This window comes from Lathyrus oleraceus, chromosome 2 (genome assembly GCF_024323335.1).
Source record: "Lathyrus oleraceus cultivar Zhongwan6 chromosome 2, CAAS_Psat_ZW6_1.0, whole genome shotgun sequence".
Classification (NCBI taxonomy): domain Eukaryota; kingdom Viridiplantae; phylum Streptophyta; class Magnoliopsida; order Fabales; family Fabaceae; genus Lathyrus; species Lathyrus oleraceus.
The window spans coordinates 393,961,001-394,033,089 of NC_066580.1; positions in this window are offsets into that span (position 1 = coordinate 393,961,001).

The following is a 72,089-nucleotide window of genomic DNA, read 5'->3' on the forward strand; positions in this document are numbered from 1 at the left end:
ATGTTAATCTCACCCTCTGTCTTTAGTGATTGAATTGTAAGCCTTCCTTGCCTATTATAGGGTTAACCCCTCTCTGGCAAGTTGAAGCTGTTCTCACATGGTGGACGTTGTTGTTTGTATAAGGTTGAGTTTTCTCCCGTGGATAACGTAAGACCTAGGGTTTGTGTTTAAAATTGAACCTAACCCACTTTTGGAAATCTTTTAGCCGAACTACGGCGTTCTGATCCTTACCTTTGATGGAAGGTACGTAGGCAACGGGTTCATCCGTTCGAACCCAATAATAATAAAAATGTATATTCTTTTCTCATCATCCCAATCATGTTTGCACAATACATATGTCATAACAAATAATAATTTAGCATAACAAGTGTGAAAAGGGCTCCCTAGGAGTACCTAGGACGTAGTGGGTGCCTAACACCTTCCCGTTGCGTAATTTACCCCTTACCCAGACTCTCTGATCTTTTTATTAGTTTTCTACGTGTAAAACTTCTTAGGCTTTTGTTCGCTTTTTAGCCAGTCCTTTGGATAAATAAAAGTGCGGTGGCGACTCGAAAATTTCATGTATCTCCTAGCTTATGATTTAATCGATAGATCATATAGCGACGAATACACCGCTACAAACAGAAAAGACCAGAGACTGGAGAAAGAGACCTAGGAATTACTCTGCAGCAACCTTCAAGCAGCTCTGAGAAGTTCACTCCGCCTCACACAAACCCTAATATTACTTTGCAGATCCAGCCGTACCATTCAATCTTAATCAGCCTCTCTCATCAGGTATGCCTTTGTTCCTATTACTCTACGCCTTGAATTTGAATATTATGAATGTATGAGGTAATACCAGGTTTTGCCCACGGGTTCGAATAGGCATGAATGTGTAACAATACCTTGAATGTTTTAATCGTTTTCGTTTATGAGATGGATACCACAGGGTTTCGGATCATAGAGATCGAACTGTTATCAAGGAGGAATCCAAAACCCGCAGGCCTTCGCTAGCCGCTTCGCTAGGCGAGCCTGTAGCGAAGCTTCGCTAAGCCTTCGCTAGGCGAAGCAGTCGCGAACGTGACAGTATTTGCTTTTTGTTCTGTTTTGTTCTAACCTGTCTTGTGTTTCCATGGCATTGTTTTCCTTAGATTTCATCTTGTTTATCTAACCTTTTGTCGAGTTTTTGTGAGGACTCACATACTCTTGCAGGGATACCATGCGGAGGTTTATTCTGATTGCTCGTATTGACTGATTTTCTTTGATGATCTAGCTGGAGAGATCTAAGGGTTGCTAATCCTTTAACTGCTGTAACTTCGGATCTTTATCCGTGTGGTAATTTTTTCCCTTTCTCGTACTTTATCGCTTTCTTAGCTGGAAGACCTCGATAGGAGGCAATGTTTGAGCCCCTTGGTGGCATTTTACTTTAAGATACATGTTTTGTGTAGTGATCGTTTCCCCATAGGATGCGAGGCTTCGTATAGTCTCCCATTTTGCATGCCAAATAAGGTAGCGCGGTTCCTTCGCCAAGGACTGCCTTTTTGCCCTTGAGCATCCCAAACCCTAAAACCCAAAGCAACACGTCAACTCCTTCTACTACAGGCGAGTAAGTCTCCAAAGGTCGAGCATCCGGTAGATTGCGTAGTGACGTCGTTCGTCCAAAACCCAATCCACAACCCCGTAGTTAGCCGAACTACGGCTTGCTCTGATTCTCATTCCAGATGAGATACGTAGGCATAAGATGCGATGTCTTAGCGAGCACACATCCCCCAACCCATAGGTCAGCTGAGCTACGAAGACTCTGATTCTCATATTCAGATGAGATACGTATGCAGTGGATGCGACATCCGCGCGAGTCATTTTCATTTAACCCTTTTTTTTTGGTAAACAACACAAGATAAACTCACACCCTTTAGACGAAAACTACAAAAGTGGATCCCGTAGAGTACTACGGATGCGTAGGGGTGCTAATACCTTCCCTTCGCATAACCGACTCCCGAATCCAAGATTTGGTTGCGAGACCCCGTCTTGTCCTTTCCTTTTTCAGGTTTACTTCGAGCGTTTCCTTTCCCTCCTTTGGGATGAATAACGCACGGTGGCGACTCTTCTGTCTTTTTCTTTCGCCGATTGTTTTTTTTGCGCACTGTATTTTTCAGGTTGCGACAATGACAAACAAAGATATATAGCAAAGAATGCAACATGAATATTTGAATGTTATAACAATGCATGTATATGCGTGGTTTATGTATGATTAATGCTGAAAAACAGACATATCTAACACAAACAGGTCCCAGAATCCATGGACAGACATCCGTTACTACATCTCAAAAGAGAAAGCCAAGCCCACAGGAGAAATTCGATCTGGTGGGGGCATACCAGGAAACCAATCTCTGTCGGGGAGAAAGACCAATGTTGAGGATCGAGCGATGTCGCTGCCAAGACAAAGACCACTGTTAGGGGAACAAGAAGGATCACCGAGGATCAGAGACTGCTGTTGGGAATAAGCAAAGGATCACCAATACCAAAGTTAGGGATCTTCCAAGAGTACGCAGAGACAAGGATAAGATTAGCCAGGGAAGAAATCTACTAGAGACTTATTAGGGGTGATGTGGAATTCTGTAGGGGGGAACAACCACCAAACAGAAGGACATCAAACAACAATCACTTCTAACCACGGAAGGAATATCTCTGTTGTGGAGAAGGGGAACCAGTCACTCCACTAGGGAAGAAGACAACACATCCTCCTTAGAAGTTCCAACGCCAAACTAGGATCAGGCCAAAGTCTCAGATGGGGAAGCTACACGGATAAGATTCCATTGTAGAAGAAACTCTATTGGGGACTTATCGGGACAAGATACGAAACTCTGTGGGGAATAACCACCAAACAAAAGTTCCAATAACCATCACATTTCCTTATGCTGCGGGAGAAATAAACTCTGCTGAGGAAAAGAGAAACATCGCTTCGCTTGAGATAGAAAATAAACATTTTCATCACCCACTCTGCTAGGAGAAGACTGTCCAAGAAGGAGGAAGTAACAACATATATCAGGCTCTGATCCGGTAACTCTCCTGGGGGAAAACTGCTGGTGATCAAACCAGGGACAACCTAAAGGCAATCAGCTGGAAATAACCTGCCGGATACCAAACTGGGGAAGTCTAAAATGAACAACCCGCTGAGGATGAACGGGAGGAAAACCTGCTTGAGATTAATGTAGGCGAACCCGCACGGGATAAGCTACAAAACAAACTTGTTAAAAATTCCACTCATGCTGGGATTTCCAATCTGAATAAGGGAAAACCAACTTCCTCGAAAAGAGATAGCATATCAATTTATCAATCTATAAGGGATTTTAGGTCAATCCACACAAGGGATGACAACGATATAATTGATAACACAAATGCTAGATCCAGACTCATTGGGGAGCTAGAAGATTGAGACCAAACTCCAGATTCTCAGGGGATCTGGTGGTGCATTACCTCTTGTGCTCACTGAGGAGACAAACCTGAAAGATGATGAAGAGGATACAAGAATATGCTAGGAATATGAATAAATGTCTTACCCTTTTGGAAATATACTATCCTTGGGAGAGCACTGGAGATGTCCCAATTATCCTTTTTAGTCTTTGTGAATGTTCACTTTGTTTAAAAACAGTTTATAAAAACTTTATTTGTTTAAAACAATGATATTTATCAATAAAAACATGCAAACTTTTGTTAAACAGAAACAAATAAGAGTGCAAAGAATTGGATAAAGGCTCAAATTTATTTGATGGAATGGTAATCTGCAAATAGCAAGACTCCATGGATCTTTACAAAATTGAAATTGGTGACATATATTGGAAAAGGGCTACATTGAACATAATGACCATTTCTCCACCAACTTTGAATCCAATGTATTTGAAGCTTCAGTTAACGATGATTGAGCGAGAATCTTTGACGGAAGACGGTTGTAGAACAAAGTCTTGTCAGGATGCAGTTACTTGCCAAATCCCTAATTTTTGCCTAGATTGGGTGAGGTACTCAATCTAGCGGGATATATATTCATTTTTCATGTCTCTAACTTTTTCCTGGATCGCCCTTTCGGGTTTTCAATCCATTGAGATGCTCATTTTTGCCTAAGTCGCCCTTTCGGGTTTTCAACTTAGCGAGCTATTCTATTTTTATTTTAGGCGAAGTATTTCTTGACTGCATCTGAATTCAAAGGACGAGTGAAATCCTCCCCATCCATAGTTGTAAGTATCAAAGTACCGCCTGAAAAGGCTCTTTTAACAACATATGGACCTTCATAGTTTGGAGTCAGCTCGCCCCTGGAATCGGGCGCGAAAGACAAGACTTTCTTGAGCACGAGGTCACCTTCTCGGAACACACGAGGCTTGACCTTCTTATCAAAGGCTTCTTCATCCTTTGCTGATGGGATCTCAACCCCCACGGGGATCTCAACCCCCACGGGGAGCACAACCTCCATTCCATATACAAGAGAGAAAGGGGTTGCCCCCGTTGAAGTGCGGACAGATGTACGATAGCCATGCAAGGCTAATGGAAACATCTCGTGCCAATCTTTGTACGTAACAACCATCTTCTGGATAATTTTCTTGATGTTCTGATTAGCAGCTTCAACAACCCCATTCATCTTGGGTCTATAGGGGGAAGAATTATGATGTGCAATCTTGAACTCGCTACACAACTCTTTCATCATCTTGTTGTACAAGTTAGATTCGTTGTCAATAATGATCTTATCTGGCACACCATAACGACATATGAGTTGATTCTTGATAAACTTCACAACCACCTTCCTGACACATTCGCATATGACGTTGCTTCAACCCACTTGGTGAAGTAATCACCTACGAGAATAAATCGGTGACCGTTAGATGCCTTTGGCTCTATCATGCCAATCATGTCAATTACCCACATAGAGAAAGGCCATGGTGATGAAATCACATTCAGAGGTGTCGGGGGATTATGAATCTTATCCGCATAAATCTGAAACTTATGGCATTTCTTCACATATTTGCAGCAGTCAGACTCCATTGTCAGCCAATAGTAGCCTGCTCTCAACATCTGATTTGCCATGGCATGTCCATTATAATGAGTACCAAATGAACCCTCATGGACTTCTGTCATCAACAGGTCTTCTTCGTGTCTATCCACGCATCTGAGAAGGACCATGTCAAAATTTCTCTTATAAAGTACATCGCCATTGAGGTAGAAACTGCCTGATAATCTCCTCAAAGTCTTCTTATCTTTCACATATGCCCTAGGCGGGTAAACCTGACTCCGAAGAAAACATTTGATATCATAATACCATGGCTTATCATCTTTCCCTTCTTCAACTGCAAATACATGAGTTGGTATATCCAAGCGCATCACAGTGATATTGGGGACTTCATTCCAGAATTTCACCACAATCATCAAAGCAAGTGTAGCAAGAGCATCTGCCATCCAATTCTTATCTCGAGGAATATGATGGAAGTCAACCTCAGTAAAGAACGTTGAAATCCTTCTCGCATAATCTCTGCATGGGATAAGGCCAGGCTGATTCGTCTCCCATTCACCCTTAATCTAATTAACAACAAGGGCTGAATCACCATAAACATCAAGATGTTTGATCCTAAGATCAATACATTCCTCCAAACTCATAATACAGGCCTCATACTCTGCGATATTATTCGTGCATTTGAAAGTTAGCCTTTCTGTAAAAGGAAAATGTGTGCCCTGGGGAGTAATAATCACTTCCCCAATACCATTTCCATATTGATTTACATCGCCATCAATCACCATGCTCCATCGGGAACCAGGCTCTGGCCCTTCATCGAGCGTAGGCTCATCGCAATCTTTAATCTTCAAATACAAAATCTCCTCATCTGGGAAGTCATACTGAACAGACTGATGATCCTCAATTGGTTGATGTGCCAAGTGGTCAGACAAGATACTACCTTTAATAGCCTTCTGAGTTCGATACTCGATATCATACTCACACAACAGCATCTGCCAATGGGCAATCCTCCCAGTTAAAGTAGGCTTCTCAAAGATATATTTGATTGGATCCATTTTGGATATAAACCAAGTTGTATGATTCAACATATAATAGCGTAAGCGCTTAGCTGCCCAAGCCAAAGCACAACATGTTTTCTCAAGCATTGAGTATCGAGACTCACAATCAATGAACTTCTTACTCAGATAGTATATAGCATACTCTTTCTTCCCTAATTCATCTTGCTGACCCAATACACAACCCATAGAGTCTTCAAGAACGGTTAGATACATAATCAAGGGTCTCCCTTTCATAGGCGGAGACAGAATCGGAGACTCAGACAGATACTCTTTGATACTGTCAAAGGCCTTCTGGCAATCCTCGATACAATCATGACGCTAATCTTTCCGGAGGAGCTTGAATATTGGTGCACATGTAGCAGTCATGTGGGATATAATCTGGAAATAAAATTCAAGCGGCCAAGAAAACCTCAGACTTTCTTCTCAGTTTTGGGCGCAGGCATCTCTTGTATTGCTTTGACCTTGGCAGGATCAACTTCAATACCTCTCTCATTGACGATAAATCCCAATAACTTGCCGGAACGGAATCCAAATGTACACTTGTTCGGATTCAGGCGGAGTTTGTACTTCCTCAAGCGCTAAAAAAACTTCAACAAGTGCTCTACATGTTCAGCTTCCGTTCTCGACTTCGCAATCATATCATCAACATATACCTCGATCTCCTTGTGCATCATATCATGAAACAAGGTAGTCATAGCTCGTTGATACGTGGCTCCGGAGTTCTTCAAACCGAAGGGCATCACTCGATAACAGAATGTTCCCCAAGGTGTGATGAATGTTGTCTTCTCCATATCCTCGGGTCCCATTTTGATCTGATTATATCCGGAAAATCATCTTTCGGAAAAGCTTTATTCAAGTCTCTATAGTCCACACACATTCAGACTTTTCCATCTTTCTTAGGCACGGGCACAATATTGGCCATCCATTGAGGATACGTAGAAGTCACTAGAAACCCCATATCAATTTGCTTCTGAACTTCTTCTTCAATCTTCACTGCCATATCAGGATGAGTTCTTCTGAGCTTCTGCTTCACAGGAACGCACCCAGGCTTTAAAGGCAGGAAATGTTGCACGATATCAGTATCTAGACCAGGCATGTCTTCATACGACCAGGCAAAGACATCAACATATTCTTAACATATTCTTCCAGGAGTGCCTCAATCTTCACTTCACGAACACAATCCTCAGACCCCATGTTGATTGTTTCCAGATTCTAAAGATATGGCTGAATGATCTACTCTTCGTGCTCAAGCAGACGGGTAATCTTATCAGGAATCGCTTCAACATCATCTTCTTCGGCCTTAAATACAGGGAACTCAAAGTTGGGAGATGGTGTTGGATCATTATGTTCAATGGGTTTGATCAACCTGCATAATGATTTTGGATATAAAAGAGATTTTAGAATTCAAGTAAAGCAAATCATTATGCATATGAAAAGATTGATTTTATTCTCTTTTTAGGGTTTTTTGTGATCACCAATTTCATGCAAATAGCAAAAAGTGAAAATAATTTGGAAAAGCAAACCTTTAACACGTAATTATTGAATGAATATCATTGTATTTATGCGCCAACAATATCATCACTTCTTCTTTTGGCATGGGAGAAGGGTTTTTAAACAAAAATGAACATTACGTGAACTTGTGGAAAACTGTTGGAACATCAACAGCGACCCAATTATTGCAGACTCCTCTAGGGATGACAAAGTTGCCAGAATCTTCCTCTGTATCCTCTTCCACTAAAGCAGCTACTTCCTGGTCTTCTACCGTGTGGATGAAACCACCACTCTGAAACAAATCGTGCTTGTTGAAAGTGCCCAAAGAGTACCCTATGCCAACCCGGGATTTATTGTCTTCCAATTAATCATTTTTCCTAAACCAGTAGTTGCGCCATGCTTAATGGCCAACTTCGCATCATTGTAGGATGCAAATGAAGAAGTTCCTTTCTTAGAAGGCTCAGCAGTAGATAAGGCTTGGAATGGCGTCCTAACCTCATCCTCAGCATCAATGTAAGAAAAGGAAGACATATGGATTACCAAGAGAGCCTTCTTTCCCCCTACCACCACCAACTTCTTGTTCCTTGTAGGTGTTTAATTGGCTGCATTGTATGGTAAAACACTAATGTCTTGACTGATGTCATGACATGTATATGTAACTACATTGTAGTTACTGCAGGACTAGCTAACACAGGATTATTGAATGCTGTGACATTCATACCTGTCAACAGATACTAAGGAACAGAAGCTCTGTTAGAACTTAGTATTCACTTGCAGTCTGGTTATCAAGGAAGAACCAGACCTGGCATAAGGCCTACTGATTGAATGTCAAACTGGATGTTGTGACATTCATCATTGACAGCAGCTACTGAAGATTGGGCAGAGTGGTGTTCTGCTATACTTCAGCACTTTACTTAGTTTGTTATTCAAGAGAATAGCAGAACTAACTTAAGGCCAATTGTGTAAATGTTAAGTTGGACACTTTGACATTTACTAATGTAAGCTGGTACTGTAGTATGGTCATATTGATCATGTACAGGTCAGCAGATTTGTACAGTCTGTTTTCTGGGAAAACAGACTCAGCATATGGACCTTGATGTCAAGCTGAATGTCGTGACATTCATGCCTGACAGCATATGCTAAATTGTAGGTTGTTCAGTTTTCTGTTACAGCTTTCTCAGGCTATTCTTTAGGAAGTCAACAGCTTAGAGAAAATCCAGGAAATCAACAACCAAGCTACATTCAATGAACCTAACAAATAGCCTATTTGTTAGCAACCTAAATATTGAATTTGAGGGAACGTATGTGACCTAAAATTCAGGAAAATACAGGTGCAAAAGCCCAGGTGCTGCAATATAAAAAGGAAGGCATTCCTCCATTCAGTTTCAGGGATTTTGAGGCGTGAAGATTTAGTGTGTCCATCTTACTTCACTGCTGTATTTTTGTGAGTCTAGAATTAGACGTATCTTGTAAGCCAAGTCATTATCAAATAGATGATTGCTTTGGCATAGGGTGTTCATTGAGTTGTAAGTGTTGTGTCACTCAAAGCTTTTAAGCGTGAGTGTTGTGTATCTTGGTTTAAGCTGTGAAGCATAACCAAGAGTTGTTTTTGAAGTGTGACTTCAAAGTGTTTTTAATATCACTGAGGTGATTGAGGGGGAGTGAGTAGGAACTCTGATCTTAGGTTAAGATTGAAATTGCATTGGGTAGGGATTAAGTGATAAGTTGTAAACGGGTGAGTTTAGCTTTGAATTGATACTACTAATAGTGGATTTCCTCCCTGGCTTGGTAGCCCCCAGATGTAGGTCATGTTGGACTGAACTGGGTGAACAATTACTTGTGTTATTTATTGCACTTACAGTTAAGTTCTGCATAATCACTGTCTGTGCAGAATTGGATGTCATAACAACCAGTGTGACATCCAAAGTCTGATAACTAGAATTTCAATTGGCATCAGAGCAGGCACCCTGCCTGTGAAGTTCTGGGTGAGATCTAGGGAAGTTACTTTCTAGTACCATGGACAAGGATTTAGGACACTCAAACAGACCACCCATGTTGGATGGATCTAATTATGATGACTGGAAGCCTCGCATGATAGCCTTCTTAAGGTCTCTAGACAGCAAAGTCTGGAGAGCTGTCAACAAGGGATGGGAACATCCAACGAGGACTGATGAAGATGGAGTCAGTGTGCAGATTCCTGAAGAAGATTGGGACAAGGAACAAGAGGCACTAGCTCTTGGAAATTCCAAAGCCTTGAATGCACTGTTCAATGGAATCACTAAGAACATCTTCAGGCTGGTGCACCATTGTGAACTAGCTAAGGAAGTTTGGGATACCCTCAAGGTAACTCATGAAGGTACCTCCAAGGTGAAGATGTCAAAACTTCAGATGTTGACAACCAAGTTTGAAAATTTGAGGATGAAAGAGGATGAGACTATTCATGACTTTCACATGAATATTCTTGAAATTGCAAACACCTCTGGTGGACTAGGTGAGAAAATGACTGAAGAGAAACTTGTAAGAAAGATTCTCAGGTCCTTGCCTAAGAGGTTTGCTATGAAGGTCACTGCCATAGAGGAGGCTCAGGACATCAGCAATATGAAGGTAGATGAGCTCATTGGTTCTCTCCAAACCTTTGAAATGGGCTTAGGTGAGTATGCTGAGAAGAAGAAAAGCATAGCCTTTGTATCTAATGCTGAAGAGGAGGCAGAAGAAGGATATACTGGAGGTGATGAAAGTATATCAGAAGCCTTAGCCATGCTTGGAAGGCAATTCAACAAGTTCATGAAGAAGATTGATCAAAGAGGTAGACCCAATGTCAAGAACATCCCGTCTGACATTAAGAAAAGATCAACTTCTGAAGAAAAGTTCAACCATGGGAAGGGAATCCAGTGTCATGGTTGTGAAGGGTATGGACACGTCAGAGCTGAATGCCCTACTTACCTCAAATTGCAAAATAAGGGGCTAGCTATCACATGGTCTGAAGGAGATTCTGAAAGTGAATCTGAAGGAGAATCTGCCAAACATGTCACTGCACTAACTAGTGTGTGTGTCTCTGAAGATGACACAAGTGCAGATGAGCTGACCTTTGATGAACTTGCTGCAGCATATAAGAAGCTGTGTACCACCAGTGCAGAAGTGCGTGCACAAGGTGAAAAGCAGAAGAAACTCATCAAGGAACTGGAAGATGAGAGACAGAAACAACTGTCTGCCATAGAAGGGCTGAATGATGAGATAGCCCTGCTGACCTCCAAGCTGAACCAGATGACCAAATCCATCAGAATGATGAATAAGGGAACTGACACCTTGGAAGAAATCCTAAAGGTGGGACAGCAGTCTGGAACCAAATCTGGGCTAGGATTTGGAAAAAGAGCTGAACACAAACGCCCAAAGGCTAAAGTTCAGAAGCTCAAGCAGATGTCAAAACCGATGTCTCAACATCGAGGAGCTAGGATGAATGATCATCAGAAGAGAATATTCCAGAATTGGAGGTGTCACCACTGTGGCAGGCTTGGACATATAAAAGCCTTCTGCTACTGGATTCATGGCTTCCCTAACAGAGCCTCACCTGTCAGACCTAAGCATAACACACGCAAGCGATGTGTTCCCATTAAGAAACAACAATGGTATGCTAGGATAGCACACACTGCCCTAAGGGCTTCTTCCAGAGAAGACTGGTACTTTGACAGTGGATGCTCAAGACATATGACTGGTATGGAAAATCTACTGGTAGACATTCAACCTCACACCACCAGCTATGTGACTTTTGGTGATGGTGCCAAAGGAAAAATCAGAGGTGTGGGCAAACTGGACTGTTCTGGAGTGCCAAAACTGAACAATGTGCTGTTAGTAAGAGGACTAACTGCAAACCTCATCAGTATAAGTCAGCTGTGTGATCAAGGTTTTCAGGTTCAGTTTACTAAGGAGCAGTGCATTGTGACAAATGGTGACAATCAGGAAGTTATGAGAGGAACCAGGTCCAAAGACAACTGCTATCTGTGGGAACCTGACCTCTCTAACTTTTCCACAACTTGCTCCTCAGCCAAGGAAGAACAGGAGGTAAAGCTGTGGCATAGAAGACTTGGTCATCTCCACTTACGTGGAATGAAGAAGATCATATCCAAGGAAGCAGTCAGAGGAATGCCAAAGCTTCTGATTGATGAAGGAAGAGTCTGTGGAGAATGCCAAGTGGGCAAGCAAACCAAGATGTCACACCCAAAGCTGGGACATTCCACAACCTCCAGAGTTCTGGAACTGCTGCACATGGACCTAATGGGACCTATGCAGGTTGAGAGTCTTGGTGGGAAGAAGTATGCCTACGTGGTGGTTGATGACCATTCCAGATACACGTGGATAAACTTCATCAGAGAGAAGTCAGATACATTTGATGTCTTCAAGGATCTGTGCATAAGACTTCAAAGAGAAAAGGACAGTTGTGTGGTCCAGATTAGAAGTGATCATGGCACTGAATTCAAGAATTCCAAGTTTGATGAGTTCTGCTCATCTGAAGGAATAAGCCATGAGTTCTCCTCCCCTATAACTCCTCAGCAGAATGGAATAGTTGAAAGAAAAAATAGAACTATTCAAGAATCTGCCAGAGCAATGATTCATGCAAAGAAGCTCCCTATGCACTTTTGGGCTGAAGCAATGAATACGGCGTGCTATGTTCACAACAGAGTCACCTTGAGAAAAGGAACCTCCTCCACTCTGTATGAAATATGGAAGGGTAGAAAACCCACTGTGAAGTACTTTCATATTTTTGGAAGTAAATGCTACATTCTCACAGATCGTGAACAGAGAAGGAAGCTAGATCCCAAAAGTGATGAAGGCGTATTTCTGGGATACTCCACGAACAGCAGAGCCTATAGAGTGTTCAACTACAGGACCAATGTCCTGATGGAATCCATAAATGTCATTGTGGATGATAAAGAGGAAGGAACCGATGTCATGGAGGATGTTGAAACATTCCTTGATAGTCCAACTGACAGTCCAGTCAAGCCTGAAGAAGTACAGGAACCTCCTCCTGAATGTGAAGTAGAAGCACCTACCAAAGTGCCATCTATCAGAATTCAGAAAGACCACCCTAAGGATCTTATCATAGGGGATCCCACCAGTGGTGTAACTACCAGGTCAAGAGGAATAAACTCAAATTCCTGCTTTGTTTCCAAGGTTGAACCAAAGAATGTGAAAGAAGCCCTGACTGATGAATACTGGATCATTGCCATGCAAGAGGAACTCGAGCAGTTCACAAGGCATGAAGTATGGGAGCTGGTTCCAAGACCTGAAGGGTCCAACATCATTGGTACCAAGTGGATCTACAAAAACAAATCTGATGAGAAAGGAGTAATTACTAGAAATAAAGCAAGACTAGTAGCTCAAGGATACACTCAAGTTGAAGGAGTAGACTTTGATGAGACATTTGCTCCTGTGGCTAGACTTGAGTCCATCAGATTGCTGTTGGGGGTAGCATGCATCCTGAAGTTTAAGCTATTTCAAATGGATGTGAAGAGTGCATTCTTGAATGGCTACCTGAATGAAGAAGTCTATGTGGAACAACCCAAAGGGTTTTGTGATCCTAACCAACCTGAGCATGTATACAAGCTGAAGAAAGCCTTGTATGGGTTGAAGCAAGCACCCAGAGCTTGGTATGAAAGGTTAACCGAATTTCTGACCACAAATGGATACAGAAAGGGTGGCATAGATAAAACCTTGTTTGTGAAGGATGAGGAAGGCAAAATCATGATAGCTCAAATCTATGTGGATGATATAGTCTTTGGTGGAATGTCAGAACAAATGGTTAAAAAATTTGTTCACCAGATGCAATCTGAGTTTGAAATGAGTCTAGTGGGAGAACTGACCTATTTCCTTGGAATGCAAGTAAACCAAATGGAGGACTCCATGTTTCTCTCCCAAAGCAAGTATGCCAAGAACATAGTTAAGAAGTTTGGTATGGATCATGCCAGGCACAAGAGGACTCCAGCTCCTACTCATCTGAAGTTAACCAAAGATGATGGAGGACCCAGTGTTGATCAATGCCTGTACAGAAGCATGATAGGTAGTCTGCTGTATCTAACTGCAAGTAGACCTGACATTTCCTATGCAGTTGGAGTGTGAGCCAGATATCAAGCAGAGCCCAAGGTGAGTCACTTGAATCAAGTCAAAAGGATCCTCAAGTACATCAATGGGACATGTGACTATGGGATGCTGTACTCACATGGGTCTGAGCCTGTCCTATCTGGGTACTGTGATGCTGATTGGGCTGGAAGTGCTGATGACAGAAAAAGCACATCAGGTGGATGTTTCTTCTTAGGAGAAAACCTCATATCGTGGTTCAGCAAGAAGCAGAATTGTGTCTCTCTGTCCACTGCAGAGGCTGAATACATAGCGGTTGGAAGCAGTTGCTCCCAACTGGTTTGGATGAAACAAATGCTCACTGAGTACAATGTCACTCAAAATGTCATGACATTGTTCTGTGATAATCTCAGTGCCAACAACATCTCCAAGAATCCCATCCAACACAGCAGGACCAAACATATTGACATTAGGCACCACTTCATCAGAGATCTGGTGGAAGACAAGGTGATCACTTTGGAACATGTAGCCACGGATCTTCAACTGGCTGACATATTTACAAAGGCTCTGGATGCTACTCAGTTTGAAAACTTAAGGAGCAAACTGGGAATATGTCTCTCTGAGACATTATAGCAATCACTGATGTTTGGGATAAACTGTTTAATATCTCTGCCTATTAAACAATTTGTACTAGGCTATGATTGGTCAACAGATCATAGCTATGCTGCTTGCAACAAGGGTGGATACAAGAGGGTAAGGAGGCACCCTACAGAGAGAAGGCCACTGTATCTGCAGGAGTTCAAGGATGCTGTTCATGCAGGAGTGGTTCTGGATGTCAGAAACAACATCATGGCATCTGATATGGTGGTACCTACTGTAAAGCAAAAGTGGGTGATCACTTGATCGAAGCTGTGAAGCAAGATCAAGTGGATGTGAACTTGGTTGAAACTGTGAAGTAAAACCAAGTCTGGAACTCTGTCATTGTGCTCTGACTATGTTGTTGGCTTTGGCAACATTTGTGACAAAAAGGGGGAGTAATAACCACCAATACCCCTGACAAACAGAGTGGGTCTCTACAACAGACTCTCATGACAGATCTGAAGATTCCCCCCTTGCAGCTGATGTTGAAGTTTAGGTGCAACTTCGAATATATGTGTGCTGCTATGTGAAGTTTTTATTTAACTTCCATGTGTGTGAGTGTGCTGCCACTCTGAGTGTATTAGCTAGTTTTATTCCGCTGCCATGAACTCTGTTATGGGGATCAAAGTGTTTTAGCCAAAAATTTGCCAAAGGGGGAGTTTGTAGGTGTTTAATTGGCTGCATTGTATGGTAAAACACTAATGTCTTGACTGATGTCATGACATGTATATGTAACTACATTGTAGTTACTGCAGGACTAGCTAACACAGGATTATTGAATGCTGTGACATTCATACCTGTCAACAGATACTAAGGAACAGAAGCTCTGTTAGAACTTAGTATTCACTTGCAGTCTGGTTATCAAGGAAGAACCAGACCTGGCATAAGGCCTACTGATTGAATGTCAAACTGGATGTTGTGACATTCATCATTGACAGCAGCTACTGAAGATTGGGCAGAGTGGTGTTCTGCTATACTTCAGCACTTTACTTAGTTTGTTATTCAAGAGAATAGCAGAACTAACTTAAGGCCAATTGTGTAAATGTTAAGTTGGACACTTTGACATTTACTAATGTAAGCTGGTACTGTAGTATGGTCATATTGATCATGTACAGGTCAGCAGATTTGTACAGTCTGTTTTCTGGGAAAACAGACTCAGCATATGGACCTTGATGTCAAGCTGAATGTCGTGACATTCATGCCTGACAGCATATGCTAAATTGTAGGTTGTTCAGTTTTCTGTTACAGCTTTCTCAGGCTATTCTTTAGGAAGTCAACAGCTTAGAGAAAATCCAGGAAATCAACAACCAAGCTACATTCAATGAACCTAACAAATAGCCTATTTGTTAGCAACCTAAATATTGAATTTGAGGGAACGTATGTGACCTAAAATTCAGGAAAATACAGGTGCAAAAGCCCAGGTGCTGCAATATAAAAAGGAAGGCATTCCTCCATTCAGTTTCAGGGATTTTGAGGCGTGAAGATTTAGTGTGTCCATCTTACTTCACTGCTGTATTTTTGTGAGTCTAGAATTAGACGTATCTTGTAAGCCAAGTCATTATCAAATAGATGATTGCTTTGGCATAGGGTGTTCATTGAGTTGTAAGTGTTGTGTCACTCAAAGCTTTTAAGCGTGAGTGCTGTGTATCTTGGTTTAAGCTGTGAAGCATAACCAAGAGTTGTTTTTGAAGTGTGACTTCAAAGTGTTTTTAATATCACTGAGGTGATTGAGGGGGAGTGAGTAGGAACTCTGATCTTAGGTTAAGATTGAAATTGCATTGGGTAGGGATTAAGTGATAAGTTGTAAACGGGTGAGTTTAGCTTTGAATTGATACTACTAATAGTGGATTTCCTCCCTGGCTTGGTAGCCCCCAGATGTAGGTCATGTTGGACTGAACTGGGTGAACAATTACTTGTGTTATTTATTGCACTTACAGTTAAGTTCTGCATAATCCCTGTCTGTGCAGAATTGGATGTCATAACAACCAGTGTGACATCCAAAGTCTGATAACTAGAATTTCATTCCTTACGAACTTCAACTTTTGGTGTAGGGTGGATGTCACGGCGCCTGCCTCGTGAATCCATGGTCTGCCTAACAAACAGCTATACGATGGGTGGATATCCATGACCTAGAAAGTGATCTGGAAATCACTAGGTCTTATCTTGATTGGGAGTTCAACCTCGCCAATCACAGTCTTACGCAATCCATCAAAAGCTTTGACTACAACTCCACTCTGCCTCATCGAAGGCCCCTGGTATGAAATTTTAGCAAGAGTGGATTTTGGCAACATATTCAGTGATGATCCTGTGTCTACCAGCACATTAGACAAGGCATCATCCTTGCAGTTTATTGAGATGTGAAGTGCCAAATTGTGGTCTTTTCCCTCTTCGGGAAGATCAACATCGCAAAAGCTCAGGATGTTACAAGCAGTAATGTTTGCAACAATGCAATCAAACTGTTCATGGTGACGTCGTGATCCACATACGCAACGTCCAACACCTTCTGCAAAGCTTCATGGTGTGGCTCGGAGTTCATCAACAAAGACAACACTGATATCTTTGAAGGCGTTTGTAGCAGCTGATCTATAACATTATACTCGCTCCTCTTGATGAGCCTTAACATCTCATCACAGTCCTCTCTCAATGTGCCAATAGGGACAGGAGCTCTAACAGCAGAGGCAGGTCTATCAATAGCAAGTGTCAGATTCGTAGAAAGAGAAGAATTCCCCACAGGACGGACGTCATTATCAGCAATATCAGCTCTTCTGGTGTCATCCTGGGGTTTTGGCAGCGCCGAGAAAATACGACCACTGCGAGTCAAACCACTGACATCAGCAATATTCACAACAGAAGTGGAGGGTAGAGGCACCTCCTTCCCATCTTCTAATGCAGTCGCATTATATCGATAGGAACAGCCTTGTCGGAAGAGTATGGTACTGGGCCAGTTGGCTTAATGATAAGAGAGGGAGAAGCCTTCTGCTTGCTGCTATTATATCTAACAACAACAGGCTCAGGTAATCTGAATACAAGCGATATAACATTAACTTCATCCTCATTATGATTATGAAGTATCTCGATCACACCCTGATCTAGCATTTCTTGGATGTCTTTTTTGACTTGACGACATCCCCTATTATTGACAGTGCATACACGGAAACTGTCAAGGTCATGCTCATAATGACTGTATCCACATAACAGTCTATGCATCTCGACCAAAGATTGTCGGATATGGCTGACATATATGACCTTGTACTTGCCAGGACAACTCTGAACCATATTAACAACGGATTTCCCATGCTCGGGCAATGGGTTCTTCTTCACATTAGGATCTACGTCCTCAAAAAATAGAATACCACTTCTAACATGGTCTTGAACCTTGGTCTTTAGAGGCTAACAGTTCTCCACATCATGTCCGGGAGCACCGGAATGATAAACACAGCGAAGCTCGGGCTTATACCACCACTAAGGGTTGGTTGGTATAGTAGGTGGGTCACGTGGCGTGATCAGTTTCCTTTCAATCAATGAAGCATATAATTCAGCATAGGTCATCGGAATAGGATCAAAAGTGACCCTTTTCCTATCATAGCTAGTGTTGGTTTGATTGTTGTTTCGAGGTTGGTAGGCCTGCTGTTGCGGACGATGCTGTTGTTGCTGATACTGTTGATGTTGCTGTTATTGGTTCTGACCCTGATAATGTTGATTCTCTCTGAATGCTGGTGCTATATGAGCCACCTGGTGCTGGTTACCGGAGGGACGCACAGTCTTCCTCTTCATAGAGGGTCTTCTTGGTTTAACATGGGAGGACACAACATGCGCCTCTCAATCTTTCTTCTTGGCCAACGCCCCATATCATTTGGTAGAAGAGCCTTCTTCTATGGTCAGGCGTCCTTCCCTGACTCCTTCCTCTAGTCGCATCCCCATGTTCACCATCTCGGTGAAATCAGAAGGAGTGCTAGCAATCATCCGCTCGTAGTAGAAAGAGCTTAAAGTCTTGAGAAAGATCTTCGTCATTTCTTTCTCTTCGAGCGGGGGCACAACCTGTGCAGCCAATTCACGCAACCTCTGGGCGTACTCCTTAAATATTTCTTTCTCCTTCTGGGACATGGCCCTTAGTTGGTCCCTATCGGGAGCCATATCAACGTTATACTTGTACTGCTTGACAAAGGCTTCGCCAAGGTCGTTGAAGGAGCGGATGTTCGCACTATTCAGACCCATGCACCATCTCAAATCTGCACCGGACAGGTTGTCCTGGAAGTAGTGGATCAGGAATTGATCGTTGTCGGTCTGAGTCGACATTTTGCCTGCATACATCACAAGATGGCTGAGCGGGCAAGTGTTTCCTCTATACTTTTCAAAGTCAGGAACTTTGAACATGACAGGAATCTTGACATTAGGTACTAGGCATAGCTCAGCAGCAGATTTGCCGAAGAGGTCCTTCCCTCTAAGAGTTTTAAGTTTCTTGCGCAACTCAAGGAATTGATCATTCATAGCGTCCATTTCTCGTAGACATCTGGGCCCTCAGATGGCTCAGAATGGTAAATGGTGTCATCAACTCTCGGCAAAGTATGCACGACTGGAGGTGGCACAGCAAGGACCGGGCTAGATGCCGACAGAGAAGCAAATGTAAGGGCGAGACCCTCTGGAACAAAGTTAGCGGGCATCCCCCAGGGAAACCCGGCTGGCATAGTAGACGGCGCAAAGTGGGCACTGGAGGCAGGCACGGTAGAGGAAGCAACCTCTGAAATAACCGTCCTCTGGGGAGGAGTTGAAGGCGTTGTAGAAGACTGACTTTGGGCAGCCAAGAATGACTCCATCAGGGCAGTCAATCTTGCCACCTCCTCTTTGAGTTCTCTGTTCTCTTGCTCGAGGTGATCCGTTAGCTTTGAACAGTTGGCTCTGGTGTAGTACCGGTGCGTCAACTTGTCTTCAAAATAAGTGAAGAACACAGAGTTAGACCACTCAACAAGAAGCCCTGGAACAAAACCTGCTTATGCACATGATGCATGCAATGCTTATGCTTATGATTTAATTTTTATTCCGAGAAACTTTAGAGCTCTTTGGAAAATATCTGGAAAAAAATTTACACCAAAGAAGTACAGTCTTGGTAACCAAATACAATACAAGAGAGAAGGAAAATGAACATCCTATGGAACCCTAGAAACAATCGTCCAAAGGTCTTGAGACCGGAAGATAAGCTGCACGAAGCCTCTTCACCTCCCTCTCATAGGTTGCCTCCCTATCTGCCTTTTCCTTGGCGAGTCGATCGTACTTCCTCTTTGAAAACCTAGAAGACTGAGGAAGAAGAGAAGTCACCACATCAATAGGCTCGTTGATAACCTGATGCTCTAGAAAATTTATCAAAGCATCCTTATCTATGAGTTGCTGAAGTAGCTCCTCTCGCTCACGGACCCAAGCACGCGAACGGTCTTCATCTCTCAACTCCTCTACTCCTGGCTTAAGGAGGGTTGAAGGCCCAACCATAACCATAGGTGTAGGTCTCGGATAGTCATAGGGCATATGGTACTCAGAAGCTCTCCTCCTTACCCATGAGGTGTAGGGTTCCAAAGCAATACAATTCTTCGAACCAAGCTCTTTCCTTCCCTTCCTATGAATCTTGTGCCAAGCGCGGACCATCCTGCCCTTCAAGTTTTGGGGATCTTTACCCTCTTGAAAGAACACACCCTATAACAAAATGTTATTAGGTTTATCCTTTAAGGGGAACCCAAGCTGACGACGTGCCAAAACAGGGTTGTAGGTAATCCCACCACATGTACCAAGAAGAGGCACATTGGAGAATTCACCACAAGAGTCAATAATCTGCACACCATCACATACATGGTGATATCATCATTAGTGAGAGACATAAGTCTCGTGGACCACCATAGACAACCTTTGTTCTCCTTGAAGACGAGCGTCTGTGGCAAGTGCGAAATAAACGACTTGTACAACAGAGGCAAACAACATACAATGGTACCACCACCCGTTGCATTCCTCATATGCAAAGAGAAATAAGTGTCACCCAACAGAGTAGGAACGGGATTAAGAGTAGAGAAAATCCTAATAGCGTTCACATCCACAAAATTGTCGATGTTGGGGAATAACACTAGCCCATAGATGAGAAGTACAAATAGGGCCTCAAAGGCGTCCTCATTCATGGCCTTCCAAAACAAAGTAGCTTGAGCAATGAGGAAATCATATGGGAGACCTTGAATTCCACCTTTGGTAGTCATATGAGCACCAATAACAGATTCATCTATATGCAACAGATCAGCAATCTCTTGAGAAGAAAGAACCCTCTCCAAGCCACTGAACGACAACTGATCTAGGATAGGTATACCCACAAGATAGGCATACTCCTCAAGCGTAGGCAAAAGCTGGAAATCCGGAAAAGTGAAGCAACAGTACAAGGGATCATAGAACTGCACCAACACACTCATCAGACCTTCATCCACCTGAGTAGCAAGAATAGACAAAAGCTTCCCATGACGAGCTTTGAACTCCAAGGGGTCTAATACATAGGATGTCAAACTCCTTAACTCTTTCAATTCGGGTTGTCTGAAACTATACTTCTTCGTATTCCTTCTTTGCTTATCCATGTCTAAAAATTTGCAAATAGACCTCTTAAGTTCCTTGAAAAGTTTCTCATTGTTGATGATATGGGTGTGTATGAATGCATGAATGCATGGATGGAACAATCACACTCAAGGATCAAGCAAATCACACCACACAAAGGTCACGGGATAGATCAAGTCATCTTTAATATCAATCATCCATTTTGATGGATTATGGTTTACACCTTATCAACACCAAAGTTCCATTGATATTAAGGATATACGAGAACGGATCAACCGCAAATCAAGGGTTTGTTGCAAGTCATGAGCATGGAGTGTCGGTTAAGAACCACCCAAAGGGAGTGTACTATGGTTAAACCTGACAATCATGTTCTACAAGAGGTTCCCGTAGTCATCATCCCATCTTTCGGATATTATCGGATAAACGACTACTCGTATTCCAAAAATATTCTCAAGAGAGACTCTTATGAGTGTAGTATCGCGTAACAATCGTATCAAATCTTACACTTGAACGACCTTCGCACTACGTCCTAAAAAAAGTCCAAGATGGGCTAGGTAATCTAAGGTCCTTGGCTTCTAAGGCATATATTGGAAAGAGGAATGCCTAACCACGACTACTCGTGTGACATTATTGATCCCAACATAACCTCCACCTAGTGAATGGGCTTGCAAGTCAACTTGCTAAGGAATAACTCCACACAAGTCAACAAGAATATGTCATTCTGCTATCATGAGTGCACTCGAGTTCGGGTATAGAACTCATCTCACAAGAGACCACCAAACATACAAGCAATTGATATATCAAGCAATTCATACATTACAAACAATACAGTCATCCCAAATTTGCACAAAAATATATCACAAGTAATATAAACAAATAATACAACAAAAGCGAAAAGTAGGCAAAACCCACTAGGCAAAGCAGTCTTCCCCAGCAGAGTCGCCACTTTTCTGTAGCGGGGTATTCGTTACCTTTAGATTTATTGACTAAATCAAAAGTAAATCATACAATTCGAGTCGCCACCGCACTTCTATTTATCCAAAGGAATGGTTAGAAAGAGAACAAAAACCGAGAAGTTTTATCAAATCAAAAACTAATAAAAATGTCAGAGATCTGGGTAAGGGGGTTGGTTATGCAATGGGAAGGTTTTAAGCACCCAGAACATCCTTAGTAATCTAAGGGAGCCGTTTTTACAAATGTTGTAAGGTATGCTGGTATTTATGAAAATATTTGTGCAAACATGATTGGGGGGATGAGAAAAGAATATACAATTTATTTACAATTTTATGTTTGAATGGATAAACCCATTGCCTACGTACCATCTTAAAAAAGAGTAGGATCAAAACCTCGTAGTTCGGGGTAAAAATCTTAAAAGAAGTTGGTGAATTGATTGGTCAAAAGCCTTAAGGTCTTTTGTTATCAAAGGGAGAAAACACAACCTAAAACCACAAATCCACCATGTGTGGAGAGCTTCAACATGCTAGTGAGGGGTTAACCCTATAATAGGCATGGAAGTCTTATAATCCATCACTAAGGATACAAGTGAGTATTATATCAACCTCTAGGATAACTCAAACCTAATAGCTAATGTTTATGAAAAGCTTTGGCAAAAGTTACCATTGAAACCACAAAACAATTGAGTGAGTTGTATTTACAAATGAAAAGTATTCACAAAATAAGGTTAAAGTTGACTTAACATTCAATTCAAAATAACTGTTATGAAAAGAGTTTGAAAAATCAAAGGCATAGTGCCTAGGTTTCTAATTTTTGAAAGCCATGTTAATGTTTGCACAAAAAGTTTGGCTTTGGTTAGTGTGGAGAGAAGAAGAGAATGGCTAGATCCTAAAACATGCAAAGATGAGGGAAGAGAAATAAAACCACTTGGAGTTCCCTTCTTGAGATCATAAAGATGATCCAAGTTGCTCCATTCCTTTGGACTAAGCAAGCAATAAGCAAATAATCGAAGCAAGCAAGCAAATAATCAATCAAGCTCCTAGGAATCTTCCCATTGGCTTTTGTATCTCTTATCTTGGATGTCCATGACAATGGTTCTTCTAATTGGCTCAAGTTTGGGATCCCTAGCACACAAGAACACACAAATCAAAAAGATCCACAATGCAAATAAAAGAATGGACAAGAGTGGGTTTAGAATTAAGATCTTTTCAATGTCATCTTCAAGTTTAAGCATTCTAAAGTCATGAGGCCTAGTTGCTCTTTGACAAATTTTAGCATTCTAAAGGCATGAGGCCTAGTTGCTCTTCAAACTCCATTAGCATAGGTAAGGTCCTAAATCTAGGTCTTTTCTCCATTTGCATTGGGTTCACACAAACAAAACAAAACAAACACAAGGCAATAGTATATACACAATAATGTGCTCAAGTGAGCAAAAGGCAAATTGCATAAGCATATACATGAAAAGGGCAAAGACCAATGAATTAATGAGCAAGAAATTAAATTGCATTAAAGTAAATTGCAAGAATTAACTGCTTGGATTAAAAGTTAGTCATTAGTAGTTAGTGTTAGTGTGCCATAAAGCAATTTAGCGCTATGTTAAGCAATCGTAAGTGGACTAATATGGTAGTCACACCTATCTGAGGCCGTCAATAAAAATATAGGCAACAAACACAAGTTAGAGACCATGACTAATAAGCCAAGCTCCTACAACTTGCCATGCCAAAAGAAAAGAAAGAATGACCTTGTATTGATTTAGATTCTTTGCTTGACCAAGAAGCAACCTATCCTTAATGCAAAGCAATTCACTTGATCTTGGATCAAGATGAATTTGATTTGAAGCAAGGAAGGTTAAACCTCTCATATGTCAAGGCTAACCATCAATCTTTAACTCATTGGTCAAAAAGAAAAAAAAGAAGAAGAAGAAGAAGAAGAAGGAATGGAATGTACATAATTGAAATTTAAATTACATAACCAACACACATTGATCAAACATGGATGGAATCAACATCAATCAATGGTAAACAGAAATCAGGTGAAGCTTAGAAGTCAAGAAACAAATAAAATATTTTAGTTATTTTTTGGAATTAAAATAATACTTGAATTAAAATAAACAAATAAAGGTCAAACTTCAATTCCAATTCAAATCAACTTGGAAAAGTCCAATTGGTTCATCATAAGTTTAACATGGTCAAACAAGGTTTGACAAAAAATTTCATCATATTTTAAAAACAGAAACTAATTTTAAACAATTAAAAATGAAGAAAAATAACATAATTGAACTAAAATCTCAAATAAATCTCAAATCAATTAAGAAATTGATGAGAATATTTTTCATAGATTTATCATCATTCAAATATGTTAAGAAAATAATTTTGGCATTTTTGAATATTGGAAAGTATATTAAATGAATTAAAAATAACCAGAAAAATGAAAATTCACAAAAAATATTAAATAGAGCATAAAAAATATTAAGAATGATTTTTAGAAACTAGAATTTAAAAGAAATTTTTTGCAATTGGTCCCATATTTTTATGATTCAAAATGAAGAAGTTATGAATTTTTAAAATAAAATGGAATTAAAGAAAATAAAATGAAATTAAGAAAATAGGAAAAATCATGAAGCGTCTGATAAGTCAAAACAAAACACGGTCAAGATTAGATTCCAGGGTCCAGATCCAAGGGCTAGGAACTCGTCCACGTGGGGACGGTGGTGGAAACCACCATCTTCTCCGGAGAGACTCACAGTTCCGGCCAAATTTGCAGGTTTTTAAAACATCATTAAAACGCACGATCTATACATCATTGGAAAGCTAGGGTGATGTACATCACCCTTGTACCCTTGGTTTCCACTCAAGATCTCTATAGAGAGAGAAATCTGAGATGGAAATTTATGGTGTTCACACTGAACTTACTCAATTCGTGAAATTAAAAGCTCAAATCAATTGCCTCTCACATGAGGAATTCAGAGGTACCAAACAATGCAAGAAATGATAAATATCCAAGTAGTTTCGAATGAAAACAGTTTGAACAACAACCTTTGAAGTCAAGCTTTCGAAGACTTGATCACTCCAATTCTTTGATGCAGTATGTTCTTGAGGTAGCAAGGAAGCAAGGTTTAGGAATTGAAGATCAAAGATCAACCAATGAAGTTGAAAATTGAACTTGAAAATTGAAATAGAAAACTCAAAATTCCTTTTAATGGAGGTTGGGATTTCACTTCTACAGCAGTTCAGGCGCCTTGAGGTTGGATTTTGAAGAGAATGCAACACTCTATTTATAGCCAAGCATGATGCAAATAATGAAATACTCATGTGCATGTGAAGTTGGGTCCTCCATGCATGGGCCTGTACAGGTGCATGGGAGCCCCAAATGCAATGGAAAATGCAAGCTGAAGTCACATGGATCAGATTTAGACATGCAGATTTCATTGCAATGGAGTGTGCACAAAGATTCAACATGTTATGCATAATTGGAAACAAAACTTCTCCTCTTCGAAAATACCATTTACCAAATTGAAATATAGGAATGTGGGTAACAGTTGGAAAGGTCTTGACATGAGGAACAAATGTTATGTTGAACAAAAATCCATTTGGAGTTGGGAAAATATTGAAAACTGGTCATGAAGTTCAAGGTGCAAAACATGTATATGGAAACTTTGCCAAAATGGCCAACTTCAAGCCCTTTTATTTCAATGATACAAGCCTCCAATGACAAAACCTTTAACATCAAAGTTGTAGATCTTTTCAATACAATAAATTTGGACTAAACCTTTGCATCATTTGGATTTTTTATGAGAAAGTTATGGGCACTTGAAGTTGGACTTTTTCACATTTCAATGACTTTGGTCCAAAGTGACCTATAATGTTTTGCATTATCACATGTGTTTATTTTAGGATTATGAAATTTTGACCAACATAACAATTGAAGTAGACATCTTAAAATTTACAATTCATTTGATCCCACCTCAAAATCAGAAAAAATTAAGGAGTTAGGTCCTTGGGAAGTTGACCCAAAATTAGGGTTTCAGTTAAAATGACCTATAATGTTTTGAAATGAATGATGGTGACCTTCCAAGCTTCAAATTTTTTTTTGATGAACATGAAAGTTGTTCATATGGTTCTTAAGAACATTTTTTATCTTGGGATGATCTTTATTTGACCATCACATAAAACATTAGGTCTTAGTGGATTTCAAAATAGTCAGATGAATTGACTGATCAACTTCTCAAGTCCAAACTTCAAATCTTGATGAATAAATGATTAAGGACACTCACATAGGCACATATATTCATAAAATGATTAATTAAAGAACTTCCCTTGATTGTATTTGATCATAGGTTGAGGTTGCTTCATGAGCAAGGCACAATCAATGCACAGTTGAATTAGGGTTTCCTTGGGAAACAATCCTCAAGCCCTTTGGTTTATCTTGATCAAATTGACAAATTGAGATACTTGGGAGGCATATATGATTATTGAGAGCTTTTGTAACCATTGTCATGCTTGCTTTCACTTTCATCTGGCCACTTCATTGAGTATAGGAGCCTCCTAGGAGCCTTGGATCACATGATTGCTCAAGCTTCAAAACAAACAAAGTTAGTGACATATTTCTGTGCTTTTGGTTAGTCAACAAAATAATAAAATCAATAATATACAATTCAAGCATGCTTGGTGGTCTCAAATCGACTCACACAAGTCCCAACCCAAGGTTTAAGGAGCCAAGATGCTATGATCCGTGAGGCAAATGCAATGTGCAATGATATGATGCCATGAGGGATATTAGGGTCAAAATTAGGGTCTTAAAATAACCAAAAGCACAAAAATATGTCACTAACATGTTTTGTTTTGAAACTCAAACAGTCATGTGATCCAAGGCTTCTAGGAGGCCCCTATGCTCATTGATATGGCCAAATGAAGATGAAAGCAAGCATGACAATGGTTCCCAAAGCTCTGAATCATCATATATGTCTCCCAAGTATCTGAATTTGTCAATTTGATCAAGATAAACCAAAGGGCCTGAGGATTGTTTCCCAAGGAAACCCTAATTCAACTGTGCGTTGATTGTCCCTTGCTCATGAAGCAACCTCGACCTATGATCAAATAAAATCAAGGGTAGTGCTTTCATTCATAATTTAATGAATATATGAGCCTATGTGAGTATCCTCAATTATTCATTCATCAAGGTTTGAAGTTTAGACTTGAGAAGTTGATCAGTCAAATCATTTGACTATTTTGAAATCCACTAAGACCTAACTTTTGATGTGTTTGTCAAATGGAGATTACCCCAAGAGAAAAAATGGTTTTAAGAACCATATGAACAACTTTTATGTTCATCAAAAATCCATTTGAAACTTGGAAGGTCATGATTTATTTCAAAACATTATAGGTCAGTTTGACTGAAACCCTAATTTTAGGTGAACTTCCCAAGGACCTAACTCGTTCATTTTTTTTATGATTTTGAGATGAGACCAAATGCATTGGAAGTTTGAGATGTCTACTTAAATTTTTATGTTGGACAAATTTTCATAATCCTAAAAGAAACACATGTGATAATACAAAACATTATAGGTCACTTTGGACCAAAGCCATTGAATCTTGAAAAAGACCCACTTCAAGTGCCCATAACTTTCTTATCAAAAATCCAAATGATGAAAAATTTAAGTCCGAATTGATTTTCTTGAAAAGATATACAACTGTGATGTTGAAGGGTTTGTCATTTGAGGCTTGCATCATTGAAACAGAAGGGCTTGAAGTTGGTCCATTTTGGTAAATTTCTCTATTACATGTTTTGTACCTTGAACTTCATGGCTAGTTTTCAATATTTTCCAAACTCCAAATGAATTTTTGTTCAACATAGCTTTTGTTCCTTATGTCAATACCTTTCCAAGCATTACTCACATGCTTATGTTTGGATTTTCCAAATGGGATTTTCGAAGAGGAGAACAATTATGATCAATTATGCATTTCATGTTAAATCTTCATGCACAATCCAATGCCTTGCCATCTGCACGTCCAAACTTGATTCATTTGAGTTCAGCATGCAAAACCAATTGTTTTGGGCCTCACAGGTGCCTGTACAGGCCCATGCATGGAGGACCCAACTTCATGCACACACGAGTTTACTCACCTCTTTGCATCAGTTGTGGCTATCAATAGAAGCACCATTTCATTCAGTTGGAAACCTGAAGATGCCTGAATCTCTGCAAAAAATCATTTCCCACCCTCTCACAAAGGAATTTGCATTTTCACTTTTCATTTTCAAGTGTGATTTTCAACAACATCAGTTGATTATCATCACTAATTCCTAAGCCTAACTCTTATACGAAGCATCCAGATCAAGATGCAAGCAAATGATTGGTTGAATTGTGCTCTTGAAAGCTGCTCTACAAAGGTTTATACCATAACTGTTTTGCTTCGAATCTCACTGAATATTGTGCATTGCTTGTGTTGGTTTGCATTTCTGAAGTCCTCATGTGAGAGGCAAGCTAGTGGTGGCTTTAATTTTGTGAATTGTTGAACTTCAGATTGAACACCTAGTTTTTCAACCTCAGATTTCTTCTTCCATAAGAATCTTGAGCAAAAACTAAGGTCACAGGGGTGATGTACATCACCCCAACTTTCATTAGGTATATGGATCGTGAGTTTTGGTTGAGGTTGTAAAACCTGCAACTGGTGGCCGGATTAGTGAGCTCACCAGAGAAGACGGTGGTTTCCACCACCGTCTCTTACATGGAAGCGTTTTGCCCATTAGATCCAAGAGCTATGATCTAATCTTGGTTGTTGCTTTGCTTGACTTTTTTTAATTCAATGTGTGGTGATGTTGACCAAGGAACACAATGAGCACGTACTTCCTAGCCTTCTGATCAGCCACGTCAATTAATGAGGTCTGATCAGACGCTTATGGTTTTTTCTAATTTCTTAATTTCTGTTTTAAATTCTTTTAATCCATTTACTTTCAAAAATTCATAACTTCTTTATTTGGAATCACAAAAATATGGGACAAATTGCAAAAAAAATCTCTTAAATTCTAGTTTCATAAAATGATTTTTAATTATTTTTGTGATTCCATTTAATATTTTTTGTGAATTATTTCATTTCTGATTGTTTTTAATTCATTTAAAATACCATTAAATATTCAAAAATTCCAAAAATATTCTCTTAACATCTTTGGATGATGATGAATCTATGAAAAATATTCTCATCAATTTCTTAATTGATTTGAGATTTTAGTCCAATTATGTTATTTTTCTTCATTTTTAATTGTTTAAAATTAGTTTCTGTTTTCGAAAAATGTTGAGAAAATTTGTCAAACCTTGTTTGACCATGTTAGATTTATGATGACCCAATTGGACTTATCCGAGTTGATTTGAATTGGATTTGAAGTTTGACCTTTATTTGTTCATTTTATTTTATGTATTATTTTAATTTCAAAAAAATACCAAAAATATGTTTGATATTTCTTGACTTCTAAGCTTCATTTCACTTATGTTTACCATTGATTGATGTTGATTCCATTCATGTTTGATCAATGTGTTTTGGTTATGTCATTTGAACTTTCATTTTTTACATTCTATCTTCATCTCCTTTCTTCATCTTTTTCTTTTGACCAATGAGTTTATGATTTGTGGTTAGCCTTGACATATGAGAGGCTTAACCTTCTTTGATCCAAATCAAATTCATCTTGATCAAAGATCAAATGAATTGTTTTGTGTCCAAGATAGTTTTATTCCCCAATTATGTTTGCACAAATATTTTCACAAATACCAACCTACCATACAACATTTGCAAAAAGGGCTCCCTTAGACTACTAAGGATGTTTTAGGTGCTTAAAACCTTCCCATTGCATAACCAACCCCCTTACCCAGATCTCTGACATTTTTATTAGTTTTTGATTTGATAAAACTTTTCGGTTTTTGTTCGCTTTCTATCCTTTCCTTTGGATAAATAGAAGTGTGGTGGCGACTCGAATTGTATGATTTACTTTTGATTTAGTCAATAAATCTAAAGGTAACGAATATCCCGCTACACCCAGCTATCTTGCTCCTGTTATTATCCTCCAGTTTGTGGTTGGGCCCTCAAGATCCAAAACCTTTATTCGATTTCCATTAGCATAATTGTGTTGCATAACTTTGGCAGTTTATCAGATCCAGTTATCTTTTCCTTGCAATGGGTTTATTTTGCAATTTCCAAGGAGAGTTTGTTGATTATTGAGGAATGTGATGGTCTTGGTCATAGCATCCCCAACAATTTTCTCAGATCCCCATGCAGAGTTTTACCTCTTGTATTCCACGGCGGAGTTTATCTTCAGATATTGAAGATCCCTCGTTCCCGTTAGTTTTGGATTCTGAGCAATATTTATCTTTATCCCCTGCATGGTTATCTCTCATTTGACATGGTGTTGACCTAAAATTCCCTACGGAGTTGACAATTTGGATCCTCAATAGATCCTTTCTCTATCCTTAGCATGTTTGTTTATCCTTTAGCAATATCTTTCTCCCCGTGGAGTTTGCCGTGATTGGTTGGAATCATGTTCTCCATGATTTCCCAGCCATAGTTTATTTACTCAGAGCTAGATGATTTATTTTCATCCGTAGCATTTTCTCCAGTTGGTGTTTCCATCTTGTTGAGATTAGTTAAGTGTTGCAGCAGTGAATCAAATCTTTGATATTTGTATCCTTTGTGTTGTTTTGTCAGCATAATCACAATCATATACATACATATTCATGCATAAAACTCAACATCATATACTTCATTATGCATTTTTATTGCATTTGATTTTGTTATTCTGATCCCCTGCTTCGGTGATATTATTTACCCGTAAAGATTTGGTGTGTCTGTCCTCCTTCAATTATAGAGTCTCATCCCCTTAAGTAGAAAGAGTTTAACCTTTTTCATTGCCCCATTGATTTATTTCCTCGTGAATAATTATTGTTTCAGTTTCCTCTCTAGTTAATTATCTGGATGGAGCCACTCCCATTGAATTATATCCTCATTGGGTCGAGTCTTTGTTTGACTGTTTCTTTCTAGCTATTACCTAGATAGATATTTTGGTCCTTTGGGAATCTATTACACAATAATTGGTAATATTCTTCTCAAAATTTTGAGTACTTTACTTTTTCCCAATACCGGGTAAACCGTAATCTAATTCCTTTGTTTTCCCCTGCGGATTCGTTTTCACGTTTCCCCCCAGGCAGTCTATCCTTGATATGTTCATACTAACTGGTGATGGATTCTTCTCTTTGTGGTTTTCTACCTGGTAAAAAGATAGTGGTAATCCCTACTTTTATTACCCAGAGAGTTAATCCTTGATATGTTCATCTTACTTGGCAACGGATTTTCTCCTCTTTGCGGTGTTCTGCCCAGTAACAGGTAGATATAAATCCTTCTTTTTCCTTTGAGTTTATCCTTGATATGTTCACTTGAATTAGTGACGAGTACTCTCTCTTTGGTATTCTTCCCAGTAACCGGTAGTTGTAAATCCTACTTTCCCCTCCGAGTCTATCCTTGATATGTTCATCCTAACCGATGACGGATATTCTCTTTGGTATTCTATCCAGTAACTGATAGATATAATTCCTATTTTCTCCCCAACAGTCTATCTTTGATATGTTCATCCTAACCGATGACGGATATTTTTCCTTTGAGTTATCCTTGATTTGTTCACTTTAACCGGTGACAAATATTCTCTCCTTTTGGTCTTCTACCTAGTAGCCCGTAGTTGTAAATCCTATTTCAACTTGTTCCCCAGCAGGCTATTCTTACCCAGTAACCGGTAATGAATACACCTCATTTTCTTCAGCGAGTCATCCTTGATATGTTTACCCTAACCGGTAACGGATGTCCCTCTCTTAGAGTATATTATCTTTCTACCCAGTAACCGGTAGTAGATAACATATCTCTAGTACTCCTGTAAAGAAGTTCATTCTTCCCCAGTTGAGTTTGAGTGTGTATTTCCTCAATGGAATCACCTTTTCTTGTTTGGTTTGAGTATTTCAGTTTCGTTCTGATTTACCTGTTTCCCTTTCATATTTTCCCTTATCCCCGACCGGGCTCTTCCATGGATTTATTTTCATGGAAATTCCCCCTCGTCTCTCCAGCAATTTTTAAGATGTATCCTAGCTTACACGAAACTTCTTATCCCCCCAAAGTCTCTGTCTCCCCAGTAAGTTTTCCTCATGGAATGCATCACGCTCCTATGGACTTTCAGTCTCTCCGGTTTCTTTTCCTTTGTGGAAATATATTCCCCACAAAGATTACTTCTAACATTCATATCATATGCATCATTGGGTCTCTTAGGGACCAAAATTTGTTTCTAGATATTGTTATTTAAGTCCATTCTACTGATTAAATACATAGATTTTAACCTTCCCATCCTCAGTTAGAATGTCCTTAAATAGGGGCAGCTGTAAGACCATAATTTTGACCCTAAGATCCCTCATGCTATCTCATCATTTGCATTGGCTTTGGGATCACACCATGGCATCCTCCTTACCCCTCATTCATTAGGTTTGCATTGGGATGAGTCACCAAGCACATTTTATTGTATCATACTTTGTTTTTCATTATTTACTAACTAAAATACCAAAAATATGTTTATGTATAACTTTGTTTCTTTTGTAGGTAGTATGTGCATTCACCAAGGCCTCATCAATCTCATACCTAGGGTCTGAGACCCTCAAGGCAAGGAGATAAGTCAAGAGATGGTTCACATTGAGTATAGACATCATATATGGATCCCTATGATCTCCATTTATCATTTTGAACAAGAATTCATCAAGAGTTTGAAGCTTGTTTGCCTTGGAAGCCCTAGTTCATCTGGGTATCTTGTGTGACTTCCTCAGCAAGTTTCTTCATCATTTGATCAAATATTTCAAGGGATACTTCATATTACATCATATTATTCATATATGATCCTCTAATAGTCCAAAAGATCAAGATAATTTCAATTTTGCAAGTTGGTTCATGGTGGTTGACTAGAGAAAGTCAACTAGTCAAAACTGGGGTTCACTAGACCCTATCTCCTACCATCTTTGTCATATGAATATGATTCCATGAGAAAACTAACTCCTTATAACATTCAAAAACCTCATATCTTCGATTCTCTCTCAATTCTTCACCATTCTCTTTGATTTTTGGTTGGCTGAAGTCCTACCAATGTAGGTGTTACCACAAGAAATTGATAGGACATGTTGAAGGCGTAATCAACGAAAGTGCCTTATAGATTTAAGGATTTTACCCCACCAAGGGGAGGATTGAAAGCCCAAGATAAACAAGAGCTGAGAAAACCAAAAGTTACTAGAAGATGCAACCGACAGAAGAATCATGTTTGGTCGAAATCCATTCTGTCGACTGAACTGAAGATTGGGACTTAAGAAATTCTTGGTTGTGTCAAACACATAGGAGACGGTGTCGACCTAAATACCTGAGCGGGAGAAGTTTGAACTTCAAAATAACTAGTAGTTACAGGGAGAATAAGCGCCAGATTATGGAGCAGTTTGTAGATCGTGTGGCACGACGTCTGTTAGTTTAAGAAGTTTTGCATGTAGGCAGTTTCTTTAGTTTATTATAAATAGGAGATCCCACAGAGGACTCGGGGTGTTCACTTTGTACCAAAATCACTTGTAAAAAACTTCTCATTCCCAGTGCGAGGAAGCAAGACTTTTTAAGAGTGCTATGTACGTGAATCACCACATTTATTTCAATGCAACTTCCTTATTTTTCAATTGTTCCTGTTGAACACTTTATTTTAATTTCATTTAAATTTGAGTTATCGTTTTACGTTGTCGTCTATGTTGTCGACACTGATTCTATTACGATAATAGAATTCACCAAAAGCGTGTTCGTCGTGTACGTCTTTTGAATGTTGTAGTGCTGTCGATCACGAGTCACCCATAGGATATAGCATCATTATCATTTTGTGTGGAAAAAACCTGTGCTTGTTCAATACTTTGTTAGAAGTCGTTTCTCACAAAGTTAATTGTCTGTAGAAATGAATAAGTGACCCTATCACACTAGCACATGTCTTTGGATCAACTGGTCGATCCTGCAAGTAACCCTTAGTTTTAAAGCTTAGGAAGGACCAACGGTTGTTTACCAATTTCCACAGTAAACAAAATCGCACGCCCATTGGGACCAGTGCTAGTGTAATTATGAAATTGCATGAAACTTAGAAGTGGCAAACTATATAGTAGGCCACAAGAAACTGTGAAAATGTCAAACTCTAATACAGATGAAGTGCCACAAGGGACTTTATCCACTATAGAAACTGTAGTCTCACAGGTTGCAACTTTGTCTCCGATGACAAGTGCAACCTCAACGATGTCGACTACGGGTGCGGCTGGAGCATCAATTCCTTTACCTCAGCGCAAGGGGGCAATGCTCAGAATAGGAATAATACTCAGAATAGAACCATGTCGCTGTCGAACACTTCAATAGCGGTGTTGAGGTGACAAATGGATGATAGTAACCATGAGTTGGTTAATATGTTAACTAATCAAATAGGTACAGTCTTTAATCCTGTGATATAGGAATCTACTGAAACAAATTGGCAGGTGGCTAATCAATTGACACACTTGTGTAACTTTTTGGGGGCACCGGCTCGACAGATGGCACAAGTGGTCAGACAAACAATTCCTGTTCAAGTGGAGATAGGGGCAAAAGAAGATGAGACAGTCCATGAGGGACAAATCCTTAGACCCCAACAAAATCAGGGCGTTGAATCAGGAGTAGCAGGACGTAACCAGATGGTGTTGGTTAACCGACATCAGGATGCTGATCAAATTGTCGATCAACACCGACAAGAAGACTTAGCAGTAGAAAATAATTTGACAACTATTGTCGAAAGGATTATGGCTAGGAATGGTATGAGTGCCTCATTGCAAAGGCCACTATATGCTTCCCCGATGGCTAAATTTATTCTCCAAACCGAGGCACCTAGAGGAATGAAAGTGCCTAAATACACTAAGTTTGGGGGAGAATCTGGTGAGTCGACAATAGAGCATATTGCCAGATATTTAATAGAGTCTCTGACTAAGGCTGCCTTCACATGGTTCACTTCTTTGGCCCCAAGTTCGATTGATTTGTGGGCAAAGTTAGAAAAGAAGTTCCATGAACAGTTTTACGAAGGACACTCCAAAATTAGTTTGACAGAATTGTCTAGCATTAAGATAAGGTTTGGTGAGAGTATTGATGATTATCTGAACAGATTTAGATCATTAAAGGCCAGGTGCTTTACGCAAGTACCAGAACATGAACTTGTTCAAATGGCTGCTGGGGGGTTAGATTATTCCATTAGGAAGAAAATAGAACCAACCTTTGTAAAGAGTAAGCCACAATTGGCTGATAGAGTTTGACATCTAGAACGACTAAGGTTAGAAAAGGTTAGACACAATAAGGATAAGAAAGAAAAAGTAGCATTTGTCGACTATGACACGATAGATCCAATATACGAGGCTAATTATGCCTCATCGACCGAATTAGAAATTGACGTAGCTGAGTTAAAGCCAGGGTCTGCTTATGAGTGTCGATTATTACTTCCTGCACAAGGGAAAAATCCTATCGAAAACAATTCAATATTCCCTTCAAAAACTTATACATTTGACGTGACAAAGTGTGAGGAAATTTTCAATTTGTTAGTTAAAGATGGTCAAATGGTGGTGCCACATGGTACTAAAATACCACCATTAGAACAAAGACAGAAAAGAGGATTTTGTAAGTATCATAATCATCTTGGTCATAATACCTGTAATTGTTATATTTTCAGGGATCTAGTTCAGAAATCAATTCAAGAAGGCAGGTTGAAATTTGTTGGCCGCAAAATGAATATCGACGTTGACCCCCTCCACCAGGAGGAAGCTCTATTCGTTGAGTCAGTCGAGATCAACATGGTCAAGATCACTGAATATGATGAGGCCGACATGCTAGAGCAAACTGGTGAAAGCCCAAATGTCGACATAGCTGAAGTCTACCCAAGGGCTGATGAAGATTTGGTAGAATTCATGTGTCGCTGCAAGAATAAGGGTTCACAAGTCTACTTATGCCCTAGATGTGGTGTTGTCACCAACAAAGTAGCTGCTGAAAATTTCCAGAAGCTACAATTGGGTAAAAGCAAAAGAAGTAGGCTCAACAGAGAGTGCCAGAATGAAAGAGTCCCAAAGAAGGCTGTGGAAAATGCTCAGGCGAGGCCTAGGAGCTTCGTACCATCGACAAGTGCTCCTAGAGGCACCTGGATCAAGGCTCAGGGAAAACAAGAAACCCCACAAGGTGTTGCTGCCGCCAGAGGAGGTTTAGCAATTAACTACAGGCGTGAGGACAAGTCTGAGAAAAGGACTCACGTCTCTGAAAATTATTTGGGGAAGAACCCCATGTCGAGAACTCAATGGAGACGTTTTCAGCGCCGCAAGCACGCTGAAAGAGAGGCTGCTAGAGGAATAGATAGTAACGACATGGCTAGTGGGGCGAATGCTGGAAAGAAAGTTATTGTGAAGGTCAACACGGCAGCTAAGGAACGAATCAGAGAGTATGTTTGCCGACCAACTGAAAAAAGTTTTGATGAGGTTACTGATGACTTCAATTCAGAATCGGAAGCAAGTTTGGACATCTTAGTCAACGTGGTGTCAATTCTACCACGAGAATATAATTGTGTGACTGAGGTGGAGGAGTCGGTAGATGATGCCGACGATGAAGAAATGGTGTTACATAAGCCAAGATGTTACTTTATATTGAATGATGGTTCTGCTGAGAGCCAAGAAATAATTTTTGAAAGGCCTACGATGACTATGAAAAATCATTTGAAACCTTTGTTGATTAGGGCCAAAGTGGAAGGTGTGACTATCAACAAAGTGTTGGTGGATTGTGGCGCCACTGTTAACATCATGCCACACCATATACTGAGGAAGATTGGCAAGTATGATACTCAGTATTAAATCCAACGACGTGGTCTTGTCTGACTACGGGGGCAAGACAAAAAGCACCATGGATGTGATCATGGTGAATATCACTGTTGGTTCAATAACTAGACCGACACTGTTTATGGTAATAGATGCTAAGCCAAGTTACAATTTGCTAGTCGGTAGAGAATGGCTCCATGGTGTCGGAGTTGTAGCATCTTCAGCACATCAAAGATTGGTGATTTGGAGAGAAGATGGAGTGGTCGAAAATATCGAAGCTGATCAAGGTTACTTCATGGCTGACGTGAACAATGTCGGCAAGAAGGAATTCGAGAGAAAGCTGGCTAACATTTATCCTTGTTTGCCAGCTGAGGATGTGTATGCTAGTCTGAGTGAAGCTTTTTTTTCTCTAACTTTGCACGACTCTCATGGCTTCATTTGGGATGTGAAACGTTTAGATGATCCACCCTGTGCAGATATCCGACCGACAGGCTGGGGGGATGTCACTGATGATGACTGATCTAGAAGCTCTAAAAAGGATTTCAGCATACGTTGCCTAGAACAGAATAAAATCGGCCCTAGAGGATGAAGAGAACATGGTTGTCGAAGCCTATGTGTTAAAGAAATAAGGTAATTTGGCTATTGAGCCAGGGCCTCCAGATAAGCCAGTTTTGGCTAAAGGGAATGTTAAGATGCAGTGTTTGGAATGCATTTATGACGATGAATCTTTAGGGTTTGAGAAAGATCCAAAGGCGCCAGAAAAGATGCGACCAAAAGACCCCTTAGAAGATGTCGACCTTGGCAAAAATGGCGACACAAGGCCAACATACATCAGTGCCAACATCGACAAAGAGTTAAAATCCGAGGTAATATCTCTACTGAAAGAATTTAAGGATTCTTTTGCTTGGGATTATAACGAAATTTCTGGTTTAAGTAGGGATTCGGTAGAGCTAAAACTGCCAATAAAAGTTGGAACAAAGATAGTAAAGCAAACGCCTAGGCGTTTCGCACCAGAGATCATGGCAAAGATAAAAGCTGAGATAGAAAGGCTCCTCAAAAGCAAGTTTATACAAACTACAAGGTATGTTGAATGGTTGGCCAATATTGTGCCAGTAATTAAGAAAAATGGGTCTTTAAGAGTATGCATTGACTTTAGAGATCTAAATGTTGCTACCCCCAAAGATGAGTACGCCATGCCCATAGCAGAAATGTTGGTCGATTCTGCCGCTGGTTTTGAATATTTAAGTATGTTAGATGGTTATTCTGGATATAACCAATTTTTTATTGCAGAGCAAGATATGCTTAAGATGGCGTTTCGATGCCCAGGATCCTTAGGTACATATGAGTGGGTTGTCATGCCATTCGGCCTAAAAAATGCCGGAGCGACATATCAGAGGGTAATGAACTCAATGTTCCATGATTTTTTTGAAGATTTCATGCAAGTATGCATTGAGGATATTGTGATAAAATCAAATGGTCGACTTACTCATGTTGTAGCACCTCAAATTTGCACCTCCCATTTGTATATACATTTTCATTTTAGGTCATTAACATTGCATTGTTCATTGCATAGTCCATCAAGTCATCATGCAAGACTAGTCAGGAGATTCAACTGTGCAAGGCAACAAGTGCATAGTCCATGAGATCAAAGCCCTAGGGTGGTTCCAATGAGTTCAGGTGACCCAGGGATCATTTTGAAGTGATTTGGCCAAGTGTTGGAGGTTCAAGACTCATCAGTCCATGTGCAAATCATCTGAAACCCTAAAAAGTCAACAAAAGTCAACTGTCAGTTCAACTATGGATTTGGAGGTGGGAGATGGTTAGAGATGCCTCATTCATGTGGAAAAAATTCTCATTTGACATTTCAAACATCAACATTGAAGAATTTGAAGTCAGATCAAGACTTTCCAAAAATAGCAGGTGACCTATAATTTGAAAGTTTCCAAAAATGGAAAGGTTTTGGATCAACTTCAACTCAATATTACATCATCAAGAATGCTTCAAATGAAATTTTGTCCAACATGAAAGTTGGATATATTTCTCTCCCATTTCCAAAAAGTCAGAGATCATGAATTTCTCATGTGTGGTTGATGAGATATGGTTTAAACTTGACAAAGTGTGGTTTAGACTTCAAATGAGCATAACTTTCAAACCAAAAGGCCAATTTGAGTGGTTCTTTTTCCACATTGATCCTTGTAACATGTATTTTCCAAGCATACAATCATTTGGCATGAAATCTTATTTGCATGGCATTGGTTCATTCATGAAGATTTTTGTGGAAAATTGCATAAACTCATTTTGGTGAACATGAGCATACCAAATCATTTCCAACATGTGCATGGAAGGTTTTTAAGTCATTTTAAGCCTTGAACATGCACTGTTCACGTGCATGGGGTGCATGAAGCATGAAAATCAATTTTTTTGCATAAACACCACAAAGTCCCTAACCTCATTGGCATTTGCTTAAACCATTGCCTAAACATGATTAGCATGAACTATAAAGCCTTAATCCTAAATGTTTCATCACAATTTCCAATTCTAGATCTAGATTTTCAAATTTTCTCAAAATTCTCTCTCACTTTTTTCTCCAAAATTCTGCAAACACAAGCACTTTCTCTTGCTTAATTCATCATCATGAGGTGTTTTTGAACACATTTGGATCAAAATCCAGAAGAAATCGTGGCTGTTTTGTTCATGAGCAAAGATTGAAGCATTCATGGCAAGTGAAGTTTGAGCTAGATTCGTGTGCATACAAGCCTTCATTTCATCATCACTTACTTCAAGAAGCACATTGGAGAAGAATTGGAACATCAAGGACCTTGGAAACACGTGGTTTTAGTTGCTGCTCATCAAGAGGTAGGTTTTTTGACCTCTTTAATTTTGCAATTCGTTATGCCTATCATGTAGATCTTTGTATGCTGAGTAATCTGAGCTTTGAATCAAGAAAAATGATGTTATATCCATGAAGATCCGTGCATTTAAAGTTTGGATGATAATTTTTTATTTCCTTCAATCCATGCGCTTGATGTTGTTTTTTGATGAATGATTCGTGGATTCTGGTTATATGATGCATGATAAGTTGAATGATGTGTTTAATTTTCATTTCTGGAGCATTTGGCAAAAATCTGGAAAAAGTTGGATGAAGATCTTCATGATCTTCATCGTGTTCTTCATTCTCCAGTTTTGCTGGAGATTTTCCTGCGAAATTTCCTGCGAAACGTATACAATTTCCTGCGGAACGCATAGGAGTTACCTGCGGAATTTTTGAATCCAGGCAGGGCGCGCGCTTAGGGTTTGTAGGTCAAAACGCCAGCGTTTTGTGTTTGGCGCGCATGTAGGTTTGAATTGTCACATACTTCGATTCCCAGCCGTGCCACTTCTTTCAAATGCTTCATTATATTTTCCATACATTTCATATGCTATGCTTCATGTTTTTTTTATTTTTTCATCACCTTACAAAATTCACAACAAATTGAAAACTCATCCAAAAATTATGAGATTTTTTGCATTGTGATCCTGATTTTGTCTACTATATTTTGATCATTTTTTCATAAATTGTGCATGGCTGAATATTTTTTGTGCTAGGATACTTGAACATGTATGCATTCTTGACCTTGCTTTGCCATATCATTTGTGAAATGCTGGTCTTTGATCCAGTGCTCATGAAATTGTGCATGCTATAACTAGACTCGTTGCTTGACATTTTGGTGTTGGTTTGGTATTTTTATCAATTACCATTGCTGTTTTATGATCATGCTAAGTTAGGTGTGACAATTGTTGTCACACCTTGTGATGTTCAACTTGATTGATGAGTTTGCCATGCCTAATGATCTCCATTTGCCTTGATGTTTTGTATGATGTATGCTATAGATGTTATGATTGCTCATGATATTTGTTGGAATTTTTGGGATCATTTCTGATTTAATCGAGATTTTTCATTCTGGTTGGTCACATTTGAGCTTCCCAAATTGTCTTGAACTTCATTTGATTGTGAAATGCTTGTTCCTTATCCAATGAATGTGAAATTTTGCACACTATTTCTAGACATGTTGAGTGTTGTTTTGGCTTTGGTTTGAGGTTTTTACCATTTATCATTGCTGTTTTATGCCTATGCTAACTTGGTGTGATAATTGGTGTCACACATGTGCTTGTCTTGTGCTTGTCTTGACTTATGCTATGTGATTTTCATGCCTAATGATGTCAAATGCCTCTAATTTTTTGTGTGATGATCATGTTTTACGTTCTGTTTACTCATGAATTTTTCCAAGATTATTTGAATCATTTTTGATTTAATGTGCATTTATTGCTTCTGATGTCACAATGTGGTCACAATTTGCATACCTTGCCATGTTTGGTTCATGAAATGCTTTTGGTTAACGATATTGATATGAGACCTTTTGGATTGTGTCAAGATGTGATTGAAGTTGATTCATGTTAAATTTCATGTTCTGTTTTGAATGTTTGACCTACTGTTGACCCAAGGCTTTGACCTAGTGGTTTGGACTCACTGTTTGGATTGTGGATTTCAGGTTAAGAAGCACATTGCCATGATTGAAGTGGTTCACTCATTTGAGTTGATTAATTGGTTGATGATTGGCTAACCTTATGTTGTTTTGTAGGTTGATGCCAAGTCATTTGTGTTGTGCCTATTGGCTTGTGGCTTGCACATCGTTGCTTAATGCCTTATCTGTCTGATTGTGTGATTGACTGTTGTCTGTTTGATTGTTTGACTTGTAAACTGATTGGTTTAGATTTTTTTGAGGTACTTAAGTTTCTTTGAGTTCTTTTAAACTTGCTTTTGCTTTGCTTGATTGCTTAACCACTGAGGTATAACTCTCTGACTTCATGTAGTCTGGAAGACCTGTCCTGTTATGTGGGCAGGCACCTGTCTGAAGCCCTCCTTAAGAGGCAATGCTTGTGTTTGTTTATCTTTGTGCCAAGCAGGAAAAGTCCTCTTATGAGGCAATTGGCAGAGAAAAGAGATGTGTAATCCATCTCCTGCTATTCAGTGTGTCATTCACTTTGCTCACACACCATGTGTTGATGCATTGTGGATATTAACTCAAGATCTTTGTTGTGTCAGTCATATGTGGAGAAGAGTTCCTACTTTTTGAACTCCCACACTTTCATTTGTCTGAAGCTCTCCCAGGCCTGGGATAAGAGCTGTGAGGTCTTACCCTCACTTCCCATTTCATCAGCTTCACCCTAACTCTCAATGTTAGGGTTAAGAGCTAACTACACCCGATTCCAGTTGGCTTGTGTTTCACAGCCTAGCTTTGTATGAACCCAATTATGTGCATATAGTGTGTGTGATTGCTTTTTGTGCTTGTATGCATTTGCCTGTGCTGTCTAGGATAGCTTGCTCCCTGTGCAAGTTAGATAGAAACCTCAACCTAGGACCATAGTGAACTTACATGATAACTATTAGGCTCGAGTTAGTCTCCCTTCTAGTTTGTCATTTGCCAGTCTCTAGTTAGGTTAGAAGTTCTTTCCCTGCGTAGGGAAACTACGTCGCCCTGATCCTCATACCAGATGAGGTACGTAGGCAGGAGATGAGCTGATCTCTCCGGGCGCCCTTTTTCTTTTTCAACCCCTTTGTGTTTGTTGGAGTTTGACGTAAGTCCAGCGATTGGCAGTTGGTTTCCTGTGTCTTGTTTGCTTGTTGGAGTCTGACATAAGTCCAGCGATTGGCAGTCGGTTTCCTGTGTGTGTGTTTGTTGGTTCGGAGTCTGATGTAAGTCTAGCGATTGGCATTCGGTTTCCATGTTTGCCTATTTGTGTGGAGTCTGACGTAAGTCAAGCGATTGACTGTCGGTTTCCTGTTTGTGTTTTGTTTGGCGTGCGTTAGCCGAGCTACGAGTGCTCTGATTCTTCTCTAGTCCGAGAAGATACGTATGCATAGGATACGACATCCTAGCGAGCACGTTTTCCCCTGTCCCGAACTACGTTGACTCTGATGTCTGTGCTTGACAGACTACGTAGGCCCAGGATGCGATATCCTGCTGAGTTATTTTCTGTTGTCTTTCTGTGTTCCGTCCAGCCTTGTGTGATGTTTGAGCAGTTTCTAGCAACCTTATCCTTTCTTTTGTGCGTGGATCCCATCGAGTACGACGGATGCGTAGGGGTGCTAATACCTTCCCTTCACATAACCGACTCCCGATCCAATCTCTCTCTGGTCGCGAGACCATGTCTTTTCCAGGTTTACTTCGAGCGTTTCCTTTCCCTCTTTTGGGATAAATAACGCACGGTGGCGGCTCTGTTGTTTCGTTTTCCAGCCGGTTTTTTGCGTAATGCGACAGCTGGCGACCCTGCTGGGGACGTAGAGAAGTTGACCTCTTGCTGGTCCATCTTCCCTAAGCGAGTCTCTCCTAGTGCTCTCTAGGATAGGGTTTAGGTTGCTTTTGCTCTTTCATTTATTGCATTTATGATTATTATGTTCTGTATATATTTGCATAAATGTTTGCATGCATCATACTATCATTGTGTTGTCTTCTGTACAGGTGGTTCCTCTGATTTGGGGTGGGTGTTCTGAGTGGGGCTAAAACCCAGGCCCGAGTATACACCTAGGATTAGTGTGGTCTCATGTTGCCTCTCATGTTAGGTCAACATGTTTTTGGCGACGTGACATACCATAAGTCGGACGAGGTTTATTTGAGAGTGCTCTTCCTTTGTGGAGTATCCACTTTGGTTGATTCACCTCATCTGAGCTATTGACTTCGGTAACCGATCTTTCCCGGATCTTTGGTTTAGACGATCTTAAGAGAGCTACAACGGCACACCCGAAAGGGCAAACCCGTTGAGTATCTTTGCCCGATTGTCGAGACCATTGTCCGCCTTAGGATGACCTTGTTAGAATTCACCTGTGAGGGGAGGGTTTGATTCTTGCAAGTACAGGTTTCTGCCAGTGATGCTGTGTTGGTGACCTTAAGCCGGATTTATGGATCTTTATTTCTGGACGCCGGAGGTTTGACCCTAGTATTGATCAGAGGGTTCTGTTTATTTCGGATCCCTGGGCTGAATTTGAGGGTACTTGCTCAGATGATTTTGGGTCTCAGATGACTTTGCGGTTCGGAATTCAGGCCGAAGCTTTGATCCCGTGCCGCGTGATACTCAGTCGACCAGTCATGGCTCCATCATTTGCATCATAGCATGTTTATTTTAAAAATAAAATAAAAATAATAATGCATAGAAAAAGAAAAGTTAACCTGCATACGCATCACACGCATCATACACATATCATTCTTGCATTACAGGTGTTCTTGATCGAGACTTCTCACTCTGGTTCTTGTGTCAGGCAGGATAGCTGATCAACAACCGCACCGTTACTCAACCAGATTAAATCAACAGAGGAACATGGACCAAGTTCAAGCAGAATTGGCCGAGATGAGGGCTAACATGGCCCAATTCATGACAATGATACAAGGGGTCGTTCAGGGGCAAGAGGAGTTGCGTGCCTTAGCCAAGAGACAGGAAGCCGTGATTCCTCCATCCAACCGTGCTTCACCAGTGGGTGTCCCGGTTCATGAGAATGTTGCTGCTGCTGCTCCCGCCAATGACTACGCTGTAGGGGATGAATTGAGGGGTATCAGAATCAACGGACAACCTCTTGCTGCAGAGACTGTTAATGCCAGAGCTACCCGGGCTCCGATTCGTCATCCTGCTCCGCTTGTTGACAGGCAGGAGGATATGTTCACACTCCTCAGTGAAGACGATGATGCAGTGAGGGTTGAAGAGAGGGATCGGAAAGTTGATGCCCTTGCTGAGAAAATCTGAGCTATGGAATGTCAGAACTCCCTGGGTTTTGATGTTACAAATATGGGTTTGGTGGAAGGTTTGAGGATTCCCTACAAATTCAAAGCGCCCTCATTTGATAAATACAACGGTACTTCTTGTCCTCGCACCCATGTGCAGGCGTATTACCGAAAGATCTCTGCTTACACAGATGATGAGAAAATGTGGATGTACTTCTTCCAAGATAGCTTGTCTGGGGCTTCCTTGGATTGGTACATGGAGCTAAAGAGAGATTCTATCCGAAATTGGAGAGATTTGGGGGAGGCCTTCTTGAGGCAGTACAAACATAATATGGACATGGCGCCGAGCCGGACTCAGTTGCAGAGTCTTTGTCAAAAATCTGATGAAAGCTTCAAGAAGTACGCCTAGAGGTGGCGTGAGTTGGCCGCAAGAGTACAACCCCCTATGCTGGAAAGGGAGTTGACTGACATGTTCATTGGAACTTTACAAGGAGTATTCATGGACCGGATGGGAAGTTGCCCATTCGGTAGTTTCTCGGACGTTGTAATATGTGGGGAGAGGACAGAAAGCCTGATCAAAGCTGGAAAGATTCAGGATATGGGTTCCTCGTCTTCCAAGAAACCATTTGCTGGGGCACCTCGTAGGAGAGAGGGGGAAACCAATGTTGTGCAACATCGAAGGAGTACAAACAGAAATCAGTATCGCCAGGTTGCTGCTGTAACAATCCCAGCACCTCAGCCTCGTCAACAGCAACAACAAAGGGTTCAACAACCACAACAACAACAACAACAACAGCAACGTCCGTATCAACCTAGACAGAGGATGCCTGATCGACGTTTTGACCCGTTACCGATGACCTATGTTGAGTTGCTGCCTGAGTTGCTCAGATTGGGATTCGTGGAATTGTGTACCATGGCTCCGTTTTCAAAAATACCACCTGGGTATGATGCCAACGTGCGTTGTGATTTCCATTCTGGTGCACCGGGGCACCATATTGAGAACTTCCGGGCTTTTCATCATAAGGTCCAGGACCTAATTGACGCTAAAACTATCAATTTTGCTCCTGTGCCGAATGTTGTGAACAACCCTATGCCTCAGCATGGTGCACACAGAGTGAACAATTTGGAAGATGGTAAAGCTAACGATTTGGTGGTCAGTGTTGAGGAGATTCAGACTCCGTTGGTTGTTGTGAAGGACCGTTTGTTGAATGGGGGCGTATTCCCAGGCTGTGGGCATGATTGTGCAGAATGTGTAGAGTCAGAGAATGGTTGTATACAGTTGAGGGCTGGTATTCAGAATCTGATTGATGAGGGTTGTTTACAGTTCAGTCGGGCTGTTAGAGATCGTGGCGTGGTGTCAACCGTCACCATTTACTTCAAACCGTCCGAGGGACGTGGCCAGAGGGTTGTAAGTGCGCCTACAATTGGTGGTACTCCTGTTACCATTCCAGCTTCTGTAACCGTCAGTGCTCCAACTACTGTTGTTGCTTCGGGAAGAAGGGATGTTGATAGTAGGGCCGTGCCGTGGAAGTATGACAACGCTTATCGCAGTAACCGAAGGGCTGAAAGTCGGGTTGGGCCGGTTAATCAAGCTCCTGTGACTATTGGGTTGCCGAGTAGGGTTCCTGTGGTCGTTGGTCCAGTTGTGGACAATGTTGGGGGACCCGGAGGTTTCACTAGAAGTGGTCGCTTGTTTGCTCCCCAACCGTTGAGAGATAACAATGCTGAGGCTCTCGCCAAAGCTAAGGGTAAACAGGCTTTGGTTGATGAAGAACCTGCTCAGAAGGAGGCGCCTGAGGGCTCGTTTGAGAAAGATGTGGAGGAGTTCATGAAAATAATCAAGAAGAGTGACTACAAGATTGTAGATCAGCTGAATCAGACTCCGTCCAAGATTTCCATACTCTCATTGCTTCTGTGCTCTGAGGCACACCGTAATGCCCTGTTGAAGATGCTGAATCTGGCTTACGTGCCTCAGGAGATTTCTGTCAACCAGTTGGAGGGCGTGATTGCTAATGTGAGTACCAGGCATGGTGTGGGATTCACAGATTTGGACTTGACGCCTGAAGGACGTAACCATAACAAGGCCCTACACATCACTATGGAGTGCAAGGGTGCAGTGTTGTCACATGTGTTGGTAGACACTGGCTCGTCACTGAATGTGCTGCCTAAGAAGATTCTGGGTAAGATTGATGTTGAAGGGGTTGTCCTCACTCCGAGTGATCTGATTGTGCGTGCATTTGATGGACCCAAACGGTCTGTTTTTGGTGAAGTCACCTTGCCGGTGAAGATTGGCCCGGAGGTATTTGATATCATCTTTTATGTGATGGACATCCAGCCAGCATATAGTTGTTTATTGGGGCGTCCTTGGATTCACGCAGCTGGGGCAGTTTCGTCAACTCTCCACCAGAAGTTGAAGTATGTCTGGAACGGTCAGATTGTGACTATGTGTGGTGAAGAAGACATTCTGGTGAGTCACCTATCCTCTTTCAAGTATGTAGAGGTGGATGGGGAGATCCATGAAACTTTATGCCAGGCGTTCGAGACTGTGGCTCTTGAGAGGGTGGCTTTTGCTGAGCAGAAGAAGCCAAGTGCCTCAATTGCATCGTACAAGCAGGCCATGGATGTTGTCAACTCTGGTAAGGCTGAAGGCTGGGGCAAGATGGTGGACTTGCCTGTCAAAGAAGACAAGTTCGGAATTGGTTATCAACCTCTCCAGGCGGAGTAGGGTGTGCAGACAGGTCCGAGTATCTTTACCAGCGCTGCGCTGATGAATCACGGTGATGTCTTTGCAGCCAGTAGTGAAGACGGTGACAGTGATTGTGATCTGGACAACTGGGTTCGCCCGTGTGCACCAGGGGAGTCGATCAACAACTGGACGGCAGAAGATGTGGTCCAACTTACTCTTCAAACAGAGTAATTTTCTTTTGTTTTTTCATTTTGCACAAAACCCTATGTTCTGCCCAAGGCGTAGTGGTTCATTGTAGGGCCTCATCATGTTTTTTGAATGATATCATTAATAAAGGACGTTTTGCAAACAATTTTGTGATCCCTGTCTTTCTATTTTTGTTTTCATTTTCAAAAAAATAAAAAGGGCAATGTTTTTGTTTTTTGTGACTTTCTTGAACTCTTTTTCTAAAATAAAGCATTAAACATGTAGAAGTGATCTCATGGAATCCACTATGAACAATTCTATTATGGCTCAGTATGATTTCAATAATCCCATCTACCAAGCTGAAGAGGAGAGTGAGGAAGATTGTGAACTTCCTAAAGAATTGGTCAGATTGTTGAAGCAAGAGGAAAGGGTCATCCAACCTCATCAGCAGGAGTTGGAGATTGTTAATCTTGGTACTGAGGACGCCAGAAAAGATATTAAGATAGGGGTTGCTTTGAAGGAAGATGTCAAGAGCAGGTTGATTGAGATGCTGAGAGAGTATGTGGAGATATTTGCCTGGTCGTATCAAGATATGCCTGGGTTGGATACCGATATTGTGGTGCATAGACTACCTCTCAGAGAAGATTGTTCTTCAGTCAAGCAGAAGCTTCGGAGAACGAGTCCTGATATGGCTGTTAAGATCAAGGAAGAAGTTCAGAAGCAGTTCGACGCGGGTTTCTTGTCAGTGACTACTTATCCCCCATGGGTGGCCAACATAGTTCCCGTACCGAAGAAGGATGGCAAAGTCAAAATGTGTGTCGATTACCAGGATTTGAATAGGGCGAGTCCGAAAGATGATTTCCCATTACCTCACATTGATGTATTGGTTGATAATACGGCTCAATCCTCGGTTTTCTCTTTCATGGATGGATTCTCTGGCTATAATCAGATCAAGATGGCGCCAGAAGACATGGAAAAGACGACATTCATTACACCTTGGGGTACGTTTTTCTATAAGGTGATGCCATTTGGGCTGAAGAATGCCGGTGCTACCTATCAGAGGGCTATGACGACTCTCTTTCATGACATGATGCACAAAGAGATTGAAGTGTACGTGGATGATATGATTGTGAAGTCGCAGACAGAAGAGGAGCACCTGGTAAATTTGCAGAAGTTGTTTGACCGGCTGAGAAAGTTCAAACTGAGGTTGAATCCAAACAAGTGTACGTTTGGTGTGCGATCCGGTAAGCTGTTAGGTTTCATTGTCAGTGAGAAGGGGATTGAGGTTGATCCAGCAAAAGTCAAAGCTATACAAGAAATGCCTGAACCGAAAACTGAAAAGCAGGTTCGTGGGTTTTTAGGGAGGTTGAACTACATTGCACGGTTCGTATCTCACCTAACTGCCACGTGTGAACCAATATTCAAATTGCAAAGAAAGAATCAAGCAATCAGGTGGAACGATGATTGTCAAAAAGCTTTTGACAAGATAAAAGAGTATTTACAGAAACTCCAATCCTCATACCTCCAGTTCCTGGGAGACCTCTGATAATGTACCTATCAGTGACTGAGAACTCGATGGGGTGTGTATTGGGACAGCGTGACGAGTCTGGTCAAAAAGAGCATGCCATATACTACCTTAGCAAAAAGTTTACCGACTGTGAAATCAAATATTCACAGCTTGAGAAAACTTGTTGTGCTTTGTCCTGGGCTGCTCGCCGACTGAGGCAGTATATGTTGAACCATACTACCTTATTGATTTCTAAGATGGATCCAGTAAAATACATCTTTGAGAAGCCGGCTCTCACTGGACGTGTTGCCCGTTGGCAGATGATCTTAACAGAGTATGATATCCAGCACACGTCGCAGAAGGCCATCAAAGGTAGTATTCTGTCAGACTACCTCGCCGAGCAACCGATCGATGACTATCAGCCGATGATGTTTGAATTCCCTGATGAAGACATCATGTATCTTAAGATGAAAGATTGTGAAAAGCCTTTTGTCGTGGAAGGACCGGATCCTGATGACAAGTGGACGTTGATGTTTGATGGGGCTGTGAATGTGAACGGTAACGGTGTTGGGGCAGTGCTTATCAATCCAAAAGGTGCTCATATACCTTTTTCTGCCAGGCTGACTTTTGACGTCACCAACAATGAGGCTGAGTATGAGGCTTGCATAATGGGGATAGAAGAAGCCATCGATCTGAGGATCAAAACACTTGACATTTATGGAGATTCCGCTCTAGTGATCAACCAGGTCAATGGAGATTGGAATACCAATCAACCGCATTTGATTCCTTATAGAGATTACACTAGGAGAATACTGACGTTCTTCAAAAAGGTGAAGTTGTATCATGTCCCCCGGGATGAAAATCAGATGGCTGATGCCTTGGCTACTTTGTCTTCTATGATCAAAGTTCATTGGTGGAATCATGTGCCACATGTTGCGGTGAATCGACTCGAGAGGCCTGCGTATGTGTTTGCAGCCGAGTCTGTTGTTGATGAGAAACCGTGGTACTATGATATCAAGAACTTCCTCAAGAGCCAGGAGTATCCTGAAGGTGCGTCAAAGAATGACAAGAAAACCCTGAGAAGGCTAGCTGGAAGCTTTTATTTGAATCAGGATGATGTGCTGTATAAGAGGAATTTTGACATGGTTCTGCTCAGATGCGTGGATAGACACGAAGCAGACATGTTGATGCAAGAAGTGCATGAGGGTTCGTTTGGTACTCATGCTGGTGGTCATGCAATGTCCAAGAAATTGTTGAGAGCCGGTTATTACTGGATGACTATGGAATCCGATTGTTTCAAATACGCTCGGAAGTGCCATAAGTGTCAAATCTATGCTGATAAGGTGCATGTACCACCAAGCCCTCTGAATGTCATGAACTCGCCTTGGCCGTTCGCCATGTGGGGGATTGATATGAATGGGAAGATTGAGCCCACTGCTTCTAATGGACATCGCTTCATCCTGGTTGCGATTGATTACTTCACCAAGTGGGTGGAAGCAGCTTCCTATGCTAACGTTACCAAACAAGTGGTTGCCCGGTTCATCAAGAAGGAAATCATCTGTCGTTATGGGGTTCCTGAGAGGATCATTACTGATAATGGTTCGAATCTCAATAACAAAATGATGAAGGAGCTTTGCAAAGGTTTCAAGATTGAACATCACAAATCTTCTCCTTACAGACCGAAGATGAATGGTGCTGTAGAGGCGGCGAACAAGAATATCAAGAATATTGTACAGAAGATGGTCGTGACGTACAAGGATTGGCATGAGATGCTGCCTTTCGCTTTGCATGGGTACCGTACTTCAGTGCGTACGTCGACCGGGGCAACCCCCTATTCCTTTGTATATGGTATGGAAGTTGTCCTACCTGTTGAAGTGGAGATTCCTTATCTGAGAGTTTTGTTGGATGTCAAGCTTGACGAAGCTGAGTGGATTCGAACAAGGTTTAATGAGTTGAGCCTTATCGAAGAAAGACGGTTAGCAGCTGTATGCCATGGGCAGTTATATCCGAGAAGGATGAAGAGAGCCTTTGAATAGAAAGTGCGTCCTCGAAGCTACCAGACTGGTGATCTAGTTTTGAAGAGGATCCTTCCTCCCGGTACAGATAACAGGGGCAAATGGACTCCTAATTATGAAGGTCCATATGTTGTGAAGAAGGTTTTCTCTGGTGGAGCCTTGATGCTTACAACTATGGATGGTGAAGATTTTCCGTCCCCTGTTAACTCAGATGTAGTCAAAAAATACTTCGCGTAAATTGACCCGCTAGACAAAAAGAATAAAATAGTCCAGGCAAAAAAGGGCATCCCGGCGAACCAAAAAAAAAAAAGAAAAGGTTCGGGCAAAAGTTAGGGATAAAAATGAAAAGAATTTGTACACCCGGTAAGTCGAAAACCCGCAAGGGCGGCTTAGGCAAAAATGGGTATCCCGGTGGATTGAAAACCCAAAAGGGCGATCCAGGCAAAAGAGGGATTAAAGCGAAGACTACAGTCTGAGTTATCTGTATTTCATCGCACTTCATGGTCTACCATCTCGAAGGATGTGATTGGTCCAGTCATTCTTCTCAGAAAGCAAGGAATTTGGGAGGAAACTGATGATCTGTGAGTTATAACAGGATTGGGAAATAGTGGATGCCGTGTTCGCATTGCCATTAGGATAAATTTTTCCTTTTGTGCGCAATTACCTCTTTCTAGGAATTGCTTCCCGATGTATTCATCTTTTCAGTCCCATTTTCAATCAATAAAAAGTCGTTATTCAGATAAATTGCTCTCTTGTTTTTATTTTACTGTTTTGTTTGCAAGAAACGTCCGAATTTTTGATAAACATTACATATAAAAACATGAAGCTTAAACAATAATGTGCAGGAAGATAAAACATTTGAAAATCATTTTGAATGTTGAGGACACTTGTGCGTATCTTGTCCATGCAATTCCCTGGTGCATGTATGTCGTGCTGTTTTGCAGGTTGTTACCTTTGATTCCTGGCTGAAGCAGTTAAGCCATGGTTGATTCCTCAGCAGTGTGAGAGGATGGGGATGTTCCCTAGCAGATGGAGCAAGTTCGAGAATTGTCTCTCCAGCATACATTCAAGATCAGGAATTCCCCAGCCGGATTGAGGATGATTCCCTAGCAGGCTTGGAAGTGGCTGTTTCCCCAAGCAGGTCTGAAGGCTGTCAGAACTATTTTTCTCCCCTGCAGACACGTCTGTGGATAGTGCCTTCTATTCCCAGCAGAGCTAAGGATTGTTAAGTCCCCAGCAGGCATGGAAGTAGGTTCATCCCCAGCTAGTCGGAAAGTTGGTAGTACCCCACCAAGTTGGAAGGATGTTGTATCCCCAACAAAGGTGTTAGTGGAGTGGTTTTACCCCCCCAGCAGTCAGGTTTGAAGTACTGCTATTCCCAGCGGGGTCATGAACGCTTGTCCCCGGCAGGGTTGTGGATGCCTATCCCCAGTGTGGCCTGGTATATTATTTCCTCAGCAGAGTGGTGTAGGCCTTTCCCCAACAGGGGTTGTGTATGCTTATCCCCATCAGGGTTGTGAAGGTTTTCCCCTAGCCGATCTCCCTAGCAGAGGGATTGTGTTGATGATTTTCCCCAGCAGGTTCCCCGAGTGGATTAGGTTCGATGAAAATTATCTCCAGCAGAGTTTATTCTACCCGTGGATGGGTCGTCCCTAGTAAAGTCGCATTGGTTGTGTCCCTAGCAGAGTCCCCGAGTGGATGGGGTCCAGTGAAGTTTGTTCCCTGGTGGAATCTATCCGTTCCCCAGCAACAGTGCTATTCTTCAGCATGATTGAGAAGTTGGTATTACTCCCTGTAGAGTATTCCTCAGACAGAGTCTCCCCACAGAGTTGGAGTATCTAATCAGTTAGCTCCCCAGCCGGAGTTCATCATTTTGCATTATGCATGTAGTGATCATTGCATCCTCAAATCGCGTAGCATTTCCATTCAATATGGAGCATTATGCCATAGAAAAATTCAAACATATGCATTCATGTGTTGAAACTTAATCAGACCATATCCCCGGCAGAGGCGGATCGTTGTTCAACATCTGTATGGCACATTGGCTACAGTTGCTCCTGACAGCATTCAGGATTGATATTTCCCAGAGAGGTTTATTTCCTCACCCGTCCGTGAAAGGAAAGGTTGATTCTCCTCAGTGAGATCCCCAGCAAGTGTTTAGCCTTGCCTCGACATACGTGATACCGGTAGGTGTCATGTCAACACCCGCGTGTGTTCTTTCTTTGGTGTCGGTAAACACCATTCTTTCGGTGTCGGTATACATCGAGTCCATCCCCAGTCATTCGTTAATGCCTGGTCTTCTTTGTTGATGTCGGTAAACATCATCTTTCGATGTTCGTAACATCTTTCTCCTAGTGCAGAATTCACCTCTCCGTTGGTGTCGATAGACGATGAGTTTTTCCTATTCGTCCGTTGACGTCTACTTGTATCTTCCCCACAGGTCATATGTTGATGTCTGTTCACCTCTCCGTTGGTGTCAATAAATGTTGAGTTTTTCCTAATCGTCTGTTGATGTATAGTTGTACCCTTCCCCAGGAGTCACCTCCCCGTTGGTATCGATAAATGTTGAGTTTTTCCGGATCGTCCGTTGACGTTTGGTTGTGTTAATTTTGCCCCAGAGTTCACCTCTCCGTTGGTGTCGATAAAAGTTGAGTTTTTGCCTAGTCGTCCGTGGACGTCTGGTTGTATACCCTATTCCCCAGTCATCGGTAAGTGTCTGGTCGTCTTTGTTTGAATGTCGGTAAACATCATCTTTCGATGTCGGTAAACGTCGAGTCTCATCCCAGTCATCGGTAAATGTCTGGTCGCCTTTCTTTGATGTCGGTAAGTATCATCTTTCGATGTCGGTAAATGTCGAGTATTTTCCCTAGTCATCGGTAAATGTCTGGTTGAGTCGTCGGTAAACGTCCTATTTGGTTTCCGGTTGCAAATATTTGTTTTCCTTCCCCAGTGAAGTATTCACCTCTCCGTTGGTGTCGATAAACGTCGAGCTTCTCCCTTTCGTCCATTGACGTCTAGTCGAGTCTTTCCCAGTCATCCGTTGATGTCTGGTCACCTCTCCGTTGGTGTCGATAAACGTCGAGTTTCTCCCTTTCATCCGTTGACGTCTGGTCGAGTCTTTCCCAGTCATTCGTTAATGTCTGGTCACCTCTCCGTTGGTGTCGATAAACGTTGAGTTTTTCCCATTCGTCCGTTGACGTCTGGTGGTATCTTTCCTTTGATAAAGATCAAAATCCCCAGGAGTCGTCGGTAAACGTCTTGTCTGGTTGCTGTTGCAAATATCCTGTATCATATCCCACAGAGTGCAAATTTCTACGGTTCTTTGGTATTCAATCCCTATTTACCCTGAAGGTCTGACTGTCGTTGCTCTCATCCGTTCGGGTTCCCAGTTGATTGAATAGGGGCAGCTGTAGCACCTCAAATTTGTACCTCCCATTTGTATATACATTTTCATTTTAGGTCATTAACATTGCATTGTTCATTGCATTGTTCATTGCATAGTCCATCAAGTCATCAGGTAAGACTGGTCAGGAGATTCAACTGTGCAAGGCAACAAGTGCATAGTCCATGAGATCAAAGCCCTAGGGTGGTTCCAATGAGTTCAGGTGACCCAGGGATCATTTTGAAGTGATTTGGCCAAGTGTTGGAGGTTCAAGACTCATCAGTCCATGTGCAAATCATCTAAAACCCTAAAAAGTCAACAAAAGTCAACTGTCAGTTCAACTATGGATTTGGAGGTGGGAGATGGTTAGAGATGCCTCATTCATGTGGAAAAAAGTCTCATTTTACATTTCAAACATCAACATTGAAAAATTTGAAGTCAGATCAAGACTTTCCAAAAATAGCAGGTGACCTGTAATTTGAAAGTTTCCAAAAATGGAAAGGTTTTGGATCAACTTCAACTCAATATTACATCATTAAGAAAGCTTCAAATGAAACTTTGTCCAACATGAAAGTTGGATATCTCTCTCTCCCATTTCCATAAAGTCCAAGATCATGAATTTCTCATGTGTGGTTGATGAGATATGGTTCAAACTTGACAAAGTGTGGTTTAGACTTCAAATGAGCATAACTTTCAAACCAAAAGGACAATTTGAGTGGTTCTTTTTGCATATTGATCCTTGTAACATGTATTTTCCAAGCATACAATCATTTGGCATGAAATCTTATTTGCATGGCATTGGTTCATTCATGAAGATTTTTGTGGAAAATTGCATAAACTCATTTTGGTGTAACATGAGCATACAAAATCATTTCCAACATGTGCATGGAAGGTTTTTAAGTTATTTTAAGCCTGGAACATGCACTGTTCACGTGCATCGGGTGCATGAAGCATGAAAATCCATTTTTTGCATAAACACCACAAAGTCCCTAATCTCATTGGCATTTGCTTAAACCATTGCCTAAACATGATTAGCATGGACTATAAAGCCTTAATCCTAACTGTTTCATCACAATTACCAATTCTAGATCTAGATTTTCAAATTTTCTCAAAATTCTATCTCACTTTTTTCTCCAAAATTCTGCAAACACACGCACTTTCTCTTGCTTAGTTCATCATCATGAGGTGTTTTTGAACACATTTGGATCAAAATCCAGAAGAAATCGTGGCTATTTTGTTCATGAGCAAAGATTGAAGCATTCATGGCAAGTGAAGTTTGAGCTAGATTCGTGTGCATACAAGCCTTCATTTCATCATCACTTACTTCAAGAAGCACATTGGAGAAGAATTGGAACATCAAGGACCTTGGAAACACATGGTTTTAGTTGCTGCTCATCAAGAGGTAGGTTTTTTTACCTCTTTAATTTTGCAATTCATTATGCCTATCATGTAGATCTTTATATGCTGAGTAATCTGAGCTTTGAATCAAGAAAAATGATGCTATATCCATGAAGATCCGTGCATTTAAAGTTTGGATGATAATTTTTTGTTTCCTTCGATCCATGCGCTTGATGTTGTTTTTTGATGAATGATTCGTGGATTCTTGTTATATGATTCATGATAAGTTGAATGATGTGTTTAATTTTCATTTCTGGAGCATTTGGCAAAAATCTGGAAAAAGTTGGATGAAGATCTTCATGATCTTCATCGTGTTCTTCATTCTCCAGTTTTGCTGGAGATTTTCCTGTGAAATTTCCTGCGAAACGTATACAATTTCCTGCGGAACACATAGGAGTTACCTGCGGATTTTTTGAATCCAGGCAGGGCGCGCGCTTAGGATTTGTAGGTCAAAACGCCAACGTTTTGTGTTTGGCGCGCATGTAGGTTTGAATTGTCACATACTTCGATTCCCAGCCATGCCACTTCTTTTAAATGCTTCATTATATTTTCCATACATTTCATATGCTATGCTTCATGTTTTTTTATTTTTTCATCACCTTACAAAATTCACAACAAATTGAAAACTCATCCAAAAATTATGAGATTTTTTGCATTGTGATCCTGATTTTGTCTACTATATTTTGATCATTTTTCCATAAATTGTGCATGGCTGAATATTTTTTTGTGCTAGGATACTTGAACATGTATGCATTCTTGACCTTGCTTTGCCATATCATTTGTGAAATGCTGGTCTTTGATCCAATGCTCATGAAATTTTGCATGCTATAACTAGACTCATTGCTTGACATTTTGGTGTTGATTTGGTATTTTTATCAATTACCATTGCTGTTTTATGATCATGCTAAGTTAGGTGTGACAATTTGAGTCACACCTTGTGATGTTCAACTTGATTGATGAGTTTGCCATGCCAACTGATCTCCATTTGCCTTGATGTTTTGTATGATGTATGCTATAGATGTTATGATTGCTCATGATTTTTGTTGAAATTTTTGGGATCATTTCTGATTTAATTGAGATTTTTCATTCTGGTTGGTCACATTTGAGCTTCCCAAATTGTCTTGAACTTCATTTGATTGTGAAATGCTTGTTCCTCATCCAATGAATGTGAAATTTTGCACACTATTTATAGACATGTTGAGTGTTGTTTTGGCTTTGGTTTGAGGTTTTTACCATTTACCATTGCTGTTTTATGCCTATGCTAACTTGGTGTGACAATTGGTGTCACACATGTGCTTGTCTTGTGCTTGTCTTGACTTATGCTATGTGATTGCCATGCCTAATGATGTCCAATGCCTCTAATTGTTTGTGTGATGATCATGTTGTATGTCCTGTTTACTCATGAATTTTGCCAAGATTATTTGAATAATTTTTTATTTAATGTGCATTTATTGCTTCTGATGTCACAATGTGGTCACAATTTGCATACCTTGCCATGTTTGGTTCATGAAATGCTTTTGGTTAATGATATTGATATGAGACCTTTTGGATTGTGTCAAGATGTGATTGAAGTTGATTCATGTTAAATTTCATGTTCTGTTTTGAATGTTTGACCTACTGTTGACCCTAGGCTTTGATCTAGTGGTTTGTAGGTTGATGCCAAGTCATTTGTGTTGTGCCTATTGGCTTGTGGCTTGCACATCGTCGCTTAATGCCTTATCTGTCTGATTGTGTGATTGACTGTTGTCTGTTTGATTGTTTAACTTGTTAACTGATTGGTTTAGATTTTTTTGAGGTACTTAAGTTGCTTTGAGTTCTTTTGAACTTGCTTTTGCTTTGCTTGGTTGCTTAACCACTGAGGTATAACTCTCTGACTTCATGTAGTCTGGAAGACCTGTCCTGTTATGTGGGCAGGCACCTGTCTGAAGCCCTCCTTAAGAGGCAATGCTTGTGTTTGTTTATCTTTGTGCCAAGCAGGAAAAGTCCTCTTATGAGGCAATTGGCAGATAAAAGAGATGTGTAATCCATCTCCTGCTATTCAGTGTGTCATTCACTTTGCTCACACACCATGTGTTGATGCATTATGGATATTAACTCAAGATCTTTGTTGTGTCAGTCATATATGGAGAAGAGTTCCTACTTTGTGAACTCCCACACTTTCAATTGTCTGAAGCTCTCCCAGGCCTGGGATAAGAGCTGTGAGGTCTTACCCTCACTTCCCATTTCATCAGCTTCACCCTAACTCTCAATGTTAGGGTTAAGAGCTAAGTACACCCGATTCCAATTGGCTTGTGTTTCACAGCCTAGCTTTGTATGAGCCCAATTGTGTGCATATAGTGTGTGTGTTTGCTTTTTGTGCTTGTATGCATTTGCCTGTGCTGTCTAGGATAGCTTGCTCCCTGTGCAAGTTAGATAGAAACCTCAACCTAGGACCATGGTGAATTTACATGATAACTATTAGGCTCGAGTTAGTCTCCCTTCTAGTTTGCCATTTCCCAGTCTTTGGTTAGGTTAGAAGTTCTTTCCCTGCGTAGAGGAACTACGTCGCCCTGATCCTCATACCAGATGAGGTACGTAGGTAGGAGATGAGCTGATCTCTCCGGGCGCCCTTTTTCTTTTTCAACTCCTTTGTGTTTGTTGGAGTCTGACGTAAGTCCAGCGATTGGCAGTTGGTTTCCTGTGTCTTGTTTGCTTGTTGGAGTCTGACATAAGTCCAGCGATTGGCAGTCGGTTTCCTGTGTGTGTGTTTGTTGGTTCGGAGTCTGATGTAAGTCCAGTGATTGGCATTCGGTTTCCATGTTTGCTTGTTTGTGTGGAGTCTGACGTAAGTCCAGCGGTTGGCTGTCGGTTTCCTGTTTGTGTTTTGTTTGGCGTGCGTTAGCCGAGCTACGAACTACGTCGACTCTGATGTCTGTGCCTGACAGACTACGTAGGCCCAGGATGCGATATCCTGCCGAGTTATTTTCTGTTGTCTTTCTGTGTTCCGTCCAGCCTTGTGTGATGTTTGAGCAGTTTCAAGCAACCTTATCCTTTCTTTTGTGCGTGGATCCCGTCGAGTACGACGGATGCGTAGGGGTGCTAATACCTTCCCTTCGCATAACCGACTCCCGATCCCATCTCTCTCGTGTCGCGAGACCATGTCTTTTCCAGGTTTACTTCGAGCGTTTTCTTTCCCTCTTTTGGGATGAATAACGCACGGTGGCGGCTCTGTTGTTTCGTTTTCTCGCCGGTTTTTTGCGTAATGCGACACATGTCGAACATCTTCGAAAGGCCTTTTTAAGGATGAGGAAATGTGGATTGAAAATGAATCCATTAAAGTGTGCTTTTTGTGTGCAGGCGGGTGATTTCCTTGGCTTTGTGGTGCATAAAAAAGGTATTGAAGTAAACCAAAGCAAAACAAAAGCCATTATGGACGTTAAGCCTCCGTCGACCAAAAAGGAACTGCAATCTTTGTTGGGCAAAATAAACTTTTTTAAGATTTATATCAAATTTAAGTGGTAAAACCAAAGCCTTTTCACCATTCCTTCGACTGAAGAATGAGGATTTTAAGTGGCAAGAAGAGCACCAAGAGGCTTTCGACAAAATTAAAGAATATTTGACTAAGCCTCAAGTATTGGCCCCTCCTGTTAGGAATAAGCAAATGAGGTTGTATATTGCAGCTTCAGAATCGACTATAGGAAGTATGTTAGTCCAAGAGGATGGAAAATGTGTTGAAAGACCTGTGTATTACCTTAGTCGAATGCTTAATAGTCCTGAAACTAGGTATAGTGATATAGAAAAACTATGTGAATGCCTGTATTTTTCTTGTATGAAACTGAAGCAATATATTAAGCCTATCGATGTGTATGTATCTTCTCACTTTGATATTATTAAGCACATGTTATCTAAACCAATTTTGCATAGTCAGATTGGTAAATGGGCTTTAGCGTTAACTGTGTATTCTCTGATGTACGTGCCTTTAAAAGCGATGAAATGGCAAGTGGTGGCAGATTTACTTGTCGACCATTCAATGGTTGAAATGGCTCAAAATTATGTAGACATAGTGCCATGGAGATTGTACTTCGACGGTTCAAGACATAAGAACGGATCTGGGATGGGGGGAGTCATAATTTCTCTAGATTAAATTCCAGCAGAGTTCAAATACAGAATTGAAGGAGTATGCACAAACAATGAAGCAGAATATGAATCGTTAATCACAGGACTTGAACTTCTGCTGGAATTGGGGGCAAGAAATGTCGAAATTATGGGAGACTCCGAGTTAGTGATTAAGCAGGTATCAAGAGAATACAGGTGTGTCAAAGAAAATTTAATCATGTATTTTGTGATTACCATCAGATTACTCAAGAGGTTTGAGCAAGTAAGTCTCCATCATATACCACAGAAAGAGAACCAAAGAGCAAACGATTTGGCGCAGGAAGCTTAAGGGTACAAAGCGTCGAAATACCAGGATGGAGAAGAGGTCCAAGTAAGAGAGAAGGTACGAGCGACATAGTTATCACCATCAGATTTGTCGATTATAAAGTTAGGAGCTGTAGATAGATATCATTTTGAAATTATGACCGTCGACGACGGGGGAGAAAATGATTGGCGTAAAAGGTTAGCCGATTATTTATGTAATCCTATAGGGTCGACAGATCAAAAGGTAAAATATAGGGCCCTCAGTTATGTCCTGGTGAATGATGAATTGTTCAAAAAGACAGCTGAAGGCGTTTTGCTAAAATGCCTGGGAGAAAGTAAGGAATATGTGGTTGTGTCTAGTGTACATAGTGGAGCGAGTGGGGCGCATCAAGTGGGACTGAAGATGAAATGGATTTTGATACGCTCAGGAGTTTATTGGCCTTCAGTGTTGAAAGATTGCATTGAATTTGCTAAAAGTTGTCAGGAATGCCAATTGCATGGGGGCATACAACATGTGCCTGCAAGCGAGTTGCATACAATTGTGAAGCCCTGGCCTTTTCGAGGGTGGGAATTGGATGTGATTGGAGAAATAAAACCAGCTTCGTCGAAACAACAAAGGTATGTTTTGGTCGGTATCGACTATTTCACAAAATGGGTCGAAGCCGTAGAATTGACAAATGTGGATCAAGAGGCTGTGATAGACTTTGTCCAAAGTCACATCATCTGCAGATTTGGCATCCCAGAAACAATTACAACCGACCAAGTGTCAGTCTTTACTGGTCGAAAAGTGCAAGATTTTACAAAAGAGATGGGAATCAAATTATTGACTTCTACCCCTTATTATGCACAGGCAAATGGCCAAGTCGAAGCGGACAATAAAGTGATCATTAGTTTAATAAAGAAACGTGTAGGAAAGAAGCCAAGAAATTGGCATAAGACGTTAGATCAAGCTTAGTGGGCATGTCGAACGTCTCCGAAAGAAGCAACCGAAACAACTCCATTTCGACTAGTATACGGGGACGATGCAGTGTTACTAGTAGAGATCCAGGTTCATGCAGTCAGAATCCAGAGGCAATACGAAATACCTTCTGAAGATTATTAGAGCATGATGGCAGACGAACTGGTCGATTTAGATGAGGAGAGAATGTTAGCCTTGGATTCACTACAAAGGCAGAAAGGAAAAGTCGCCAGAGCCTACAATAAGAAGGTGAAAGGCAAAATGTTCGTTGTCAACGATTTAGTTTTGAGAGTGATCTTGCCTATGGATAGAAATAATAGAGTTTTGGGCAAATGGTCCCCAAATTGGGAAGGACCGTTTAAGGTTTTGCAGGTTTTCTCTAATAACACCTACGAGGTCGAAGAGTTGGCACCAGATAGGCGAATCTTGAGGGTAAATGGAAAATACTTAAAAAAGTATAGGCCTCTCCTTCAAGAGGTCAAGATTTTGACAGGCTAAATGGCTGTCGAATAAACTAGGTTGGAGAAAACTATGTTTGAAACTGTAGCGGGGTATTCGTTACCATTGCAGATATTGGCTAAATCCAAGGTAAACCATACAAGTCGAGTCGCCACCGCACTTCTATTTATCCAAAGGAATGGTTAGAAAGCGAAAAAAAACCTAAAAGTTTTATCGAATCAAAAACTAGTAAAAATGTCAGAGATCTGGGTAAGGGGGTTGGTTATGCAATGGGAAGGTTTTAAGCACCCAAAACATCCTAGGTACTCCTAGGGAGCCCTTTTCATATTTGTTGTAAGGTTGGTATATTGTGAAAATTTATTTGTGCAAACATGATTGAAGATATGAGAGGGTATATACAAGTTTATTTACATTTTGTGTTTGAATGGATAAACCCATTGCCTACGTACCATCTTAAAAACGATTAGGATCAAAACCTCGTAGTTCGGGGTAAAAGTCTCAAAATGAGTTGGTGGATTGATTGGTCCAAAAGCCTTAAGGTCTTTTGCTATCCAAGGGAGAAAACTCAACCTAAAACCACAAATCCACCATGTGAGGATAGCTTTAACATGCTAGTGAGGGGTTAACCCTATAATAAGCATGGAAGACTCGTTGTCCATCACTAAGGATATAGGTGAGTATTATATCTACCTCAAGGATAACTCAAACCTAATAGCTAAAGGTTATGAAAAATTTGATTAAGTAAGTGGCCATTGAAACCACAAAAAGACATTTGAATGGGTTATATTTACGAATGAAAAGTATTTACAAAATGGTCAAAGTTGACTTAGAAGTTCAATTCAAAATAAGTATTATGAAAAGAAAGTTTGAAAATCAAAAGCATAAGGCTTAGGTTTCTAATGTTTGAAAACAATGGTTAAATGTTTGCACAAAAGTTTTGGCTTGGGTTAGAGTAGAGAGAAGAAGAAGAATGGCTAAGATCCTAAGCATACAAGAGGTGAAGGATAAGAAACAAAACCACAAATGGAGTTCCTCTCTTGAGATCATATTGATGATCCAAGTAGCTCCCATCCTTTGGAATAAGCAATCACAAAAGCATAAACTCAAGCAATCAATCAATCAAATGAACTCTTGGAAAGTTCCTCAATACATCTTGGATCTCTCTCTCTTAGGAGCTCATGGTAATGGTTCCTCAATTAAGCTCAAGTTGGAATCCCTAGCACAAAGAAACACACACATCAAAAGGTTTTATTAACAATCAAAGAATGGACAAGAGGGAGTTTAGAATATAGTCCTTTCAATGTTCATCTTCAAGTTTTAAGCATTCTAAAGGCCTAATGCCTAGTTGCTCTTTGACTTTTATAGCACTCTAAAGGCCCAATGCCTAGTTTCTCTTTGACTCCAAATTTGCATAGGGAAAGTCCTAAATCTAAGTCCATTTGTCCAATTCTTTGCATTTGGTTCACAATCAAACAAACAAAACACAAGCACAAAAGATATATACACAATTATATGCTCAAGTGAGCAAAAGGCAAATGGCATTAACATAAACATGTGCTCCAATGAGCAAAGGAAAAAGAAAATGAATAATATGTACAAGAATGATAAATTGCATAAATGTAAAGTGCAAAAAGTAAATGTTAATGGTTAATGATTAATGTTAGTAGTTAGTGTGCCATAAGGCAAATTTAGCGCTATGTTAAGCAATCGTTATTGGACTTATGTAGAAGTCACAACTATCTGAGGCCGGTCAATAATAATGTAGGCAACAAACACAATTTAGAAGTCTTGATTAGTGAACCAAGTTCCAACAACTTGTCATGCCAAAAGAAAAAAGAGAATTGATCTTGTATTAGTTTAACTCCTTTGCATGATTTAGGAAACAACCTATCCTTAATGCAAAGCCATTCACTTGATCAATTGATCAAGATGAATTAGATTTGGATCAAGGAAGATTAAGTCTCCCTAATCAATGCTAACTTATCAACCTTCAACTCATTGATCAAAAGGAGAAAAAGAAGAAGAAGAAGGAGATGAATAATGGAAATGGAAATGGAACAATTAAAGTGCATTAAATGAAATAACATGTACCAATCCATAAATGTTGACCAATGATATTGAGGATCAAGGTCAAACACTCAAAAACAGAAGTGAGATGAAGATTGGAAGTCAAGAAATGAACAAAATATTTTTGGCATTTTTAATATATAAAAAAAACATGAATTAAAAATAAAAGAAAGGTCAAACTTCAAAATCACTTCAAATCAACTTTGAAAAGTCCAAGTGATTTATCCTAAGTTCAACTAGGTCAAACAAACTTTGACAAAAAATTTCAGCATTTTTAAAAGTCAGAAACTATTTTAAATCAATTAAAAATGAATAAAAATAACATAATTGAACTAAAATCTCAAATAAATCTCAAATCAATTAAAAAATTGATGAGAATATTTTTGATAGATCCATCATCATTCAAATAGGTTAGGAAAATATTTTTGTATTTTTTGAATATCAAAAACTATTTAAGATGATGAATTAAAAATAACCAGAAAAGAGAAAATTCACAAAAAATATCAAATGACAAAATAATAAAATATTAAAAATCATTTTTAGAAACTAGAATTAAAAAGAGAAATAATGCAATTGGTCCCATATTTTTTGGAATTAAAATGAAGAAGTTATGAATTTTTGAAAATAATGGGAATAATAGAAATTAAATCAGAAAATAGAAAAATCAAAAAAACAAGGAGCGTCTAATCAAGCCTCATTAATTGACGTGGCTGATCAAACGCTCCAGAAGCGCGCTTCCACCATAGGTCCAAGTCAATGCGCCACACGCTGAATTAATAAAAGTCATAAAGATGGAAGGCTAGGATTAGATCTGGAAATAGAAATGGATGGCCACGATTGGATCTGGAGACCAGAGGGTGGCCAGCGCCACCGTCTTCTCCGGCTAGCTCCGGTGAGAGCTCAAATTTGCAGAAGAGCAAATGTGCACCAAAACACACGAACCAGGCATAAATTGAAAGAGTAAGTGATGTACATCACTCCTATACCATTCACTTCCACTCTAGATTCCTATTAAGAGAGAAATCAGATATGGAAGCTTGATGGTGTTCATCATGAACTTGCTTGATTTTGAAAATTGAATACACAGCAATGATGCATCTATGGAGAGGACTTCAGACAACACAATAGCCAAGAAAATAGATCAAAGAATAGTGAGTTTCGAAGAAAAAACCAGTTGAAGAGAACCTTTGAATTGTGGAGATCTGAACTTGCTTCCTTGCTTCCTTTGGCCAAACAGAAGATCAATGGACTGTAGGATGAAGGTCTAGGAACTTTAGATCTAGAAATTCAACCAGATTTAGTGGAATTCAGATCTGAAAATTTGAGTGAAAATGAAATAGTTCCTTTGGTGAGAGGTTTGGTTTTCAATTCAGCAGCATTTCAGGTTGATTCATGGATCGAAATTGAATGGAATGGTGCTTCTATTTATAGCCAAGCATGATGCAAGCAATGAGAAATCTGTGTGTGCATGGCAAGTGGATACTCTTTTCATGGGCTTGCATGATCATGTAGAAGGCTCAAATTCAATGCCAAATGCAATCTGAAGTGTAATTGAGCTGAAATGGACGTGTAGTTGGCAATGCACAAGCTTGTGTAATGAGTTTCAACATGTTATGCACAATTATGCCTAAAACTTCATCTCTTCGAACATGCCATTTGCCAAATCCAAACATGAGCATGTGACTAATGGTTGGAAAGGTCTTGATGTAAGGATCAAATTTTATGTTGGGCAAAACTCCATTTGAAGTGTGGAAATTAGTGAATTTTGAGTTTGAAGTGTAAGGTGCAAAACATTTAAAGGTAAGGTTTCCAAATTTGGCCAATGTTCAAGCCCCTATGTTTTAATGATGCAAGCCTCAAATGAAACAACCTCCAACATCAAAGTTGTATATCTTCTCAAGCCAATCAAAATGGACTTAAATTTTTCATCATTTGGATTTTGGATGAAAGAGTTATGGGCACTTGAAGTTGGACTTTTTTGCCTTTCAATGCATTTGGTCCAAAGTGACCTATAACGTTTTGCATTATCACATGTATTTTATTTGAGATTTTGAAATTTTGTTCAACATAACATTTGAAGTAGACATATTAAGATTTCCAATGCATTTGATCCCTCCTAAAAATCATGAAAAATGAATGAGTTATGTTCTTGGTAAGTTGACCTTAAATTAGGGTTTCAGTCAAAATGATCTATAATGTCTTGGAATGGATGATGACCTTCCAAGCTTCAAATAAATTTTTGATGAACATGAAAGTTGTTCATATTGTCCTTAAGAACATTTTTGCTTTTGGGATCATCTCCATTTGAACAACACATAAAACGTTAGGTCTCAGTCCATTTCAAAATAGTTAGATGAATTGACTAATCAACTTCTCAAGTCCATAACTCATATCTTGATGAATTGGTGATTGAGGACACTCAAATAAGTTCAAATATGCATTAAATGATGAATTAAAGAACTTCCCTTGATTGTATTTGATCATGGGCTGAGGCTGCTTCATGAGCAAGGTATTGTGGTGCACAGATGAATTAGGGTTTCTTTGAGAAACAAAACCTCAAACCCTTTGACTTGCTTTGATCAAAATGATGAATTGAGATACTAGGGAGGCATATTTGATGAATGATAGCTTTGGGAACCATTACCATGCTTGCTTTCATCTTATCTTGGCCATATCTTTGCACAAAGTATCTCCTTGAAGCTCTTGACCTTGTGATTGCTCAAGCTACAAACAAGAAATGTTAGTGACATATTTTTGTGCTTTTGGTTAGTAAACAAAATGAGAAAAGCAATAATATACAATTCAAGCATGCTTGGTGATCTCAAACCACTCACAAGGAGTCCCACCCAAAGGCAAAGGGAACCAAGATGCTCATGATCCTCGAGGCTTTGCAAATGAAATGTTATGATGCCATGAGGGATCTTAGGGACAAAATTGGGGACTTACAGATGCCCCTATTTTAGGTCATTCTAGCTGGAGAAGGGAAGGTTAAAATCTTCGTCTCGATGAGGTAGAATGGGCTTAAATAATAACAAAGAGATGAATTTTGGTCCCTAAGAGACCTCATGATGCAAATGTATGTATGCAAAAGGTAATACTTTATGGATATATGTGTCCACAAAGAAGAAAAGAAATCAGGCGAAGCTGACAATTCATATGAGTAATACACTCAAATGGGACAGAGACTCTGAGGACTCTCGTGGGGATAAGAAAAAGGAGTAAATGCGTGAGCAGGGCACGACTCAAAGCTTAGGGAGTAGGATTCCAAAGGAAATAAATCAATGGAAAGACCCGAGCTAACTCAAAGGCGCATGTATTGGGGAATATGCCATAACGGATACTTTGGATAAAAATCCGGACTCCAGATTGGGAACAATCCACTAAGGGACTGCGTTGGGGAAAACTATTCAAACAAAACTCTCCTGGGGAAACAAAGGGATGAGGTATTACCGGTTACTGGGTAATAAGCTCAAAGAGACACGTGATCTGAACACCGGTATAAGGATGAGAGAACAACATGTTCGGGGAGAATGAATATCTAAGACCGATATAAGGGTGAGAGATATCAAACATCCAAAAGTCATCTGAGGAAGGCCTAAAAGGTATACTTCGACTCAGGGAAATCTGACTCCGCAAGGGACAAAAAGTCATAATAGGGAGCAGAAGGAAGGAACACCGGGGATACCGGTTACTGGGCATATAATAGGTGACCAACCAAAGCGTGAATTGGGGAATATTTCCAAGACACTCATCATCCAAAAGAGGGCTAAAAGCAAACTCGATTATAGGATGGACATTCGATTCCAAAAAAGGGATACAAATCTTACTCGACTGGGGAAGAACAAAAGGCTTCGACCAAAGAGTGCATGAGATATATTATCTATTACCGTCAGAACGTAGATAACATACTCGCATGGAAGATTATCCACAACCGGTTACTGGGTTAATAAAGGACAAATCGACCGACAAAGAAAGGCATCGGGACACCGAAACTATGTATATAATGATGACCAATCCAGGGGAGAAACAATCGTCACCAACAGCCAAGAGTAGATGAGAGAGATGACTCACTGGGGAAAAATTGCTTGATCAGAGCATTTATCCAAAAGATAAGGGAATATCAATACCGAATATTGGATAAAGATAACCGTCAAGAAGGGGATTACATCTACCGAATACTGGGTAGAAAACCACGGAAAAGTAACCGTCATCCAATAGGATGAGCGACAGGTTAACTCTACCAGGGGCTACAAATAGGGTTTACAACTACCGATATAAGGGTAGAAAACCACAGACTCTGCCAGGGATGAGATGAATGATTACTGGTTACTGAGCAACCATTCATTTCCACCACAGGGGAGTGCAAGAAACAGGTAACAGGGGGGCCAGTCTAGGATCAAACTAAATAGGCACGCTGAAACAAAGCTTGTCCCTATGAGGATATAACTCAATGGGGAATTCCATCCCAATATATGTGTTGGGAGAAACAGAAACAACCATCATCCACGAGGGTATAACTCAGTGGGGAATACGGAAGGAAAGATGAACACTTTCTGCTTATAGGGTTGACTCTATATGGAGAGATCAAACACCAACATCTGCTTGGGGAAACATAATACCCTCAAACAAGAGATAACAATCAAAGGTATATGGCAAAGAATGCGTCATGAGGATTTGAATGTTATTAAGTATGCATGGTTCATGTATGATGAATGCTGACAAACTGACATTTCTAACACAAACAGGTCCAACGGACAAGTACACAAACGTCCGGTACTACATCTCGAGAGAGATAAAACCAAGCCTTCTGGAGGACATCTAATCAAGATCTCTGCAAGGGAACTAGACTACTGCTAGGGGAAAAAGATCACCACACAGGTAAGATCCGTCGTAGAAACAAATCTACTAGGGAACTCATCAAAGAGGGGAATGGAACTCTGTGGGGAACAACCACCAAATCAGAAGTTTCCACGGGTCATCAAATACTGTTTCGAATAATGAGATCACATCTACTGAAGAGGAAGAATCACTACTCTGCTGCAGGAAATAGGAATGAATAATCCTACCAATCACTCTGCTCGGAAGAAAACCCCAAACGGCTTCGGAGGAAAAAGATACAAGCACGCCAGGAATACGAACAAACGTCTTACCCTGTCGAGAATCTTACTATCCTTGGGAGAGTGCTGAAGATATCCTCAGTATCCCCTCATCTTCGTGAATGTTCACTTTGTTTAAAAAAAAATTATGAAAGATATGAATAAAACAATGATATTTTTTCAATAAAAACATGCAAAACATTTGTTGAAATAGAAACAAATAAGAGTGCAAATAATGGGATAAAGGCTCAACTTTATTTGATGGGATGGTAGTCTGCAAATGGCAAGACTCCATAGATCTTTTCAAATTTGAAATTGGTGATATATATTGGAAATGGATTACATTGAACATAATGACCATTTCTCCACCGACTCTGAAGCCGATGTATTGGAAGCTTTGGTTGATGATGACTGAGCGAGAATCTCTGACGGATGACAGTCGTAAAGCGAAATCTTATCAGGATGCAGTTACTTGTCAAATCCCTATATATATATATATATATATATATATATATATATATATATATATATATATATATATATATATATATATATATATATATATATATATATATATATATATATATATATATATATTGCCTAGATTGCCCCAGGGTGGGATACTCAATCTAGCGGGATATATATATATATATATATATATATATATATATTCATTTTTTTATGTCTCTAACTTTTTCCTGGACCGCCCTTTCGGGTTTTCAATCCACCGAGACGCTCATTTTTGCCTAAGCCGCCCTTTCGGGTTTTCAGCTTAGCGAGCTATTCTGTTTTTATTTTTAGGCGAAGTATTTCTTGACTGCATCTGAATTCACAGGACGAGTGAAATCCTCCTTATCCATAGTTGTGAGTATCAATGCACCGGCTGAAAAGGCTCTCTTAACAACATATGGACCTTCATAGTTTGGAGTCCACTTGCCCCTGGAATCGGGCGCGAAAGACAAGACTTTCTTGAGCACAAGGTCACCTTCTTGGAACTCACGAGGCTTGACCTTCTTATCAAAGGCTTTCTTCATTATTTGCGGATATAACTGACCATGGCAAATGGCAGTCAATCTCTTCTCTTCTATCAAATCCAGCTGGTCATAACGACTCTGAACCCATTCAGCATCAGTCAACTTGGCTTCCATCAAGACTCTCATTGATGGGATCTCCACGTCTACTGGGAGCACAACCTCCATGCCATAAACAAGAGAGAAAGGGGTTGCCCCTGTTGAAGTGCGGACCGAAGTACGATATCCATGTAAAGCGAATGGCAGCATCTCGTGCCAATCTCTGTACGTAACAACCCTCTTCTGGATAATCTTCTTGATATTCTTATTAGCAGCTTCAACAACCCCATTCATCTTGGGTCTATAAGGAGAAGAATTATGATGCGCAATCTTGAACTCGCTACACAACTCTTTCATCATCTTGTTGTTCAAGTTAGATCCATTACCAGTAATGATCTTATCTGGCACACCATAGCGGCATATGAGTTGGTTCTTGATAAACTTAACTACCACATGCCTGGTCACATTCGCATATGACGCCGCTTCAACCCACTTGGTGAAGTAATCAATTGCTACAAGAATGAATCTGTGTCCATTGGACGCTTTTGGATCTATCATGCCAATCATGTCGATTCCCCACATGGAGAAAGGCCATGGTGATGAAGTCACATTCAGAAGTGTCAGAGGAATATGAATCTTATCCGCATAAATCTGACACTTATGGCATTTCTTCACATATTTGTAGCAGTCAGACTCCATTGTCAGCCAATAGTAGCCTGCTCTCAATATCTTTCTAGCCATGGCATGTCCATTGGAATGTGTACCAAATGAACCCTCATGGACCTCAGTCATCAACAGGTCTGCTTCGTGTCTATCCACGCATCTGAGCAGTACCATATCAAAATTTCTCTTATAAAGCACCTCGCCATTGAGGTAGAAACTGCCTGACAATCTCCTCAAAGTCTTCCTATATTTCACAAACGCCTCAGGCGGGTAAATCTGGTTCTAAAGGAAACACTTGATATTATAATACCAAGGTTTGTCATCTTTCGCCTCTTCAACTGCAAATACATGAGTTGGTCTATCCAAGCGCATCACAGTGATATTGGGAACTTCATTCCAAAGTTTTACCACAATCATCGAAGCAAGCGTAGCAAGAGCATCTGCCATCCAATTCTCATCTCGAGGAATATGATGGAAGTCAACCTTAGTGAAGAACGTTGAAATCCTCCTCGCATAATCTCTATATGGAATGAGACTAGGTTGATTCGTTTCCCGTTCACCCTTAATCTGATTAACAACGAGGGCCGAATCACCGTAAGCATCAAGATGCTTGATCCTAAGATCAACACATTCCTCCAATCCCATAATACAAGCCTCATATTCAGCCATATTATTCGTCCATTTGAAAGTTAGCCTTGTTGTAAAAGGAATATGTGTGCCCTGAGGAGTAATAATTACTGCCCCAATACCATTTCCATACTGATTTACAGCGCCATCAAACACCATACTCCATCTGGAACCAGGCTCTGGCACTTCATCAAGTGTAGGATCATCACAATCTTTCATTTTTAAATACAGAATCTCCTCATCTGGGAAGTCATACTGAACTGACTGAAAATCCTCAATCGGTTGATGTGCCAAGTGGTCAGCCAAGATACTGCCTTTAATAGCCTTCTGAGCTCGATACTCAATATCATACTCAGACAACAACATCTGCCAACGGGAAATCCTCCCAGTTAAAGCAGGCATCTCAAAAATGTACTTGATTCAACATATACTGGCGTAACCGCTTAGCAGCCCAAGCCAAAGCACAACATGTCTTCTCAAGCATTGAGTATCGAGACTCACAATCAATAAACTTTCTAGCTCAAATAGTAGATGGCATACTCTTTCTTCCCTGATTCATCCTTCTGAGCAAGGACACAACCCGTTGAGTCTTCAAGAAATGTCAGATACATGATCAATGGTCTCCCTCCCACAGGTGGAGACAGAATCGGAGGCTTAGATAAATACTCCTTAATACTGTCAAAAGCTTTTTGGAAATCCTCGGTCCAATCATGAGACTGATCTTTCCGGAGGAGCTTGAATATCAACGCACATGTGGCAGTCATGTGGGATATGAATCTGGAAATGTAATTCAAGCGACCAAGAAAACCTCGGACTTGCTTCTCAGTTTTGGGCACAGGCATCTCTTGTATTGCTTTGATCTTTGCAGGATCAACCTCAATACCTCTTTTACTAACAATGAAGCCCAATAACTTGCTAGAACAGACTCCAAATGTACACTTGTTGGGATTCAGACGAAGCTTGTACTTCCTTAAACGCGGAAAAAGCTTCAACAGATGCTCTACATGTTCAACTTCCGTTCTTGACTTTGCAATCATATCATCAACATAAACTTCGATCTCTTTGTGCATCATATCATGAAACAAGGTAGTCATAGCACCTTGATACGTGGCTCCGGCGTTCTTCAAACAGAAGGGCATCACTCGATAACAGAATGTTCCCCAAGGTGTGATGAATGTTG